This window comes from Taudactylus pleione, unplaced genomic scaffold, assembly GCF_031769625.1.
Source record: "Taudactylus pleione unplaced genomic scaffold, aTauple2 ptg000033l, whole genome shotgun sequence".
NCBI lineage: Eukaryota > Metazoa > Chordata > Amphibia > Anura > Myobatrachidae > Taudactylus > Taudactylus pleione.
Window position 1 is genome coordinate 4,041,799 of NW_028284435.1, and position 72,089 is coordinate 4,113,887.

At 43.5% G+C, this 72,089-nt stretch overlaps 1 protein-coding gene across 2 annotated transcripts; it reads right to left on the reverse strand.

The window, feature by feature from the left end:
* Positions 1 to 7,424: 7,424 nt before the first annotated feature.
* RASGEF1B (RasGEF domain family member 1B) lies at positions 7,425 to 57,009 on the reverse strand. Of its 2 annotated transcripts, XM_088452132.1 has the most exons (14): positions 56,612 to 57,008; positions 35,172 to 35,354; positions 34,187 to 34,309; positions 33,059 to 33,196; positions 25,974 to 26,186; positions 25,812 to 25,886; positions 24,659 to 24,754; positions 24,466 to 24,568; positions 23,075 to 23,154; positions 22,618 to 22,713; positions 17,769 to 17,864; positions 15,381 to 15,504; positions 12,773 to 12,845; positions 7,425 to 12,221 (listed from the first exon to the last, which is right to left on the reverse strand). In XM_088452132.1, the coding sequence occupies exons 2-14, from the start codon at positions 35,346 to 35,348 to the stop codon at positions 12,197 to 12,199; spliced, it is 1,419 nt and encodes a 472-aa protein (XP_088308258.1). In that variant the 5' UTR covers positions 35,349 to 35,354; positions 56,612 to 57,008; the 3' UTR covers positions 7,425 to 12,196. The 2 variants fall into 2 exon arrangements, with proteins under 2 accessions (XP_088308258.1, XP_088308257.1); XM_088452131.1 differs by lacking the exon at positions 7,425 to 12,221 and having other exon boundaries at positions 12,514 to 12,845; positions 56,612 to 57,009.
* Positions 57,010 to 72,089: the final 15,080 nt, after the last annotated feature.

Genomic DNA, 72,089 nt, shown 5'->3' on the forward strand with positions numbered 1-72,089 from the left:
TTTCAAGTACCCCAAATTTGCTGGGATAAGTTATTTTCTGGAAAAAATACTCCTAAATACTATTCTGCATCAGGTATAGAAAAACGCTATTTAGCAGCTATTGAGCCCATTTAAAAACACCAAATACCTTCAGCAAGCCAAATCAGGAGGTACCATAGTGAACCCCCATGTCAGAGCATAATTTGGGGGATGCCAGGATGATTTCCCCAAAAATGACAGTACTTTCCGCTTGTTACAGTATCGCCAGGTGCAGTTTACACGTACTTTGAAATTGAATACGGGGTAAAGCGTGCACGCGCGCAATACTTTAACGCCTACAAAACAGGCGAAGTCGGCGTTAAGTCCGGGCTGTGTTAACTTAACGAGGCTCGGCTCAAATTGAATACGGTATTATGTGGCAACAGTTTGGGGAATGCCCTTTTCTATTCCAACATGACTGTGCCCCAGTGCACAAAGCAAGGACTATAAAGACATGGTTTGATGAGTTTGGTGTGGAAGAACTTGACTGGCCCGCACAGAGCCCTGACCTCAACCCCATCAAGCACCTTTGGGATGAACTGGAATTGTGAGCCAAGCCTTCTTGTCCAACATCAGTGCCTGACCTCATAAATGCTCTACAGAATGAATGGGCACAAATTCCCACAGAAACACCCTAAAATCTTGTGGAAAGCCTTCCAAGACGAGTGGAAGCTGTTATAGCTGCAAAAGGGGGACCAACGCCATATTAAAGTACACAGTAGGTATTTGAATACAATGTTATTACAGTCCCTGCTGTTGCAATGGTCAGGCGTCCGAATACTGTAGTCCATATTGTGTGTGTGTGTGTGTATATATATATATATATATATATATATATATATATATATATATTTGACAGGGTCAACATAATTTCACATGAGGTAAGTGTGGAATATCCATATTTCCCAGGTTTGGCAGAGCGAAGGCATTAGGAATGTGTAATGTCCAGTTCAGGTGTTGCCTCAATCAGGATCTGGAAGGCAGCTGATTACAGAAACCTGTCTGACTAGTGTTAGGGCTCCTGGACCTGCGAGTCCACTGAAGAAATATTGCTGTTTTGAAGACTTGGGGCCTGATTCAGAGACGCTAGCTAGATGCGATCGCTCGCACAATGTGTATGCAATTAGCACACCTGTTTTAAGATGCCCACTTGTGCACATTATGGGGGTCATTCAGACCCACTCGCAAGTGGCAGTACGCTCGCAAGTGGGTCGATGGTCCCCACTGCGCATGCGCACAATGGCGGGAGCTCCGTCGTGCGCATGCGCCAGAGCCGGACTGCGACAGCCAAGCTGTCGCTCTGGATCTCGCACCAAAGGGGGCGTGCTGTCGATGGTGACTGACAGCATGCCCCCTTTGGTGGGCGTGCTGGGGGCGTGGCGGCCAGACGGAGGCGTTCCCATGGGTACATCGGATGCTATCGCAGCACTTGAGGTTGACTATACCCTACCGTAAAAACAAGCCAGGTGACGTGTACTATGATGCTGTCTTATAATTATGCACAACTCTAAAATGCAGTTGAGATGCTCAGGCACGCCTGCGTTTGCACCTCCACTCCCCCGGTTTTAATGGCCAGCCCCTATTACCACCTACAAACAGCTTCCCCTGTCACTCACTCTGCTGGGTTGTCTATGCGCAGGGAACGAATGCATTGTGAACTTTCGCTAAGATATGCACACTGCAATGCATACACACTGCATACCATCGGCAGCAGCGAGAGTATGCACCTTAGCGTGCGGGTCTGAATCATTCCCTTTGTGTAACATCTTGCCTGTGAAACTGCCATATCCTGTGTATCTGCCTATTGTGAGCAATAAAGCTACTGATGGATTTTACCCGGTCTATGTGGTTCTTGTCACAATATATACAAACAAAGAAGTCCGGCACTCACTGATACACAGAAATACCTTCACCCCACTGCCCTCATCTAAAAAGGACATCCTTGAAGGAGTATGTACATGCAGAGAAAGCCGCATCTGGTGGCTGCATTCTGTATTTTGGGGACTGTTCCTTACAAACCTGCCTGTTTGTGGACTTGGGACCTCATTCAGAGCCGGACGCTATTTGCGCTCGCTCGTTCAGAAAAAAGGGGTGGCTATTCAAATGAACCGTTCACTCTTTGCGGTCTGTTCACGCCTCTAGGTCTGAACAAGCGAACCAAACATGCGGTCGTTTTTTGGTAAACTACGCCCCCTGGCCGCTCGCATCCTACGTCATGTCCCCTATTTATTAGATTAAATAGCTCGTATGAACTGCTCGCTATTCTTGTGGTTGGTTTTTCCTACCGCAATCTTGCGAGCAGTTCTGACTATAAAATAACCCAGTGACGTGGTCAATGACGCTGCTGTATTAATTATGCACACCCATAAAACACCCGTTTTGACCTTTAAGCACGCCTGCGTTCGGATCTCCACTCCCCATTTTCAAGCACCTTCCCCTGTTACCACCCACAAATAGCAGGCATTCGCTATTTAGCGAACAAACGATTTTCAGCCGCACTGACTGGTTCGCGCATGTGTATTACGATCCATACGCATGCGCAGTTGTGCAAACATCGCTCAGAACGAATGAGCGGCAGCTTACGAGCGCTCTGAATCAGGCCCTTGGAGTGCTGGTGAAACCAACGTCCAGGAATATCCAGGGTGACCGTGTGAGGCTGAGCTTGGAGGGGCCCCTATGACCACAAAAGTGGCGATGTATCTTTGTTCTTATGTAAGGGCCTGATTCAGAGCCGGACGCAATTAGCGCTCGCTCGTCCTGAAAATAGGGGTGGCTATTCAAATTAACCATTCGCTGTTTGCTGTCTGTTCACGCCTCTAGGTCTGGACGAGCGAACAAAACTTGCAGTCGTTTTTTGGGAAACTACGCCCCCTGGCCACTCGCATCCTACGTCATGTCCGCTATTTATTAGATTAATCGAGTACATCGAACAGGGTATGAGCTGCTCGCTATTCTTGTGGTTGGTTTTTGCTACCACAATTTTGCGAGCAGTTTTGGCTTAAAAAAAACCCAGTGACGTGGTCAATGACGCTGCTGTTTTAAATATGCACACCCATAAAAGGCCAGTTTTGACCTTTAAGCACGCCTGCGATTGGATCTCCACTCCCCGTTTTCAAGCACCTTCCCCTGTTACCATCCACATACGCCTCATCCTGTTACTCAAATTAGCAGGCATTCGCTATTTTGCGAGCACATGAATTTCAGCCGCACTGACTGGTTCGCGCATGCGTATAACGATCCGTACGCATGCGCAGTTGGGCAAACATCGCTCGGAGCAAACGAGCTGCCACTTACGAGTGGCTCTGAATCAGGCCCTAAGTGTGATGTATAAATAAATCTTCTATATGTTCCCGGCCATGCTACACTTATGTTCTTGTGTTTATCTTTGAGATAAATATGCACACCTTGGGAGAGTGAAACTCTAGGATATACCAAAGTTGCACTGAAAAAGAACAAGGAAAAATGCAAAAACAAGGGGACTTATTGAGAAGTGAATCTGCACAAATAAAGAATAAGACTTACCTCATAGAAGTGGTCAAAAATGATCTCAAGGAGGACTGTTATTTGCACCATTGTGGGACATTGTGTAATTATATGCTTTTGTATTTTGTAGAAATTTGAAGCCTCCTACTTGCTCCATAGCTGCATTTAATGTAGAAATTTCTATACCTTGTTTGTAATCTCAATCCATTGGCAGATAGAATTTTCCCAATCACGCAGTTTATACTCCATCATTGACACAATTGGCTTAGTGGTTTGGTTACTTAAGGCACACATCCACTAGACGATTAAATTGAATGATAACTATATTGTTCAATAATCGTCGATAATTGTTTGCAGATTGTTTAAAAATGTCTAAAACGACCAGCGATGCGCGCACCCGCTGGTATTTTAGACATCTATCATCGTGCAAATATGTTGTACAACCTGACGATATTGTCAGGTTCAACAGGTCACTGAACGACTGCTCGTTCAGTGTGGGCACATCAGACAGACAAACGACTGCACGATTACAATGTCATAATCGTGCAGTCTTTTGCCTGTCGTCTAGTGGATGTGTGCCTTTACAAATACCTTGCTGGAGTGGAACTTCCTTCCTATTTCAAAGCCTTCATTCTTTCTTTCTCCTCCATGAACAGAATATCTAAAAATATCAGGAATAATACTCTTCTCTGAAGCACATATTAAGACGCAGGGGTTTATTTATAATTGTAAAACCTGGCGTTTCGGATTGTGTTTGAGGGGCCTATTCATTAGCACACAAAATTCGATGGAGGTAATTAGATTTAGAACTCGCATGGAGTTCTACCTAATTACAGGAGGAATTCATCATTCCTCCTCTACGTTACTATCTATTCCGAAAAGCTGTAATTTTTGCGATGACAGCTTTTCGGGAAATAGTTTTCCCTCACTACACTGCATTACCGCAGCTGGAATCCGTGCTGTGCATGTGCTGTTACATTCGTAAACCCAGCGCATACGCAGCACTACTTAGAGCTGCAGTCATTTTGTGTACCCACCCAACCCCTCCCTCCCCCTCCGCTCACCTCCCCCCCCCCCATCCCGCACTTACCTGTCCGCGCAGCAGCCTCCGGCTCTGTCCTGCTGGGCTGACACGTGGTCTCCCGTCACACCACAGTACAGATTAGAAAAAAAAAAATTTTTGTTTTTTTTCTAATCTTTATTGTGTTCTGCTGTGTCCAACCAGCCTCCGGAGCCAGAGGACGCACCAGACCGCCGGAGGAAGACGCCGGGGGACCTGTCCAGCTGGAAGCAGGTAAGTTTCACCTGCTATTCGCCACCTCACAGTACATAATTTTCGGAATTTGATGAATACTTTTCAAAAACTGCATTTTCGGAGGTTTGACCTCATTTTTAGTGTTGACGCATCCCGACCCCAATCAGATTCTGTCTATCATATCTACAATGCAATAGAGAATTGCTAGCTGTAATTTGATTGGTAGCTATGGGGAACACCATCACTTTTAAATTTTAGAAGCGTTCGGGGTAGATTTACTAACTCTCGCATATATAAATGCTTTTCCACTATGTCATGGTAGGAATTAAGAACCATAGCGTAAGGCCTCCTGTTCATCTCCCTATGCGGCTCTTTCTTTATCCTATATCTTAACCATTACACAGTATACAACACTACATTCATAATAAAACTGTACTCTGATAGTGGCAGTGAAAAGGAGGTGGATCCAGAGAAGCAAACACTGAAAAAGCAATTTGATAAGTAGGATGAGAACCAGGAGAGGGCTAGGGATTGTATTGATTGTATGAGAAGAGCAGTAAACAGTGTCAAATGCAGAAAAGAGGATCCAGGAAAATTAGAAGTCAGTAATGGATTTTGTACTTCACAGTGATCAATTAATTCACCTCCTAAAGCTGGGTACACACTTGTCCAATCTGCGGTCAATCCGACCCCCGACAAGACCAGTTGGTCAGTCATTAGACAAGTGTGTAGCCTCAGCTAACCGATGCGTTCAGCCGGTCCTGGTTGGGTCAAATGATTTTTAAACCTGATAAAAAAAAAAAATCAGAAACCCGACAGACGATCAATATGCATGTGTGTATGCTGCAGAAACCGAAGCTAGCGACTGGTCTTCGGAGCAGCAGCACCCACCATCTAATTAACAGCAGTTCCCAGGCATGGCTGTGGGCCGGGACCCAGATACCTTACGCTGATGCGGCGGGACCCAGTGTAGTCCATGTGCATGTATCCTGATGGATCCAGTCTCAATCAACCTTTACAGCAGTGTTTAGCAGTGGCTAAGGGTTTAGCGGCAAATTCAAGATAGCCACGGCAAGGCATGATTCAACATTATTGAATTTTTTTTTCATCACTCGGACTACAGGTGCCAGCGGGCCCTTAATGTCTGGCCATGCTAGCATTTGTGGTTCCACAAGTGCCTTCATGCTGTGGCAGGGCTGCTGGCACCTGTAGTATGCCTGCAAAGAACAAGATGAACTCTTTCAATACCATTTACCCTGCACCCACTGCCACCAGGGATGGTAGTTCCTCCATTTTATTATTGGGGTCCCCACTTTCCAAGGAATACCAGCCCTAGGTTGACCAGTTTAGGGCTGGTAAATGTGATGGCAGGGGGACTCCACACTGCGTCTCCCTGCTATGGCATTAGACCTCCACCTGGTGCTGGTGGTGGGTAAAAATAGGGGGAACTCCCTATTTTCCAATACTAGCTCAGGCTGAGAGGTCAAGGGCTGGTTATTTTTTTCCCTGTATGTTAATATGCCATGTACAGTAGCTATGCCCCTTATTAAGTAAATTAGTGTGTGAGTGGTAGCATCCTTTCAGCAGATGCAGATCTGAGATCTGCTCAAAAATTGGACAAATGTGTTCACATAGATTGGATAAGGAATCTGCGACCAGGTTTGCTGTAGGATTGTATAAACAGTCTGATCTAGAGTTGGGTCTCCTGAGGATTGGACAAGTGTGTACCCAGCTCTAAGGGTGGGTACACACCTGAACAACTTGTAATTGGACCAATTTTACATCCAATTTCCCTTGAGGCCAGAACATACGATATTGAGCATACACACTGTTCAATAACAATATATTGTATTGTTTGATCGTATACGTACACACTACAACGATCACTGGCAACATATGTGCGTCAAAATTGGCCAAATTAGACCAACATATTGTCTGGTCATCCGGTTGGCCGTATACACTACACTATTGACACCTAATAGCATGCGATATCTACCGGTTTGCCGTGCAACACGGCTGACTGGAAGCCATTGTATATGACCCGCGGGAGTGCCAAATCGTGCTTCTCGGCTAGTGTGTACGCACTATTTGTCGTGCAGATATTGGCCCAAGTGTACAGTTGGCTTAAGTCAGTGCAGACTCTGTGTAGTATTGAGAACAAAAGCCTGACTGAAGTTGGTCTGATAAGTTGTGAGTCGTGAAAGTATATGAGGTGGGCAAGGGTGCAGATAGATGGGGCAGTAATTTGAGAGTTCAGGTCAGAATTTTTTTATTTTGGGGGGTAAGTCAGAATAGGAGTAATCACTGCATGCTTGAATAATGATAAAAAGATCAGTGGAGAGAGAAATGACTGATTTTATTTAATGATGGGATGAGCACAGGTGACAGAGCTCTGCTGATTTGTAAGGGTATAGGATCAGGAGGAGAGGTAGTAGAGTAGGAAGATGAGAATATAGTAGATACTTCATAGACCGTATAAAATCACTGCAGGTGATATCTAAGTTCTATGTCATGTACAATAGTGGATATATTACCCCTTATAATATACAAGTCTAATTTTGAAACGTAACAAGTTGTTCATACGTAACGTAGTGACTGACTCATGCATTCTGTTTTGACAGTGATTATCTATATACAGTACATATAGAGTGTGTTACTATAGCAAAACATTTCACATATATAAAAGTCCCTACTACACAGCACCTTGTGGATTCACTCCACTCAGGAAATTAAAAAAAACAAACTGAGGCCATGCTCATAATATATACAATGCAATTTACTTTTATTTACCATCTCATTCCAACTACATAAATTATAAATGCATTTTATAAGCAAGTCAAAATACATTGCAATTATATACATACACCTTAGTCTTTCCATACTTGTAGATTGCTCATTCACTATAGTACCTGCTAATTACAATACCTGGAAAACCAGTATATGAGGAGAATAAAATGTGTAATGAATATCTAGTGATCCTGTACCACACATTGCCAGGGGATATCCTTTTGTAGTATTGGTGGGTCACAAATGATTATAGCTTTTTCTAAAAACGGACTGAATTTTGAATGAAATGGTATATGTACTGTAGTTTTATATTTTCTATCAAAACTAATATATGATATGGAGTAAGGTTTACCGTATAATAGAAATAAATTGATGTTATGTAAAAGTTACAAAAAACTAGGTTATTCTGTCCTAGATTTATTGAGGTTTTAGAAAATACTTATAAATCACATTTAAAAGGTTTACAAACAAATACAGGCAAGAATACACAAGGTTTGGATGAGATATGTACTTTGAAGTCACTAATAACATTTCAGGTAGTGAAGTGGTTAATTCAGTTTGCTGTGACACATTCTTGAGAATGAGTAATGGGTCTGTTAGTAAGGGGCCTTATCTATCTGCATGAATAGATTACTTTGTTCCACTTCCAATTGTTTAACAAAGGAAGAAGATATGTAAACTAGAGTATATAAGTAAGCTAACAGACACAAACTGCTATCAGACAATGAGTACAATGCAACATTATAAACAGGCTTTGGCACTAACCAAGCTGGACACACACTCGGCTGACATGATGATTGGTAAGTGTATACACACTTACCAATCATCTGTCCGATGTGCCAGGCTTGATAGCTCAACTGGGCAGGCATTTAAATTGGTCATCCCAGTTGAGCCATCAATCACCGCTGGGTCTCTGCAGCATGTGTACGGGCACTCGGTGGGTCGTCTGAATACACCTGCAGATCACAGATATATCGGCCATCTGATGTGCTGCCCAGCAGATATGTCTGAACAATGTCATTCACAAGCCTATGCACACACCCGGATCATGAACTATAGATAAATTGCCTGTTTCACTAAATGGGCGATATATCTATCACTGTTTACCCAGCTTAAGGAGCGGGTTCAATTTGTGGCACTGTGATGCCAAACATCACCCAGTGTTCACATATTCGTCTAATATCGTAGGCTCACCATTATTAATTCACCTGTACACTTCTCTAGAGTAGAAGAAAAAACTAGCGATATTGCTATTCACGAGGTGTCATTCTGCACATAGAGGCAGTGTCCCTAATTGAACAGTGTGCAGTCCAAATGTGTTCATATATAGGCATTTTCCCAACCTGTTTAGTGAACGTTGAATACAGATTTGCTATTGGCACAAAGCTTGAGAAAATTCTGATTCAGTGATCACTAAATGTTAGTTTGAAGCTGACCAGACTCTGGATGCACAGATATAGGTGTATTTGGCCAGTCTTGCTATTCAATTTCATATGGTGGATCCATTCTGACAGATCAAAATGTAAACAACTTAGGTCCAGATTGATCAGTCATGTTGAAAACAGATTGTGGTGGCTGATGACTGTAACTGGTAAGTGTGAGATCCTCAGCAGGTCCAGAAGAGGAAGCGAGGGCAGAAGAGAAGCTGGGCTTTGCGAGACGGAACATTAAGGGAGAGGTCTGTGTAAATGGCTTACAAATTGGGCTGGTCGCATACGAGTCTCAAAACCAAATTGTATTGTGTGTGACCAGGCCAGCTTGAGACTGTAACAGCTAATCAGATTCTTTATTTTGTCAGAGTGTTGTTTTTGCACGTAAACCATTATAAAAGTAATCATTCACACTTATGTTTTGCAACATATTAGAACTTAATTTCTATCTCTTATTTTTTTTTCTGGCTTTCTAGTTGTTAAACCACATACGGGGCCTGATTCAGAAATAGTAGCAATGCTGATATTTTCACAGTGATTGTTTGCTATTGCGCACACACAGCGATTGCAAGGCGATTACTCTCGTATACAGGAACCACTTGCAGAGTGACAGGTAGTCAGCGTTTGGGGTGTAACGCGGGGGTGGCTAGAAAAACTCAGGCGTGTCTGACCGTTGGAACGCCGTTTCATGGGTGTACATAAATTAGCCAATGCGATCACCTTTGGAGTATGAGAGCTGTCTGTGTGTCAGGAGAGCTACAGTGTTTGTAGCTGATCAGACTGGACTTACATGCTCCATGGACTGCCCATGCAATGATACCGATGTTTGCACTCTTGTACATCGTCGGACGGATATGAGAAGGCAGCAGTGTGCGTCCCTATGCTCGGCTATGCTTTGGAAGGCATTAGCATATTTTAGCAAGTGCGATCCATGAGAGTATGCAGTGGTGATTGCATTAGCATATATCTCTGAATCAGGCCCACAGTTGTCATTGTTGCTGGCCATTTTAATGTTTTCTCCCTATATCTGAAGCCTAGAGACTAAAATGCTTATGTGAGAGAATAAATGCATGCCTACACCTCATATCAGGACACAGACTGTCCCTCTCCTCTGGGGAGCCGCTGAATGTGTACATGCAGAGTCATTGGGAGGTGTCTCAGGGCTAGCCAGAACAGCTGCTAGTCAGAAGACTCGTTTCCCAGCAGGTTTCATGCGTGCACAAAACGGATCGAAAATTCATTATGGAAATTCTAACAAATGTGTCTTAGGAATATATCAGCATGTCATTTCCAAACCATTTTAGTCACTGAATTTGACATTAGTATGTAAATCTCTTTTTAAATGCATCAATAAACCTGCTACATTACTTACCACCCATCATATTTTATAAGGGTGTTTTCTGCATAGACGAAATACATAGAAAACTGTCCACGGCTCTATCACTAAATCAGTGGCATCTCCATTTCTATCAGTTCTGTAAACAATGTTGTAGTATATCAATATACATAGCTTAATAGAATTATATACATAGGTTAAATCTACATTTGTGTGTGTGTGTGTGTGTGTACTTGGCTTTATGCCAATTGAGGTTTATTTAGTAGTGAGAGGGCAAGCTTCAATATTATTTCAAAAGCCGTCTGTTCACTTTAACCATAAACATGATCAAACTCCATGTGTAGCTGTCTGTCTACTGAATGCCTTTTATATTGTTATGATCACCTGTAAACTATATTTTTAGTGCGGTCGAGTAATGATAACATCAGTTCTAGCTTATACATTAAAACCCACTATTGCATGTTCTTATCCATGTACCCTTTGGACTTAACATGGTTACAATACACCTCATTGAGTTAGTATAGTAGAGTGTATATTATCACATGATTATATATATATATATATATATATATATATATATATATATGTGTGTTCATGTTCACCTTTCACGCAGAATACATGCACAAAATAACCAGTCCATAAGTGGAAGATTATGCAAGACTTTAAAAATAATAAATTGTACACTGAAGTATACCGAAGCCACATCCATCGCTGTAATGCCTCTGACCATTTTCAAACACATTGGAGGGAAAAATTCATGAGGTAACAAGGTTGGTTTGTCAAATCAGGGTTAAGGAAGACCAGTAGATTGATGTAGCAGAAGAAAGAGAAATGATCATTTTTGGAATATTATTTTTCATACATCGTTTGCAGTTTTTAGTAAAATAGACTTTTTACTTTATGATACAAACATTTCTTCTAAGCAGATAAGTACCCAATACATTATGATTCCCTGCAGGCCAACTATTCAAGAATCTATGAATTCCTTTCTCGGAATATGTCAAAAGAAATCGGTGTAGCGTCCTTGTACATGACAGCTCTATGAGCTGATGGCTGCTGTGGTGGCGTCTGTAGACCAACATTGGAGAAAGTGGTTGAAAGCTACCATTTATAAAAATGTGTCAATATAAAATGGAGAGTGATGAAAAATACATTCTCTATAGTAATACACTCAGTGCACAACTTGCTCTGTACCACATTATTCTGTACAGACCTTTCTATAATAAATAAGTGAAAATCATAACACAGGAAAAGAACATCGTAAAAAAAAGAAAAGTAAACAGCTCCAGTCCATTTACTGCTATGTTGTAGCGTGTATTGAAGAGTCTGTGATAAAAAGAATTATGCATTTCCAAAATGAATAATATTAGGTTACCAATAAGTCACATTGAGGACAGTTTACCTTCCAGCAGTAAACTACAGATTTAGAACACAAAATGCTCAGCATTCCTGGGTTAGGGACCCCGTCTGGGTGAGGTTATGAGTTTGTTTTTTTTATGTATATATTTTGTATCTTCTGCTTGAGGTTATCCTTGTGTCTACAGCCCAGAACATGGTGACTTTATTTGATTGTGATTTTATTGTGCAGGAGCAACAGCTGGGGTGGACCGATAAGCAGGATCCAGTAAAGAATCTATATGCGACTGAGGAAATATAACTTGGCATAGGGACAAATGTGAAATATCCAGTTATTATTTGTCCTAGCAGGCACCACATTCATGCCAGTAGAAATTCATTTAATCTGCCTGTCTGCCCTCAAGCTGTCTTGATTCACGTCTGCTGTGCCGGAAAGCTTCAGCTGCCTGCTCTGCTCCCATCACTCAAATCCCACTCAGTGTAAAGTGGGTCCGTAAATAACTGTCTTTTCATTGGCAGTGACTTCATAGATTACACTCTGCCCAAAAGTGCTGACCTGAGGGAAAATAAAAATAAAATTATATGTATTTATAAAAAGGGACATAACCAATGTGTTTAAATTCTTGAAGAATTTTTTTAAATCCACTTTTTTGTTTTTTTTATCAGTGATCAAATTAAATGGAAAAACAGTTAATAGTATTTATTTTAGTAGTGCATATTCGTTTAAAATAACGATATAAAAGCCAGCTATTCAAAAAACATCTGGAATATACTGGCGGGCGAGTGTTCCCATCCAAAGTTTCACTGATCTATCTTAACGTAAACTCAAAACGGATAACTCCACAAACTGGGACTTGAAAAATATATAATTTAATGCTTCAAACATGCAAAAGGTCACAGACATTATATAAAATCTATTAAAATAAAGTCAAACAGAAAAATGTACACAAGTAATAAATATATAGTAAATGTAAGGCTGGGATTCCTCTTGCTACGATGAATAACCCATTTTGTCACTGAAGTTTGCAAATAGATTTTTGAATCTGACTATCCAGTGTTGCAGACATAGACCCTTGACTAATGCGTGGCATGGCCCCTGACACACACCTCAGAGTTTTCCATCTGTCCTTTTCAATGTGATTCTCAGGACTCTCATTCTCATACGAGGCCAGATAAAGACCTATAGCAAAGAGAATAGGAAACAAATTAGCACCACATACATGCATGATGGCCAATAGCAATCAACTGAAATCTGTTGTCTTCTGACCACACTAAGCAGGACAACAGGTGGTCGTTACGTCATACTCCAGCTCAGCGTCAGGATCGGCTCATGTGGCCAGATTCAGTAAGTAAACCACTACATTTACTGACAATTAATAATGAGTAACTAGAAATGACCACTAGACACTTCCCAAATGTAGAGCAAACAAACTGCATTTTCTCATTATATTGGATATATTTCAAACATTAGAATGGATTACTACATTTATAACATTTCAAAAATTGTCACAATAAAGTTTTATTTTTAATCATTTCAGGCAGCTCTTTAGGACTTTAACACTCATCTGCCTTCTCCTCCAACTGGAATACATTATAGTGTACAGATGTGAGATAACTTATTAGTGAGATAATATAAATACAAATAGCTACTGTGTTGTGAAATAGTATAAATAATGGTTTAAGAATTAGAACACCTGTGCGAGTACTGAAACTACACGTACACTAATCAATATAATAGCAATAAACATATAGTGCATTGTAGTTCCTATGGTTATGCGGAACCACTGCTACCAGCAATATTCCTCTTTCTAAACAGAAAAAGAAAACTAATAATTAGAATAACTGGGAAACAGATGACTATTAAAATGTACTGCTTAATAACCGTAGCATCCCTGCGGGTATCATACTATAACACGGTCACAGCATAAGAAGAAACTTCCACAATTCATATATTTGTGTGGATGTTGTTTAAACCCGGCAGTCGCGATGCTGGTGCTCAGAATGCCGGCACAAGTCAGAATCCCGGCGCCGGCATCTCGACAGTAAGTAGTGGGTTTAGGCTCTAGGGGAAGGGTTAGGTACTAGGAAGGGAGGGTTAGAGTTAGGCACTAGGAAGGGAGGGTTAGGTTTAGGCACTAAGAAGGGAGGGTTAGAGTTAGGCACTAGGAAGGGATGGTTAGGGTTAGGTACTAGGAAGGGAGGGTTAGAGTTAGGCACTAGGAAGGGAGGGTTAGGTTTAGGCACTAAGAAGGGAGGGTTAGAGTTAGGCACTAGGAAGGGATGGTTAGGGTTAGGTACTAGGAAGGGAGGGTTAGAGTTAGGCACTAGGAAGGGAGGGTTAGGTTTAGGCACTAAGAAGGGAGGGTTAGAGTTAGGCACTAAGAAGGGATGGTTAGGGTTAGGCACTAGGAAGGGATGGTTAGGGTTAGGCACTAGGAAGAGAGGGTTAGGGTTAGGCACTAGGAAGAGAGGGTTAGGGTTAGGTACTAGGAAGGGATGGTTAGGGTTAGGCACTAGGAAGGGAGGGTTAGGCACTAAGAAGGGAGGGTTAGGTACTAGGAAGGGAGGGTTAGGGTTAGGTACTAGGAAGGGAGGGTTAGAGTTAGGCACTAGGAAGGGAGGGTTAGGTTTAGGCACTAAGAAGGGAGGGTTAGAGTTAGGCACTAAGAAGGGATGGTTAGGGTTAGGCACTAGGAAGGGATGGTTAGGGTTAGGCACTAGGAAGGGATGGTTAGGGTTAGGCACTAGGAAGAGAGGGTTAGGCACTAGGAAGAGAGGGTTAGGGTTAGGTACTAGGAAGGGATGGTTAGGGTTAGGCACTAGGAAGGGAGGGTTAGGGTTAGGCACTAAGAAGGGAGGGTTAGGTACTAGGAAGGGAGGGTTAGGGTTAGGTACTAGGAAGGGAGGGTTAGGTTTAGGCACTAGGAAGGGATGGTTAGGGTTAGGTACTAGGAAGGGAGGGTTAGGTTTAGGCACTAGGAAGGGAGGGTTAGGGTTAGGCACTAAGAAGGGAGGGTTAGGTACTAGGAAGGGAGGGTTAGAGTTAGGCACTAGGAAGGGAGGGTTAGGTTTAGGCACTAGGAAGGGAGGGTTAGGTACTAGGAAGGGAGGGTTAGGTTTAGGCACTAGGAAGGGAGGGTTAGGTTTAGGCACTAGGAAGGGAGGGTTAGACATAGGCACTAAGAAGGGAGGGTTAGGATTAGGCACTAGGAAGGGATGGTTAGGGTTAGGCACTAAGAAGGGAGGGTTAGGATTAGGCACTAGGAAGGGATGGTTAGGGTTAGGCACTAAGAAGGGATGGTTAGGGTTCAGCAATAGGAAGGGAGGGTTAGGGTTAGGCACTAAGAAGGGAGGGTTAGGCACTAAGAAGGGAGGGTTAGGGTTAGGCACTAGGGAGGGTTAGGTTTAGGCACTAGGGAGGGAGGGTTAGGTTTAGGCACTAGGAAGGGAGGGTTAGGGTAAGGCACTAGGAAAGGAGGGTTAGGTTTAGGATACTTACCGACAGGTGTCGGTATCCTAACCCTGGCGGGATGCCGCCGACAAAATTCTGACCACCCGGATCCCGAGTGCTAGGGCATCCCGTACCCAACCCATATATGTGATGTGGTGAACATTCATGTAATAAAATAGACTTCGTAAAGTGTTTCAGGTCTCTGTAAAGAACACAACATTTTTTTTCTTCAACAGGGAGTTCAAAGACGGAAAACGTTCATACCATCTTCACTGAATATTGGGGCAGTAAGGACATAATGCAGGATCTTCCGATCTTTTTCAAATGGACACTCTACTTGCTTCCATGCCATAAATTCACTGACTTGCTTTGCCAGCTCCCAGAATTTCTGAAGATTAAAACACAGTGAACATACATTAGAATACACAGAATTGTAGAGAAGCAGGGAATTAGGCTTTTTGGACTCTTCCTGCTCCATAGGATACATGCATGCATTATTGTACATGCTACCGGTTTTGGTATTCTCTTTAGTCATTGGCAGGGCTGGATACATACTCGGAGCACAAAGTATTGTTCAGTGTTGTTGGTCCCGTCACAGAACAGAACAATTTTCTTTGTGCAAGCAAAAAGCCACATTTTCTGCCTCCGCTGCCCCAAGGCACAAACTACAGCCATTGCCAAATGTTTTGAGAATGACACAAGTATTGCTTTTCCCAAAGTCTGCTGCTTCAGTTTTTATGATGGCAATTTGCATATACTCCAGAATGTCATGAAGAGTGACCAGATGAATTGCAATTAATTGCAACATTCCTCTTTGTAATGACAATGAGCTTAATCCCAAAAACAAAATTTCCACTGCATTTCAGCCCTGCCACAAAAGGACCAGCTGACATCAGTCAATGATTCTCTCGTTAACACAGGTGAGAGTGTTGATGAGGACAAGGCTGGAGATCACTCTGTCATGCTGACTGAGTTAGAACAACAGACTGGAAGCTTTAAAAGGAGGGTGGAACTTAAAATCATTGTTCTTCCTCTGTTAACCATGGTTACCTGCAAGGAAACACGTGCAGTCATCATTGCTTGGCACAAAAAGGGCTTCACAGGCAAGGATATTGCTGCTAGTAAGATTGCACCTAAATCAACCATTTATCGGATCATCAAGAACTTCAAGGAGAGAGGTTCATTAGTTGTGAGGAAGGCTTCATGGCGCCCAAGAACGTCCAGCATGCGCGTTAATTCAGCTGCGGGATCGGGGCACCAACAGAGCAGAGCTTGCTCAGGAATGGCAGCAGGCAGGTGTGAGCGCATCGTCACGCACATTGAGGTGAAGACTTTTGGAGGTTGGCCTGGTGTCAAGAAGGGCAGCAAAGAAGCCACTTCTCTCCAGGAAAAACATCAGGGACAGACTGATATTCTGCAAAAGGTACAGGGATTGGACTGCTGTGGACTGGGGTAAAGTTATATACTCTGATGAAACCCTTTCAGATTTTTCGGGGCATCTGGAAAAAACGCTTGTCTGGAGAAGGAAAGGTGAGTGCTATCATCAGTCCTGTGTCATCATCAGTCCAGCATCCTGAGACCATTCATGTGTTGGGTTGCTTCTCAACCAAGAGAGTGGGCTAACTCACAATTTTGCCTAAAACCACGAATAACAGTTTGGTGACGAACAATGCCTTTTCCAGCATGATAGAGCACCTTGCCATAAGGCAAAAGTGATAACTAAGTGGCTCAGGGAACAAAACATCGCAATTTTAGGTCCATGGCCTGGAAACTCCCCAGACCTTAATCCCATTGATAACTTGTGGTCAATCCTCAAGAGGCGGGTGGACAAATAAGAACCCACAAATTCTGACAAACTCCAAGCATTGATTAGGCAAGAATGGACGGCCAGTCAGTCAGTCTGTGGCCCAGAAGTTGATTGACAGCATGCCAGGGTGAATTGCAAAGTCTTGAAAAAGAAGGGTCAACCCTGCAAATATTGACTATTGCATAAACCTAATGTAATTGTCAATAAAATCCTTTGACACTGATGAAATGCTTGTAATTTTACTTCAGTATACCATAGTAACATCTGACAAAAAGATCTAAAAACATTGAAGCAGCAAACTTTGTGAAAACCAATACTTTCTCAGAACTTTTGGCCATGGCTGTACAGTGCCAGTCTGACTGGTCACTAATGAGCAATTTGTGACCAACAGTCAGCTCCTGCACCTTTCATGGACATAATGTTAAATGTCTGACATGCAAGTAAACTCAATCAGAATAGGAAGCGGTTATTGATATACAAGCATTCTTAGGAAATACCTCAAATATGTTTTTAAATACTTCTGTCAGCAAATAAGGAATACTAGACAAGATGCGATCTGTACAACACAGCGCATCGCACCACTGAGCACTCCCAATGTCCAACAGGATGACAAGAACCATATAACAAAAAGTATATGATATTATCCCTATCTTGGCTCATCACTACAATCGCTGCCTGAGAGTTATGAAATGCTTTGTTGTAGATGTGGCACATCCTTAACTAGCAGACAATTTGATTTGGTCATTTGATGCTTATTTGGAAATATTTCATGTCCCTTGCTTGCTAACATAAATTGTAAGCAGAGAAAGCTGCTGAAAATATGATATGTAATCCAATGTACGTACCTCGAAATTGACATGTCCATTGGGAAGGCGACTAGTACAGCCCTCGTTCAGAAAGTACAGGTCTTTAATCAGCAGGCTGCAGAACGGGATCACAATCTGCACAAAACAAAGAAACAAACAATGGCATCAGCTTGTACTACCCGGTTGTTATTAGAGAACCAAATTTGTTGTTCACTATATTATATTTAAGTAAAAACCAAAAAGGGAGAATCCTGCCATATTGAATAAAAGGGGTAATTTGTGATGTTTAGTAGGGTTAGAGAGGATCAGGCACACCATGATATTGGTCCTGAAAGTACATTTCAGAATTAGTTTGTAGAACATTTAAAATTACTTCCTATACATGCAAACAAGTCACTGACTTAAGTCTGTAGCCACATTGGAAATTTGATTAAGTTCTATAAAAGTAACTAGAAATACGCAGCACAGTGGCATGACTGAGCAGGGTCTACAACACATTTGCATCCAAAAGGAGAGGAAAAAAGAAATACATTCTAAACCAGAAAGATAACATTGTTGCCTCTTTAGTGTCTTAGAATAAAATGTATGTCATTTCGACATAGAATTCTTATCCGCTGCTACAGCATACATAAATTGTTCCTTGTGGAATAGCAATCTTGTGTAACAAACATTGGGGGCAATTTAATTGAACGCGGGTTTGTTTAGCTCCAGGAATGAGTGCCCAGAGCTATTCAACTGTCTGCTTCGCACCCTGCACTTAAGTCAGGAAAGGCAGTTTATCGCGACTAATGCCTGGTGCTTAGTCGCGGTAAACAAAAATTTCCGAATTAGGTGCCAGGCACGATACTATTTGCGCATGAGGCAAGTCTGCAACAAGTATCGCGGCACTAGTTAAGTCGATTTCTGCTCGCAGCTCCTGGCACTCCAAGCAGAAATCCTTGAGTCGCTAGTTTACAGTGCGGCCAATTGAATAGGTCTGAGCACTCATTTCTGGAGCTAAACAAACTCGTGTTTAATTAAATTGCCCCCAGTGACTCCATTGTGGATATAAATAAGATTATTTACAATATTGGAGTATGCACAAGTGGATATTTTATGTAATTATACAACATATACACAAGTTCTAGGAAAGTTCTTGTAGCCACAAACACCTGGTCCATGAACAGTGACAGCAAGCTACATACATAGCGAAATAATGAATAACTCCTCTCCTAAATGGATGCTGAACAGTGCCAGCGAGATACATACATAGCGAAATACTGAATAACTCCTCTCCTAGATGGATGCGGAACAGTGACAGCGAGATACATACATAGCGAAATACTGAATAAGTCCTCTCCTAGATGGATGCGGAACAGTGACAGCGAGATACATACATAGCGAAACACTGAATAACTCCTCTCCTAGATGGATGCTGAACAGTGACAGCGAGATACATACATAGCGAAATACTGAATAAGTCCTCTCCTAAATGGATGCTGAACAGTGACAGCGAGATACGTACATAGCGAAACACTGAATAACTCCTCTCCTAGATGGATGCGGAACAGTGACAGCGAGATACATACATAGCGAAATACTGAATAAGTCCTCTCCTAGATGGATGCGGAACAGTGACAGCGAGATACATACATAGCGAAACACTGAATAACTCCTCTCCTAGATGGATGCGGAACAGTGACAGCGAGATACATACATAGCGAAATACTGAATAACTCCTCTCCTAGATGGATGCTGAACAGTGACAGCGAGATACATACATAGCGAAATACTGAATAAGTCCTCTCCTAGATGGATGCGGAACAGTGACAGCGAGATACATACATAGCGAAATACTGAATAACTCCTCTCCTAAATGGATGCTGAACAGTGACAGCGAGATACATACATAACTCCTCTCCTAGATGGATGCGGAACAGTGACAGCGAGATACATACATAGCGAAATACTGAATAACTCCTCTCCTAAATAGATGCTGAACAGTGACAGCGAGATACATACATAGCGAAACACTGAATAAGTCCTCTCCTAGATGGATGCTGAACAGTGACAGCGAGATACATACATAGCGAAACACTGAATAAGTCCTCTCCTAGATGGATGCTGAACAGTGACAGCGAGATACATACATAGTGAAATACTGAATAACTCCTCTCCTAGATGGATGCTGAACAGTGACAGCGAGATACATACATAGTGAAATACTGAATAACTCCTCTCCTAGATGGATGCTGAACAGTGACAGCGAGATACATACATAGCGAAATACTGAATAACTCCTCTCCTAGATGGATGCGGAACAGTGACAGCGAGATACATACATAGCGAAATACTGAATAACTCCTCTCCTAAATAGATGCTGAACAGTGACAGCGAGATACATACATAGCGAAATACTGAATAACTCCTCTCCTAGATGGATGCGGAACAGTGCCAGCGAGATACATACATAGCGAAATACTGAATAACTCCTCTCCTAGATGGATGCTGAACAGTGACAGCGAGATACATACATAGCGAAATACTGAATAACTCCTCTCCTAGATGGATGCGGAACAGTGACAGCGAGATACATACATAGCGAAATACTGAATAACTCCTCTCCTAGATGGATGCTGAAAAGTGACAGCGAGATACATACATAGTGAAATACTGAATAAGTCCTCTCCTAGATGGATGCTGAACAGTGCCAGCGAGATACGTACATAGCGAAATACTGAATAACTCCTCTCCTAAATGGATGCGGAACAGTGACAGCGAGATACATACATAGCGAAATACTGAATAACTCCTCTCCTAGATGGATGCTGAACAGTGAGCTACTTGGCTGCTGCCCAAATACAGAAAGAAATTAACACAGCAGCTTTCTTTTGTAATTAGATTCTGCATTTACTAAAAGGTGTATATTTTATTTATAACTATAAATCAGAAGTGCTTTCCCAACAAGCTAGTTATTTTATGAACAGTGAATCTAAAAGTATAGGCTTACAGGTACTCTCCGTCAGCAGAAAGCAGGGAGTTATTGGCCCTAAATTAGCAAAGCTTGCTAAAACCCCAGTGTTAAGTGGTTTTTAAGGATAAACCCTGTTTTCCTTCAGTACACAAAAGCAATATATTGATAGATTATTAAGCAAGAAAAAAAAAAAAAAAACTACTGTAAATGAACATGTTGGTGTCTCCATCGTTTTAACATCAGCACCTGATCTTTTTTATTTTATCAGATTTTATCATCACTGCTCCTTATGTGTCAGGGAGAACTGCTAGGAGGCACATTTTTAGACAATCTGCCCCCTCCCCTTACATAGCAAAAATGGGGATCCCCAGGGAGCCTGACCTGCTTCCCCTTCATGTATATTCAGAACTTGCTGACGGCATTAACAAAAAAACAGAAAAACATTTTACAGGTTTATAGAAATATATTAACAAGGATCAATATTTATATCAATAGGTCAGTAGTTAACACAGAAAACGTTGCAGTTTATGGGAAACAAACAAGGTACAGTAGGTCCTCTCAACTGTGTACGTTTCTGCTTGTCACTGTTCCAGAATGCCACTCACAAGTATAAAAGCTAAATCAAATGGAGCTGAATTTAAAGGGCTGTCAAATTAAATAACTGAATCGGCAACAAAGTAAAGTAGTGAATTAAACTATAAAGTTGTCATCTTGTTTCCCCCCACAAAAGGTAATGAAAGAAAATAGATTAGCAGTTCAGAAACTGAATAAGAATTTGCAGATATTTTAAGAACATCCTTAGTAATTTAACGATTTTAAATTATATTTCCAGGCAAATATTTTACCATCTCATTTCGAGAAAGATGCTATTAAAATCCATGTAGTATAACGGACGTTTCATTACATCTTTTGAATAATATAAGTTTTAAGATTCATATTATTCCAGCATGCACAAGTCCCAAATGTTTATTTGGCACCAATGCGTTTGGGATGGCAATGACATCAATGGGTACAAGATTATTAGTTAATAAAATTGTTCCATTTCAGGACATATATCAAGAAGAAAACACTACATATTCTTATTAATAAAGTTGTTAAGGTAAGTAAGACACTTACACTTCATTATTTTAGATTGATTTTTGCATAACAAGGAAAAGGAAAAATAAAGTCTCAAATTTTAAACCAGCTGCAAATAATAATAACAAAAGGAGGCCAGAACTTAAGGTGCATACACACGTAACATTCTTTTGAACAATTTGTCGTTAACGACGTCGTTATCATCCAAAAAAAATCGTTCAGTTTCTGAGTTATAACAATGAACGATAATCGTTCAAGCGCGCTCCCGTTTGTAGTTATTGTTGATCGTCCATTTCAGACTGTCTAACATAACGATTTTCATTAAGGAACATTTTTCGTTCATAGTTGTAAAAATCGTTCATTACACTTAAAAAAATCCTTCACTTTTTCAAGGGAAATTCTGACAGAAAATCGTTGGTTACAAAATCGTTACTTGTGTATGCACCTTAACTTTGCATTTGTGCAGTTTATAGGAATAAACGTACAGTCAACAAGGATTACAGGCTGCAATAAGTGTAACCTGAATAGAATACTAAAAATGCAACATTCAGAAGAATGTGCAACACTAGCACAAACTGCAATCAAATGTATAGTTGCAAGAGTTTATTTATGTTCTCATGGACTGTAGACAGGAACGAAGCATTGCAACAACACATTTGTATTGACAATTTTTTTTCTCTCTTTTCTTTTCTTTGGTCTTCGTATCCACCCTTATCATACCAACAATACTGATTAGCTACACTTCCAAAAAGTTCCTAGCTGCCATATGTGAGCATTCGCTTAAATTCAATACGCAAACAATAGCACCATCTGCATGTTCTACAAATGCCTGTTTGCTAAGCTGTTTGGGTAACATACCTTCTCTCTGTTGCTATGAGCAGTTAGGGACCTCTGAGCTGCCCCTCGCAGAGCTGTTCTGTAATTGTAAAAGTTGCTGGAAGGATCCATTTGATGCTGTAGGGACAAAGTAAAAACCTGTATGTTAGTGAGTAGTGATTAACCAGAGATCACCTACACAAAGCACATGTGAATCATAAGATGTGATGATCTGGGGGTGGCCAATGCTAGCGGCAACCCACATGTGACTGTAAAGCAGTGCTGGTATAGACCCTACAAAGTATAATATATCAGTATAATCCTTTCATGTGTAGCACATACACAGCCTGATGTCTAGGAGACTAGCAATTACAATAATCAGTTACACAAACTACAGTTTTCCTGTAATAGAGTATCCCCCCACCCCAAGCAATGTCTATTATGTATGTAGCAACAGAGGATTTCAGGTTTATACAGTGTATTAATCAGCATCCTGTACCTCAAGAACATCAAACTTGGCAGTCTTGACTTTTGCCCATGTTTTCTTTAACCGAGAGACAGGGCTCATGTTCATGCCAGCTGAAAACAGAACATTGGTTATACATCATATACTGCAATTGTTCAGAAAACATTTGCCAACAAGAAATCTAAACATTGTGCTATGTTCTACATTTACAAAGCAAGATGATCATTTGAATGAAGAAAGCTTTCAAAACATTTATGTCACTAGTATAAGCAGTTTGCTACTGTTTACCTAATTCTTAGAAGTGATGTTTAATACGAAGTATCGCTAATTTTTACAAAAAATTGAATACACATTCTTCTGACACTTTGCCAATGTTACAGGCAGGCTACAATGTATTGTGTGTCCTTGTTGTATGCCAAATTGTAATTGAAATACATTATATCATAATAAAGTTTAACCCATGAATATTACTAATCTAATATATAGGGGTAAATTCACTAAGTGGTACTGAATTTAAAAAGGGGCAATGATATTAAATATACCTGTTTTTATATTTATTATTATTATTGCCCCTTTAAATCTTGCAGCTGAAACAGCAGAAGATACAGCAGCTTTGAAAAGCGAAGTTTAGTACATGTACCCCATAGTATCTGAGACCCTACAATACATACAACGAATGGGCATCACAGAGTACATTTCTAGAACTGTAAACTATGATCCTTCCACCAACTGATCAGACGACACATATGGTACACAATGGGGAGGTTATACGCTTAGAAAATATAGTAATAGTTAAAAAAAATATAAAAAAGGCAAAAAATTTTAATTTGAAAACAGTCACAAGTGAGGTTTGGGTTAGCAAGGCCCTTAAAACTAGCACTGTACAGCCACCTGTAACATCCTATGTTTCCTTTAGTTGAGTGCTTGACAAAGCGATCTACAACAAGTTGTTTTTCATGCAGTCAAGTTCATGTCAGCTTTACCAGTAGAAACCCACCACATTTTACCTTCATACTCCTGGTCCCTAATTGCCATGCTCTACACTGAGAGACAACACTATGCAGGTATGCAGTTATATGAAATTACATTTATTCCTCCAGCTGTTTTACTAATAGCAGCTGACAGACTATGGGCTACCACAAAAAAAAAAAAAGGATTTAAGAAGAGGAACGTACTAAACCAAAAGAGGAAGCAGTTTGTTCCATTAATATTTTACCAATTTTTATATTCCACACTTCACAAACAAATGTATGAAATTACAACACAACCTGCGGTTTCAGGGACTGCTTGGGAATTTTGCTACTGTTACATGATGAATTTAAAACAGTGACTCACTCTTTAGTAAACCAGGAAGTTGAATAGATATTTGTACTTTTGTGTACATTTATTAACAGGTTTACTTCATAATTAACTTATGTACTTACAAATGATTGCCATTAAAGAGTTAAAGTTTCCAATGTTGAAACATTCCCGTGCCACATCAATGAAGAACTCAATCATCCGGGCTCTATGCTTCTTTTTAACAGGCTGTAAAAAAAAAAATTGTTCACAACATTAGATTGCAATAGACATCACAGAGCGGGAGGTGGAAAGGATGCTATGAAATGTTGAACTCACCATGCAGATTTCTGTGGCAACAAGGTAACTCAAACGATTGAACCACTCCACATAGGCTTCTAGGTTCCGGGTCTTCTTCCGGTCACTGTAACCATTCTAAAGAGACAAAAGTTTTTAGTGGTGTCAAAAGACAAAAATCTATAAACATGGGGCACATTTATAGAACATTTATTTATATGGTAATGTGTAGGCATGAGAAATAAAGAACCAGTAGTAACGTATACTGGGCCTGATTCAGAGCCGCTCGTAAGCGGCCGCTCGTTCGCTCCGAGCGATGTTCGCACATCTGCGAATGCATATGGGTTTTAGTACGCATGCGCGAACCAGTCAGTGCGGTCGAAAATCGTGTGCTCGCAAAATAGCGAATGCCTGCTAATTTGAGTGACAGAATGAGGCGTTTGTGGGTGGTAACAGGGGAAGGTGCTTGAAAACGGGGAGTGGAGATCCGAACGCAGGCGTGCCAAATGGTCAAAACGGGCCTTTTAAGGGTGTGCATAATTAACAAAGCAACGTCATATACCACGTCACTTGGTTGTCTTTTAGCCTGAACTGTTCGCATGATTGCGGTAGAAAAATCCAACCATAAGCACTGCGAGCAGTTCATATGCCTTTCGATGTACTCGATTAATCTAATAAATAGCGGAGATGACGTATGATGCGAGCGGTCAGGGGGTGTTTTTTCCAAAATAGTGGGCGCATGTTTCCTTCGCTCGTTCAGACATAGAGGCGTCAACAGACTGCAAAGAGCGAGCGCTTAATTTAAATAGCCATCCCCTTTTTCTGAACGAGCGTCCGCAAATAGCGTCCGGCTCTGAATCAGGCCCACTGTGCCCAAACAGCTAAGGCTAGCCCAGCACACTGCTTGCCATTTAAAGCACCCATTCAAGGCCAAATGGTTCAACTTCTAATTTTGGTAATCTGAAGGAACTAGTATCATAAACCATTTAATTTACCAATACACAGTCATTTATCAGAACAGACACTTTGGTAGGCACATTAAATGATTTACCCCTGTCATGAAATGTCATTTGACACAGTCTTACTAAATATGCATAATACAGAATATATAACTAAGCTTACAATAATAGCAACATCCATATTTTTTTAATTCTCTTTAAAAAGGTCACGAACAGGAACAGGGCAGACACATTACCTCATTATGGTCTAATGGATCCTTCCGCACAAAAGCTTGTACAAACTCTTCTGGCCCAATATAACTTAGTCTCTCCTGTAATACAATCAGTGATGCTATAAGTAAAAAGTAAAATGTATAGCAAATTTCATCGCTTTCAGAGACATGGTGTCTGCTACTTACCAGCTCTACATGAGTTAGCTGCTGAGCTAAAGTATAGGGGTCACTACAGACGGTGATGATATCCCTCTGTATGGACTGTGGCTTACTCTTCAGAATGGCCATACGATCGGCAGACTGGGCATTGATTTTTGCGATAAGTTCCTCATACTGACTCAATGCAGCTAGCTTCCGGATCAAATTCTGTATGATCTGCTGAACATTTTTTCTGTAAGTCTGGAATTGAAGGAGTCACTTTAATATAAATGTAGATTGGTTTTATACCATAACAGCACAGTAGTAGCCATCTAAAGCAACCCAGTACCATACAACAATAGCATGGAGAGCAGCAATAACAGTAAAGCTGTATACACACCTAAAAGATATCTGCAGATGATGGTTTTTTCATACATACTGAACCACCATCACTGCCATCTGACTGGGGGTTGCATCGTGCCGCCTTCCCTGCACCCCTGCAGCAAGTGTACAGGCAGTCGGCTGACCGCCCGTACACAAAACATGATGCCCCAATATATCTGCCATCAGCTGTGCTGCATGAGATCGTTCACAGACGGGAGAGGTATGAAATACCGGTGGCTCAATAGCCACTGCTTCAAATCCCGGCGCCGAACCCCGAACACTGCAGTTCCCAACAGGGGAGGTAAGTACTCTATCCCTACCCCTCTCTCCCCCAACCCTCCCATAGTGGTGCCTAACCCTTCCGGGGGGTGTGCCTAACCCTAACCATCCCTCCCAGTAGCTTAACCCCTCCCGGCTAAACCTAACACCCTCTTCCCCAAGGACAGTGCAGTATTTACCGGCGTCCGGTATGCAGATGCTGGTATCCTGATATCTTTCGGGATAGCAGCGTCGACATTTTACTAGTGGTCGGGATTCCGACGTCAGTATATTGGCGGCCAGGATCCCGTCCACCGACATTTTAACTACATCCTACACAGACATATCGTCTGTACACACTGGCCGACGCACCCACAATATATTAGATTGAACGGCCGATATATCGGCCAGTGTGTACTCGGCATAAGACTAGAAGCACCATAACCTACAGTTAACATAAGAAAATACTAAGTCCTATGAATGAGGTAGCAAATGAAAAACTGTTTAGCTAAGTTATGAAAAAATAAATGTAGAAAATAGGGTAGATTTTCCCTTGAAAGGTTAAGAATTTGACTTTGTCAAGCAAACTCTTTGTACTAGCAGTAAATGTGACATTTTCCCATCTAGCTAATCTTATTTAAATAAACACAGTAACAGCTAATGCCAATATGAATCACGCAGAAGCTATTTTGTTGTATTCCCAGCACTGTCCGTCCCAGTCTAGTCTTTGGTCCTCTGAACCCTGTACAACATGCTGTCCTGTTGTTGTGCTGCCTTCCTGCTAATCTGCACTGATGCAATGAAAAGACGCTTGGCAAACAGCCTTTTGCGGTAATCATTTAAGTAGAAGAATTTGTCAGCGCAAACACTTTTAAAACGGTTTGATCCCAGAAGGGGCTGCACAGTGCAGTGATCACAGGTTTAGCCCTTTCCTCCATGCTTTCAATAAACAAAGGCTGTTTTGACAAATTGAGTTCTGTGTGACTAGTTGTGTTCTGCATAATACACAAAGAATTATATTATAGAATTACTTTCAAATAGGCCAGTTCATAGTAACTAAATATAGTTCTGGTATTATTTGTGTTAGTGTCATAATTATGCTCAAGTCACAACAGACGATTTGTAATGTGCAATTAATCTCTTATCCAGAAACTTGTTGTCCACAAAGATTTGAAAGCTAGGGAGCAAAACAAGCAAATAATGCATTCTGATTGGCAATGTAATAAGCACAGATATAATCACCAAGCACCTTATCGTAAGGGTCACTGAGAGGAGCACTGCTATAAACTGTAATGATGAGGGTGTATGTCAGGACAAAGTTGGAAGAGACGGGGTATATTTTAAATATAATCTAGATTTTATTTCTGGTCACTGAAGTTCCAAGAATTCTGGATAAAAGATCCCCTATCTGTATTACAAAAAAATACAGTATAGGTGGTAATCTTCTGATATATATATATATATTAGGGGTGTGCACCGGCCACTTTTCGTGTTTTGGTTTTGGATCTGGATCTTTCTTCGTGTTTTGGATCTGGATTGGTTTTGCCAAAACCACCCTTCCGTGTTTTGGGTTCTGGGTTTTGTGTTTTGGATCTGGATTTTTTCTTAAAAAATAAAAAAAAACGCTAAAATCACATAAAATGGGCCTTTTTTTGTTCCTACGCTATTAATAACCCCAATAATTAATTTCCACTCATTTCCACTCTATTCTGAACACCTCACACCTCACAATATTGTTTTTAGGCCAAAAGGTTGCACCGAGGTAGCTGGATGCTATGCTAAGCGACACAAGTGGGCGGCACAAACACGTGGCCCATCTAGGAGTGGCACTGCAGTGGCAGACAGGAAGCCAATCAGCGTTATGGTGCCCATTTGCATGTAGCACGAAACCGGGAGATCCGTGCTACATGCATCTGTGTGATTGGCACAGAGCAATGACAGGTCCGTGAGACCCGTCTGTGCTGCTGTGGTAAAAAAAAAAAAAAAAAACCTGTGTAAAAAAAGAAAAAAATGGCGTGCACCCCCCCCTAAAAAGAGCAACCAGCCCCGGGCATTAGTAACCCAGTGCTGGGTGTGCTTAAATACAGGGGACAAACGACGTAGGGGTCCCCTGTACTTAAGCACAACCAGCACCGGGCTAGTCAGAACCAGCGCTGGTTGCCAAAATACGGGGGACAAACGACGTAGGGGTCCCCCGTATTCTGCGCAACCAGCTCTGGGCTCTGATCCGGTCCTGGTTCTGGAAATACAGGGGAAAAAAATTAGTAGGGTTCCCCTGTATGTTCCAGAACCAGCACTGGACTTTTTCTAGCGGGGGGCTGATGCCACAGCCAGGGGAGCCCTTTCACCGGGCCCCCCAGCCGCAGCATCAGCCCTGACCGCTAGTCAGCCCAGGCCAGGGATCCCTGGAGAGCTGGGGACCCCCCCAATAAAGGGGTCACCCTTTCCAGGGCACCCCAGGCCCAGGCTGATAGCCCGGGGCTATCCCCGCCACCCCTGGTGGCGGTGGGTGGCGGGTTGATTGTGTGGTGTGGTGTAAATAAAGAATATCAAACATTGTCTTTACAAGTAGAACTGCAAGTCCCAGCTAGCCTGCCCCGCATGCTGGTACTTGGAGAACCACAAGTACCAGCATGCAGGGCATTAAGGGCCCACTAGTACCTGTAGTTCACCTGTAAAAAAAATGTTTACAAAAACACAGGACACACACACCGTGACAGTATAAGTTTATTAAACATACATACACACACACACACACACACACACATGTACACATACTCACCTATGTAACCTGTAGCATCGGTCCACTTGTCCGGTAAAGTATCCATAGGGGACCTGTGAAAAAAACACACTCACCATCTCCTATGCGAGGTTCTGTCCTCTTCGTTCCAAAGTAGGCATCCCCGGACTTGGCAAAAAATAAATAAAAAAACGCGATCCACGAACTTAGTACCGTTCTATAGAACGGTACTTCCCGAATGAGAGCTTAGCGGCGGGGTATCACCATGGAAACCCCGCTGCTAAGCGTTCATTGGCTGAGAGAGGTCATCTCCCGTCTCTCAGCCAATGAACGGCTCCCTCCATTGTAGTCAATGGTGGGAGCCGCATTGGCTGAGAGACGGGAGATGACCTCTCTCAGCCAATGAATGCTTAGCAGCGGGGTTTCCATGGTGATACCCCGCCGCTAAGTACTAAGTTCGTGGATCGCGTTTTCGTTTTTTTTTTTTGCCAAGTCCGGGGATGCCTACTTTGGAACGAAGAGGACAGAACCTCGCATAGGAGATGGTGAGTATGTTTTTTTTCACAGGTCCCCTATGGATACTTTACCGGACAAGTGGACCGATGCTACAGGTTACATAGGTGAGTGTGTGTGTGTGTGTGTGTTTAATAAACTTATACTGTCACGGTGTGTGTGTCCTGTGTTTTTTTTAAACATTTTTTTACAGGTGAACTACAGGTACTAGTGGGCCCTTAATGCCCTGCATGCTGGTACTTGTGGTTCTCCAAGTACCAGCATGCGGGGCAGGCTTGCTGGGACTTGCAGTTCTACTTGTAAAGACAATGTTTGATATTCTTTATTTACACCACACAATCAACCCGTCACCCACCGCCACCAGGGGTGGCGGGGATAGCCCCGGCTATCAGCCTGGGCCTGGGGTGCCCTGGAGAGGGTGACCCCTTTATTGGGGGGTCCCCAGCTCTCCAGGGATCCCCGACCTGGGCTGACTAGCGGTCAGGGCTGATGCTGCGGCTGGGGGGCCCGGTGAAAGGGCTCCCCTGGCTGTGGCATCAGCCCGCCGCTAGAAAAAGTCCAGTGCTGGTTCTGGAACATACAGGGGAACCCTACTAATTTTTTTCCCCTGTATTTCCAGAACCAGGACCGGATCAGAGCCCAGAGCTGGTTGCGCAGAATACGGGGGACCCCTACGTCGTTTGTCCCCTGTATTTAAGCACACCCAGCACTGGGTCACTAATGCCCGGGGCTGGTTGCTCTTTTTTGGGGGGGGGGCACGCCATTTTTTTCTTTTTTACACAGGTTTTTTTTTTTTTATTACCACAGCAGCACAGACGGGTCTCACGGACCCGTCAGTGCTCTGTGTCAATGACACGGATGCAAGTAGCACGGATCTCCTGGTCCGTGCGTGCATCTGTGTCATTGAAATACACAGCAGCACAGACGGGTCTCACTGACCCATCTGTGCTCTGTGTCACTGTCAGTCACACAGATGCATGTAGCACGGATCTCACGAGTCCGTGCTACATGCAAATGAGCACCATAATGCTGATTGGCTGAGAGCCATGACAGACGGCTCTATCAGCCAATCAGCACTTTGCCCAATTAAAGGCAAAGGCATTTTTTTTAAAATGGCCGCTCGAGGCAAAACCTCGAGATCCGACAGCAGATCTCAAGGTTTTGCCTCGGGAGAGGGATCCAGGGCAGACAGGGAGATCCGAGCTTGGGCTCGGATCGCTCCGGATCCCCGAAGTTCGGGTGGGTTCGGTTCTCAGGGAACCGAACCCGCTCATCCCTTATATATATTATATATATATATATATATATATATATATATATAGATATATACACACACACACAGAAACCAGAAAACCCGGCACTCTCATGACAGGGATAAAATAGAAATACTTGCTAGGGTGCCTCTCAAGAGGTGCAAGATGTTATCTCCATGTAGATGGTGGAATCAGGATGGCACTCCATAGACTGACGAAATAATAATTTAAAAGCAGTCCTTTAATGACATTTCAGGGTTTCCCCCTTCCTCAGGGACAACAGTTGTTGTGAACATGCAAACTCTGGCCCTCATTCAGAGCCGTACGCTATTTGCGGTCGTTCGTTTAAAAACAAGGGGTGGCTATTCAAATGATCTGTACGCACATTGCAGTCTGTTCACACCTCTAAGTCTGAACGAGCGAGCAAAACATACGCTCGTTTATTTCTTAAAAACGCCCCCTGGCCGCTCGCATCCTACGTCATGTCCGCTATTTATTAGATTAATCGAGTACATCGACCAGCGTATGAACTGCTCGCTATTCTTGTGGTTGGTGTTTGCTACCACAAATTTGCGTGCAGTTCTGGCTATAAAATAACCCAGTGACGTGGTCAATGACGCTGCTGTTTTAAATATACACACCCATAAAACGCCCGTTTTGACCTTTAAGCACGCCTGCGTTCGGATCTCCACTCCCCATTTTCAAACACCTTCCCCTGTTACCACCCACATACACCTCATTCTGTCACTCAAAATAGCAGGCACTCGCTATATAGCGTACAAAGGATTTTCGGCCGCACTGACTGGTTCGCGCATGCGTACTAAAAAGCGTGCGCATGCGCAGATGTGCAAACATCGCTCGGAACGAGCGTACTGCCGCTAACGAGCGGCTCTGAATGAGGGCCTCTGTCAGCTATGTCTTATGTCAGCTAAAGCAATAGTCATGATAAGGCAGCCTGTTCATTCCACAATGCTTCAGTGACGTCACGTGAGTCTAGTGAATAGATATTTTAATTTACAAAAAAGTTTATTTGTGTTTAGGGGGACAGGATCACTGGGCCTGATTCAGCAAGGATCGCAGCTGTTAATGCACATATAATTGGCCGATTGCTGTGTTCTGCGCATGCATCACAGTGCGTGAACTAGCTATTGCGATCGCATAGGCTACGCAGACCCCTCGCAGAGTGATTGACAGGAAGCATCGTGGTGACGGAAGTGGTCGGGAAAAACGCAGACGTGGCAGTGTTGTATTTTCTGACTTGTCACTATACTCAAATGTAAATTCAACGTTTAGTGTTTTGTGAGAAGTTACTTCTTATATATAAAACACAGTGATAAATAAAATATGAACCAATATGAACTGAGAAACAAATAGTACTGAACATCTTTAAAGCAAAAAAAAAAAAAAGTGTTTTTTAAATTTATTTTTTTTACAGCAGACTAAAATCAGATAAAAAAGGGAAATGTACAGGGTAATTTTCCTATTAGACAAGGAGCTTGTGTCTGCAGTCATTCCCATGTGATAAAGCAAGCCAGCAAGGTTATGGAGGTCTCTGTGAACTCAGTGTACCAATCTGTTGAGCACTATGTATTATTTATTTTATTCCGGTCTGCGCTGTGACACGGGGTTTCAGTCAGCCTTTAAAAGGCATTCTGAAAGTCACAGGACATCCTGGCAAGCAATACTCATTTGTCTGGCAGCATAATTCCGCCTAGCAGTAAAAACAATGTTCAGAACTGTGTAGGTTAAACCATTTACGGTGAGCTTAGGGCATATACAGTAGATCTAGCCATTACTCTCCATTTTCAGTTATCAGAGACAAGATGGCTGCTGGTTTGTTACTCTGAGCAAACTCAGATCAGAAAAAGTTAATAAGCCACAGTAGGTAGAACAATGACTTAATTGGCTGCTATATAAAATGTTATTCTTAGAAGCAATAGATGCTGCAAAGGAAATGCTTATATATTCTGTAAGTACTACAATACCTCATCCTTGTGTGTAATGCAGTGAGCCGTGTCTTTCAGGTTTCTCATCAGCCTCTCATCCCTGAAGTCGTAAGGGAAGGTCTCCGTCCACTCTGTCAGCAACTGAAGGATTTTAGGAGCAAATTTCTTCACTTGGCTCTGTGGAAGAACATATGAGGATTACCGCTACAAGAACATAACACCAGGAAAAATACAGACAAATAAATTGGAATACTAGTATAGTAACGTAACGGCGCGTCGGGTTGATGGTTCTCTTATTGCATATTAAATAGTATGGTATGAGAGAAGTCTGCCAGTGACATAGGGCATGCTAGACATCTGTCTCATAGGCACAGGAGTGCTGTAGAATAACCATACGAGTCTTTCTGGATATAAATAATCCAACCCTTTAATAATTCAATCCTCATTTATCTTTCTGATATTAGACAAGACTGTGTTTCATAAAAGCAGTTAGTTTCCAATCTAATAAATAAATGGCGCATTTCGCTGCCAGCTTCATAAGATAGGTCACTTCTAAACGTTGTATCAGGACAGGTAGATGATCTGGAATGGTCTTAGCAAAAATTCACATACAATCTGCATTGTAGTGCTGTGTGGTGCTGCAAGGCCCGTCTGTGACTGCTCTATTCATGTAATAGATGGTAAAACACAGTCTGCTCCTATATATGAGAAATAAATGGAAATGTAACTGTTAGTGTTGGATTAATTATATCCAGAAACAGTTGTGTGGTAAATGTACTGGCACATCTGCACCAAGGAGAGAACTATCTCTCTAATATTCATACTGAAGGGATTCTGGGTTCCCTTTATAATCAAAAGAATGTAGCAATAGTGAACAGTTACCTCAGTTCAGAGTGTCATGGATTTTAAGTTTCTATCAATAGATTTCTAACCTGACCTATTTCACTGGCAGTTTTCTGTAGTTGTTATCCACATTGAGAGAGACGAGCCAAGTGCATTTTTGTTGTTGTGCAATTTAATCCCTTCTCTTAATCAGTTCCGCGATTAAGCATAAATCTGTGCAAAATGACCACGTTTTAGCAATCAGCAAAATAATGCGGCATGGAGTCTGCACTGATCCAAGAGCTACAGCAAACCCCAGTTAGGCACTCTGAGACCACAGCTTACCTTATCAGTTCCCGCTTCGTTTAGTTGCTGCTGTTCTACGCAAATGTGGCCAACTTTATCCATTAATTCAAAAGGATGAATGAAGAGCCGAGAGCTGAGAAGGAAGGTAAAGATGTATGTTCTCTGAGGAGAAAACACAGACAAGGTAGTTAGAGATTTAAGTATTAAAGTAAAATGGCCATAAATGTGTCTTCAACCAAATCAACAAAGATATGGCAAAGTATGTGTTCAGCCAAAAAAATTACTTTTTTTTTTTAATTTATTTAAATTGTTTGGATTTGATGAGACAGACAGAAAAGGTGCTTAACTGGTAACTTCCATATACCAATAATGAGGAAATGGAGGTATGGATTAATTCTAAATAATAGTTTTCCTCCTACAAAAGGTCTATATGAATGGTGTGTACTTCAGTGGTATACTTATTAATGATGAAATTTACAATATTGGTCTTTTAAGTGCTAATTGTAGACAGAATGTAAGGAATGACAAGCATGCTGTGTCAGTGGTCAATTCAAGCTGCAGCCTATGAGGCAAAGCACTGCTCACACACCAATGTTATACATGTGCTATGTTGGATAGCTTGATTTGAATCAAACAATTATAATATGCAATTTTTATTTAAATGGTTTATTGATTAAAATGTTTTAGTTAGGGCAAGGAGATTAGTGATTGATTCGGCTACACCGATTTGCTTTGTGTCACCCACACATGCCAATACTTTAACAATGTCATGTACTCTATACTGATGTATTAATGTGTGTGACCAGATTCATTTGTTTGTTCTATTTGATGAATAAATAAGTCTGACATACCCACAATGCCCTGCTACTTGGCTCCCCTTATCAGTCTGTCAGCCCAACCTAAAAGTGCTAAACAGATATGTTATCATCATGTTTCCTGTGCTGAAAAAGTTTCCTATGTAAGCATCCCCAGTGTGAAATTGCATGCCTGACAACCGATTTATTTTCAGCTGGCTACAACTTACATCCGGATAGTAATCGACATTGGGCACCAAGTGTTGGATGAGTGCTTCAAGGGAGCCAGAAAGCAGGTTGTTATCCTGGTAATACAGATCAGTGCAACTCTCTTCTTTAGACGGATACAAGTCCTGGTTGTAAGTACCACTGTCAAACATGGCTACCAAACTTGGCGTTTGTGGCATTCTCTCCTGTAAATAAAAATACAACAATTGCACTTGTCAAGTCAATGTTGTGCTATCGTCATTTTAGTTATACCTGTACAATGTCAATTTGACACTTTTTTTGTGGCTTAGGATAAACAGTTTCCTTGATTTTAAATATCACATTTTATATATTCTAAATGTAAGAAACAGCTTGAAAAATCAATGGCACCAAAAAAAAAATCAAAAACACCTGGCCCCATAGCACTTCTTGTTTACATTTTAAGAGCAGCAGATGGATCTCCCGCCCCCTTTTATGATGTTTTTATCAGTTTGGGCTGAGGACAATACCAGAAAGCAGACTGTGCAGACATCTGATCACAGGAACCAGAAGTGTAGTGACAGCCTGCAGTAAGTACATTATTTCCATCTGTACAGCATCTCAAAGAGCGCTTGGTGGAGAAAGACTATTAAGTTATTAGCTAGATTCCTGGGGGCATAATGCACCTCTTACGGACTTATAGCTCCTAGCAGCATAACCAAACAATGGAGGTATTCACATCAACTCAAGAATGAGGACAAGCTCAGTGAGTAAACAATTAGAAGGCTCCAAAGTCCAAAATACACTCATATATATATATATATATATATATATATATATATAGGGCTGCAGGGACTTCAGCCTGCACCAACGATTCTTTTCTTCTCCTACAAAAGAACATTTGCGTTAAAATAAGAGGGAAGGCTCATGGTCAAATAAAGGAAACAAATCCATTTTCTACATCTGCTAGGGTAATTGATAAAAATGGTGAATTCAATAACAAGTGTCACAGCTTAGCAGACACAGACTGTGATATAATGAGCAGTTTCTCTATGGCCAGACAGGGATTCAGGGCCAAGTATGTAACTAAGAAATTAAGAATTGGGACATTCTTGTTAAGATTAGAGCTGGTGAAATAGGGACAAAGCGTGCTCTTGTTTTTTCCATGTAATGCTGTACATCAACAGGTTATGGAAACGTGACACTCCCCTGCTACATAACTTAATTGTTACTAAATATTATCTCAAAGAAGAAAAAAGGTCTGGTACACATTTGTGGGTCTTATGTACCCGTATTGTGGTTTCTGAATTATTAAGTATTAGTATTTTTTTTAAATCTGATGTACAGATATATGGTGAAATATTTTAAAATATAGAAACTAGAATATGAAAAACAAATATAGAAAAAGTGATTAAAAGACTTTCTGTTGCTGCCGGTGACTTAATTGTTACACATTAATCTAACTGCATTGTTCTTTACTGTTAACAATTAACATGTCCCTAAAATAAGCCCAATTCTTTTTGCTAGCAATGGATTACAACAATTTTACCACTGTACCCTCTAATAAATGACCTAAGTTAAACATATCAAGTGACAAATCCAGAACTGTAAATATCAATATACAGGTTATAGAGAATGTTGATTCTTTGGGTGTGGTATAACATGTCAACACTGATATAATGTTGACATGGTGAATATCGACAGCCAGAATGTTCGTAGTCCTATTTTAGCCTAACCCCAACCTTAACTTCAGGTATCAACATTATAGACATGTCGACATTCTGACTATAAAGGTTAGGCTTTAGTTTTGATTGCTACAATTTAGGGGAAGTTCAAACCTTCTAATGCAGTGGTATTGCCCTTAGCAACCAATCAGATTCTAGCTCTCATTTATCTTGTACATTTCATAAAATGATATCTACAATCTAATTTGATGCTATGGGCAACACCTCCACTTGTCCTCTTTAAAAGAGGACATGCTTGAATCCAGACGGTTACATCAAATTGACTGAGGTACTAATTAAGTCACCTGTGCTCAATCATGGATAGCCTTAAAACCTCTACTGTTATGATGGAGTTTAGGAAACTCTGGCTCTTCTTGTCCCATTTTTACCAACATATATAATCTAGGCCCTAGCATACTATATATTTCAGTAAAAATGTCATGTCTCATGCAGACACATCAGAGTTCAGGATAAAAATTACATTTCTGATTAGAATATTTCATAAGCAATGCAGAAAACTGGGGGACCAGTTATGTCAGGTATTAATGGCGTATGTACAAATACTGCAGGCTACACATCTCACCCCTGGGTTTGTCAGAAAGGGTAATTTGCATTCAGCTAAGGATCTTAGTAAATATTTATAGAATTAGGAGCTGCCTCTTGGCACTCAACTGCATTACTGATATGATAGATGAAAATAGTATTTGCCCCACTTTGTATTTAAAATAGCTATGAGATGTACTAAAGCTGGGTACACACTAGGTCGATGGGAACGCTGACCTGACGATTGGTAAGTGTATACACACTTACCAATCGTCTGCCAGATGTGCCGGGCTTGACAGCTCAAATGGGCAGGCATTTAAATTGCCCACCCAGTTGAGATGTCAATCACCGCTGGGTCCATGCAGCATGTGCACAGCAATCGGCGTGTGTCGCTGGTACACACCAGCAGATCACCAATATATCTTTCAGATATATATCGGCCATCTGCTGTGCTGCACAGCAGATCAGAAATGTCTGTGAACGACGTCGTTCACAGACATATCTGCTGTACACACCCAGCGATGCACTATAGATATATATTGCCCGTTCAATGGAATGGGCAATATATCCATCAGTGTGTACCCAATTTAAGTAATGGCAATATTTAGTCCCAGCTTAATATACGTTGACAGTTTGTAAAAGTGACCAAAAAGTTAGGGCAAGAGTTGAATTAAAACATCCCTCCCCTCGTCGGACCCAGAATTGGCAAGTGTGTATGCACTTGCCGCATGCCGGGTCCCATCGCCGGTGATGTTGTGCTGGGTACACATTTCTGTACAGCTGTGCATGCCAAAATATGACTGTATGGTTTTTGCATATCTTTAACTTGAATCGTCTATTGTGCCTGGACAGGTGGAGTGTGGTCAAGCATAGGAAGACTAGACAATGGATTTGTTTAACATAATTGCAACACCCTATATGCAGATATGCCATTTAGGAGGCGTATCTCTTGCAAGTAAACAAGCTACTAAAACAAAGGTGATAAGGTGATGGTGACTGTCCATGGCACCATGTAGCTGCACCTGACTGGCTGATATCAGTACTTAAATTGCATTACCTAATTGACATTTACAGTTGGCTTACAGCAGAAAAGAGGATAACCATTTAATTTTTAATAAGGGAATAAAAACAAATGCATGTATTTAATTTAATTGGGGCTACCTGCTAAAGAGCCAGGGGGCGGAGCCTTAAGCTGGGTACACACTGACAGATATATTGGCCGACCAATTGATCGGCCAATATATCTGGTGCCTGTTGGCCAGTGTATACCAGCAACATGTCTGTGAACGATGTCGTTCACAGACATATAACGTCGGCTGTGCTGCACAGCCAATGGACAGATATATCTGCAGGCATATCTGTCCATCAGCAGATCGCCCATACACATGTAGCAGCAGCCGTGGGGAGGGGGGTTGACCCACCTCCCCGGCCAGCGGGACCCGTGGCTGCCTGGAAGATGATGGTCGTTCAGTGTATATGAATGACCATCATCTATAGATATATCTGCAGTTCACTCGATCTGCTGATATATCTTTGCAGTATGTACCCACCTTTAGCCAACAGTGATACCATCAGTATGTCTATGCAGAACAGTCTGTCAAAGTTGCTGGGCGACTCTGTAGCTATGATTAATTGCCGTGACTGCGGAGGGCAGATGTGAAGGTGGGGGGGGCGGCCAATAATACTGTGCCTAGAGGCGGCCTGACCCCTAAATTCGACTCTGCCATATCAGAGAAAAGAGTCTGTTTTTGACATATATTAATACAAAAAGTAAAATTATTTATTTTAAATACATTCTGTATGCATTTTACAATTAAGATATGAGCTATATGACACATTTCCTTACAACAGAAATTATGCCTGCCTATATGAATAGGAAAAATATCATGTATAAACATTATATATTAGCCAATACCGGTTATTTGCAGATAACTTGCTTCTTATTGTGAAATATGCAAATACACAGGAAGAACATCCACAAAAATGTGTTAGAACAAATTCTTTGGGAATTAAAAGTGAAAATAGGTTTCACTGAAGTCAAAATCTTTACCATCAAAATCTTCATATAAAGCGTATCCGGTACGTAATTAATAAGCCAGTCTCTGCTTGTAGATAAAAATATAATCTACCTATGGTAAAACAGTTCATGACCACATCCAATTTGTTTATGATCAATGCAGGTCTACTGTGCATGGACAAAACATGGAAAAAAGATTTAAATGCGGCAGTAATTCACAGCACTGAATTTCTGTGGTTACAAAAGCAATTTACATTTAGATCCACAGGTCTATTACCCACTGGTGTGTAACCCTTTCACTGCTGAGTGTTTTCCCAGGGAAGGGTTTTCCACCATCAATAGCGACGATTTTGGTACCCACGCAATTTATATCGGATGTTTGAGGGGGGGTTTTTTACCAAAAAAATAAAATACCACTAGTATTTTTACTCATTCCATTTCTAACATGTCAAAAAAAAATTAAATAGATGAACCAAAATGTCCAAAAAAGTATTTGTTATTGAAATTTCAAGAAAGGGAACCAAAAGCATTCAGGATTTGTTTTTCTTATAAACAGCATAAATAAATACTTTGTGGTTCATGTTTCGCCAATAATTTGCCTTTCCAAAATTGTAAACAATAAATAAAGCAGGATTCTGTGTGTAGGTTTTGACAAAAAATCTGCACTTGAAGTGAAAATTAATATTTTTTAAAAATGCTGCTGTCTCGTTTTAAACGATCCTATGTGTAGGAAGAATATGGTAGCCCAACAAGGCCTACCAAATTATAAACTAGACAAGCTACCGCATTAAGGGACAGATGTACTATGCTCTGGAAAGTGATAAATTACCAACCAATCAGCTCCTAGTTGTCATTTGTCAAACACAGTCTGTAATAGGACAGTTAGGAACTGAGTGGCTGGTAGTTTATCACTCTCCAGAGCTTAGTACATCTCCTAATAAGGCATCACTTTTTTTATTTGGTACAAGCGGGGGATGATATGGGATTCAGATACCAATATCTGTGGAAAAGTTTATTTTTTTGTGTATAGTTTCAGTTATTGTCTGGTGATCACCGAACAATAACTACTAAGGGGGAACATTGTTTGAAAGGCCAGTATGGGTGAGATTTTTTTCAGTAGCGCTGGCCCCCTTACCAGCTATTGTAACCAGACAAAGCTGCTAAGGAGGCCACATACAGTCATTTGAAAGAGGGCACTCTCCTCTTTAATAGCTGAGTGACTCCACATATGCAGGGTCAATTATGGGAATGATATCTCCCACACATATATGGAAGGCTGGACTTAGTCAGGATGCCGGCGGTCGAAATGCCGACTGCCAGAATCCTGACACCGAAAGCCCGACATGGGACCGACGCCTATCATCAGCCCCACACCGAAATCCCGACGCCCGGCATACTCAACGTAGGTTAGCCAAGCCTCGTGAGCTGTTAGCCCTGGGGGTGGGGGGTTAGGTTTAGGCATCCCCCCGTGAGGGTTAGATTTAGGGATCGGGGTGGGGGGTGTTAGGCACCATGGGGGGGACTTAGGGTTAGGCACCACCCCCAGGGTCTTAGGGTTAGGCACCCCCAAGGGAGGGTTAGAGTTATCTAGAGAGGGAAGGGTTAAATATACTTACCAGCCGACGTCGGGATTGTCATGTCGGGCTTCCAGGGTCAGGATCGGTATTTTATACCCATCCCCGTATTGCAAGGTAATATTGTCTTGTGATCACCAGAAAATAGCTACTAATGATACACATATTTTGGAAGACCGGACTCCCCTCTTTTAAACATGGATGCCTACGAAGTTGCCAGTGTCATTATGGGAGTGGTCTCCCATCATAAGCAGAAAACGTATGTTTTCCGTAGTGTAGGGTAACATTGTCTGGTAATCAGGGCCGCCGAGGTACTAGGAGGCCTGGCCAAATCAGGGAGGTGTGGCAGGTGCCTTTTAAATTAAAAAACACTATGCGCAGCGCCGTGCTCTGCAAAGGGGCCTCCCACAAGCCCGGGCAAAGAGTACCCACATAATTTCAAAGGGGATGTCCAGCCAATCAATTAATTGAACCTTCCCTTATTCTATGGCAGGGCTCCATGCATTCTGTGTCCTTTGTTATGGTTTTTTTTATTTTATTCTCAAGTGAGATCATAGCAGTTAACTTTAAGCACTTTTTTTGTGGTCTATATAGAACTATCCTACAGTATTTCATGTGCAATTAAAACACAGCTGGATCTTAAAGGTGCACACACACTAGACTATTTGCTCCATGAGCGATATCGTCTAGTGTGTCCCCGGTAGTGGTGTGCTCAATGTTGTTAATGACATTGAGCACACACACTGAACGATATCCCCCCCTCCCCCCCCGGATACCCGCCCTTACCAGACCGGACGATATCGTCAGGTTGCCCTGCAAGGACGACCAATGACAGATGTCGTCAACGACCAACGGGAGCGCGCATCGCTGGTCGTTGACGGCATACACACTGGCCTGAACGATAACGATATCATTATCTTTCAAAATATCGGCAAGTGTGTACTTGGCATTAGAATGGTGTAACTAGCTCCGGAAATCAACACTGTAGCATTGATTTGACAGGGCAGGAGGAAAACAAACATTAGTCACACAAATGAATAAGGAAACTGGACATTTTATTAAATATGTAAATTATGTATTTTGCAACAGGCACATTTGTTGGACTAGTATTACAAAAGCAGGAGTCAGACGAACACACCTGCTTAGACACTTGCAATTTCATGGCAAAGACCAAACACACGTAGGGTCACGTGTGACTAGATCAATGAAACATACAGCATAAATGGACAGGGTGTACCAAGAAACCGATTTTTGTTTCTGCTGCAGTAAGCGGTTTAAAACACCTTTACCAACAATCTCCTGTCTAGACAGAACAAGAATCATTGTGACAGCATTCAGCAACCATTTTCATCTGTCAGCTAGACTCTGACCGACAGGAGAGCACAATGGCACTTGGGTGTCAAAGCAATATAAAAAATGTGGTTTGACAAAAAGCAATGAAATAAAAAAGCCTTCAATAAAGAGTGTTAATTTATTCTGAAGGGCTGTGTGTCCAGATACAGTCATATCAGACAAATATAAGGGAAAGGAACGCTAGATCATAGAATAAATACATTTCTATTTTGCAATAGCAAGTTGTGTTTAATGCACAAATTAGAATTCAATGTCTTATGAAGTCAAATACTAACTGCATTAATATCTACATGATGCCACCAAATCAGCATTCAATAGCTGCATTCTAAAAAGAGGGCACAAATCTGTACCTGTTGCCTCAACCAAAGCAAGTTATCTTACTTTGTATTAATCATAAGACTCCGTATTGTTAGTGAATTATAAGAATCCCTTCTTAATAATGTAGTAACTGATTGAGGGCCCATTTATAACGGTGATAGCAGTGCTCATGATTTTGCCCTTAGGACCCTATTTATCAAGCAATTTTTTCATAAAATGATGCAGAAACTGTCGTTTCAGCATAATTTGTTGAATTGTTGTACTAATAGCACAATGCAGGAGATTGCAATTAGCACTGCAGAGACAGGGGTTACCGAAAGTGCTGTCCTTGAGAGTTTCCCCTGGTACATAACAGGGATTTTCATATAAAAAATATATATATATATATATATCGTCCGCGATACGAAACCTTAATAATCGCGTCAGTTCCGCAACTATTAATACATAGACCCCTTAGTGCTCTGAAATGTCCGTATTGGGCGAAAGCACTTGACAAAACATAACTATCTCCTGGCTGGTGGGTGGAGACATGCAGAGATGAAGTAAATCACCTAATTAGAACAATCATTGAGCAGCCATGGGTGTGAGGACCCACCTAGCACCATCTCACACATTGCTACACCAAGTTGCATCCATTTCTCCAGGAAATATAGAGACATATGAAGAACAGGTATGAAATATATACAGATATGATTGATTTTGGTCTGACAATAAAAGCTCTGCATCTGCATACACTTGTTCTGTTCATTTTAGCTGTATCTGTATATCCTGCTTGTTACTAAACACCAGGAAAGCTTATTATTAAAATAGACATCTGGAGCCAAAGCAGGTTAATGATATGTAAATTGGTGAGATTGGACCTCTCAGAATAGTGCAAGGAAAATGCTTGCACACATGAAATGGAGATAGATTTTTAGGGATGTAAACCAGGATTGCATAAAAATCTGATTTTTGTTTTTTAAAAAAATCAAAAACAGATTTGATTTAAAAAGGATTTTTTGAAATAAACGTTTAAAAATGTTAAGTTTACGTAAAAAATTTTTTAAAGAAAAAATCCTATTTAAATCAAATAAATTCGATTTTATGCAACCCTGCCTCAAACATCTCTATTTTACGTGATCTAGATATATTTAAAATAATAAAATACAAACAGTTGAGAACCACCTTATTTCATACTAAGGGCTATGTAGGTTTTCCTGGGAAAGCTTCAGATATTTGCTTCAAACTGAAGGCATTTATCATTTACCCTGGACTTTAACTTATGTAACTGAGATTGTAAACATTTCAACAGGTTGGGTACGGGATGCTGGTTCCCTGGATCCCGGCGGTCAGAATCCAGACGCCAGCATCCCGACAGGGCTAGGATACCGACACTTGTCGGTCAGTATACTGTATTCTGACCGGATCTCATTTCAACAAGTCATATTAAAGACAAATTACATTTGTAATTTCTTAAAAATGGCTGCTATAGTTATCTTTGCATTAAAATAAATAAAGATGCTCAAAAATGTTCAATGGCCACAAACATCACAGCACAATTGTCCCTGATTGGAATTGGCAGTACAAAACTTGCTTCTTGCAGTTTGTGTTTGTTGCTCCTATTAAAAGTAAGGTTTTCAAATGTTTAGATTTGTAAACATTGTTTAAGTAAAATAATAATACCCCAAATTTTTTTTTTTGTAACGTTCATTTTTTATTACTTGAATATGTATTAATTTAACCTTTAATGTGTATAAGCAGGCCCATCCATGTGCAGACCAGCTTGACTTTCTCTAATCAATCAAAAATGTGAGAATTTCAGCCAATTTTCCTATTTTTGTACCAAATTGGATCAAGAAATGCTTATGCTTATGTAGACGATTTCAGCTTCTCTAGTAATCATCAGAATGTTGTAATTCTGCACATCAAAATCTGACAGGCGCAAAGGAAACCATTTAAAAATCAAGACTAATGTATTCATAGCAGGTATGTATTCCTTAAATCATACTCCTGAGGTTTTTCATTGCTAGCACTACTAAGCCCTACTGATGAGTAAGTGCACCACCTATCTGTTCATCACTAAACAGTGACACCTGTTAAAATAGCATGTGAAGACTTGTGGTATTTTACAAATAAACACAGCACAGTCTGTAAAAATAGCATCTTTGACATCTGCCTTTTGCAGTTATTTAAAATGTTACACCTAGATTGTTTTGTTTGTGAAGGAGTATTTATATGTCTGACACTTGTATGACATACACATCATCATCTGTGGTGCGTAAGGGAAAATGTGGTTGTCTCAAGTAAAAAAGAATATTGTTTTGAATAACCGCACTGGCCACTTAGAGCTCAATGATCTGCCAGAGGAGTAATCCCCCCAAAAAAGACATGATTGCATAACACTACAGACAAACTTGCACCAGCTCAGAGCTTCCAGTCTTTAAAAGCAAAGGATGACATCTAATGGGTCAACTTTATTGTAGTGTCAAATGTAAGTGCAAAAAAAGGAAAACAAATTTCTAGGCACACTAATTGCATTCTAATAATAACATAAAAAAACACCACACACACACACACACACAAATATACAGCCACGTGATAAATAGTCTACGTACACTATTTAAGGAGATGGGTACGGGATACTGGAGGTCAAAACTCCGATGCCAGCATTCCGACAGGGTTAGGATACCTACACCTGCCGGTCGGTATCCTAACCCTCCCCCTCTTCCTCCCTCCCAGGTGCCTGAACCTAACCTTTCCCCCTAGTGCCTAAATCTAACCTCCTCCTCCCCACACCCTAAACTTAACCATACCCTGTTAGTGCCTAACCCTCCCCTTAGTGCCAAACCCTAACCCTCCCCCCAACCCCGCTACTTACCTTCAGCATTCCGATGCCGGAATTCTGACAAGTGTCGGCATTCCGGCGCAGGCATTCTGAGCTCCGCGTTCAGGATATTGACTACATCCTCTATTAAAGACCTAACTGAGACTACAGTGAGCAATAGGAGAAAAGCAGAAATTTTTATTCTATTTAAAGGGGTGTTCCTGTTTTCGGAGGTCGGCCATCCATGTGAGGTACAGATGTGTCCACATACATCTTACCTCCGTGTGTTACAAGTAGCGTTAAACATAATGCGTGAGACTCTGTGGCACAGAGCGTCTTTACGTGAGCCTTTTTACCTTTGTATGCATCTTATTCACATCGGTGCAATTAGGACGCACAAAAAGCTTCTGCTGATTAAAATGATATGCGGCATGCCTATATTCTGTGTGCAACTGCTTGTGTATCTGCATACGAATGCTACGTTACAGTGTCAGAGGCTGGGATATATGCAGTATGTAGGATGTAGTCAGCATCCTGTCGGTCAGAGTACCTGCACCCAGGGGTGCCGAGAGGGGGGGGGGAGCGGGTACAGATTACCCGGGCCCGGGCTTCCTGAGGGGCCCAGTGGGGGCCCGGGTCCGGCGCCACTCCCCCCCCTCACAGCAGCCCAGCACACAGCGTGTGCTGAGCCGCAGTTGGAGACTGCTCGTGGCTGCTGAGCAGCAGCCGCAGCAGTCTCCTATGCCTGTGCGGGGGAGTGATCACACTGATCGCGCCCCCCCTGGCTTTGCGCCGGGCTGAGGGGGCTCAGAGAGCTCCCTCTGCCCAGCGCACAGCGCCGCCTTGCGGCGCTGCAAATCTTTTCTTTTTTGCTCGCCAAGGGGGCGTGGCCACGCCTCCCACGATTAGGCCACGCCCCGTTACCGGGGCCCGCCACGGCTCTTGGCGGGCCTGCCTGCACCGGAATCCCAGTGGTAATTATTAGGGTTAGGTCTAGGCACTAGGGGGAGGGGGTTAGGGTTAGGCTGTGGAAAGGTGGGTTAGGGGGGGGGTTAGGATACTTACCTAATGCTGTCGGGATGCCACTGTTAGTAATTTGACTGCCAGGATGCCGTAACCAACCCATAGATATAACATAATATAAGAAAATACGACTACTGTGCTTATTTATAAAGGCATCGGTCTTATTATCATCAGCTGTTTGAAGTGTCATTTTCTGGGGAGGGTTGTCACTGCACAAAATGTCACAAATAAACCTACAGCAAATATACTTAATAGCACCCAGTGCCTATGGGAGACTGCCAGTTGCTCCTTCCACTCACAGACACTCGCCTTATTAATTAGGCACATGCTGGCAGATGGGTCATAAAACATTGAAGTCTCTATTCTATACTACAAAACCGGTTGTCACCTGCTGCTTGCATAGCTGAACAGCTTTTGATAATGTTCGCCATCAGCGCACAGCAGGGGGCTGGAGATGCCCAAAACAGAAGCATTTGCTGGGGTTGGCACTTTAAGACGTCCTTGGATGTGTAAAACCACTTCCAAGCAGAACATTGCTTTCTTGCTTCAATTATAATAACCTGAAAGCAAGCCAAAAACTACATTATTAATAAAGACTGTCAAAAGAACTATATGTATTTGGTTTAAAATAAATGACATTTATTGAGGATAGCTAAAAAAAATAAAAAAAAATTAGAAGCATGATTTTATTTAACTTTTGCAAATTCATAACATAAAGAACATTAAACCAACACAAATTGTAAATGTGCACTCCATATAGTGCCGTATACTAAAGGTGGTTTATTTTGACAACATTCATAATGTCAACATTGTTGTAATGTCGACATTGACCACATAGCCATTCATCAGGTCAACACTGATGAAATGTCGATATGATTAGAATGCTGACAAAAGGTTCCTGGTGGCCCAAGGTTGACTTAGTACAGTACAACAGGTCTGGCGTTGACATCATGATGACTTCCAGCGGATTCTGCAGCACTTCCAGGTTGAGTATCCCTAACCTTTCTCCTAGTGCCCAACTTTAATCTCCTCTCCCGTAGCCTAACCCTAGTGTCCAACCCCAACCTTCCCTCCAATAGCCTAACCCTTCCTCTAGTGCCTAACCGTTACCCTTCCCTCCCCCTAGTGCTAACCGTTACCCTTCCCTCCGTAGCCTAACCCTAACTTCCCTTCCATAGCCTAAAGCTGGGTACACACTGACAGATATTTTGGTCGATTGATCGGCCAATATATCTGGTGCCTGTCGGCCTGTGTGTACCAGCGATATGTCTATGCACAGCCGATGGCAGATATATCTGCCGACCACCCGTACATATGCAGCAGAGGCCGCGGCGAGCGAGATGGGACAAGCCCCCTGGCCAGTGGGACCCCTGGTCAGAAGCGAATGATGGTCATGTATGAATGACCATCATCTGCTGATATATCTGTGCAGTGTGTACCCACCTTAACCCTCAGTTCTGAACCCTCCCCTCACTTAGCCTAATCTTCTCCCTAGGGCCTAACCCTAACTTCCCTCCCATAGCCTAACCCTAACCTCGCCTCCCATAGCCTTGCCCTCCAGTCCCTGTAGAATGTCGACATTGTGAACATGTCAACATGTTCGATGTCAACATCATAAGTGTCTACATTGTAATTTGATGCTATTATGATTGCACTCACACAAAAAAAATTTGACCAAAGGATGGTAACAATAAAATCCATAGCTCAAATGCATTGAGAGAAAAGAATCAGAGGGCATAAGACTGCCATGTTACACACATTTATTAGTTGACTAGTGTATTACAAATACAAAATTATTTTAAAATTGCTTTAAGGCACACATCCACTAAAAGACCTCAAAACGACTGCACGATTACGACATTGTAATTGTGCAGTCGTTTGTCTGTGATGTGCCTTCACGTTATCGTCAGGTTGTACAACATATTTGTACGATGACAGAGGTCAAAATTAAAACGTTATCGTTCAATTTAATCGTCTAGTGGATGTGTGCCTTTACACTTTAAACCTCAGCTAAGTGTACAATTTTTTCTTTATGCATGTCCTGTTTTCCCGCTCTGACCTGCATTACTGGTGCACCTTAGAAATGTACAATACTAATCTCTCTTTGTTATAGCTGGCCTCTACCATATTGATAACTGCCAATGTTAGCAAATTGCTTGTGTCAATTCATGACATACTGTACATGCACCATTATAAATTGTATAACACTCTAAATTTAAGGTACTTGAGACTATAACCACATATACATTTTGATGTTTTGACATTTACCATGCAAACAAGAGCATATAAACTGCAAAGGTGGGTATGCACATTTAGATACAGTCTACAAGACATACTGGTTAGAATGCATTACAGTGAGATATTCAGGTACAAAAAAGCATGGTGTTTATTTCAATGTTTTGGGGAACAGATCCCCTTAGTCAGGACACACCTGAAATAAACACCACATATCTTCACTTGACTTACAGTCTTCGAGTGCCGCCTTTCTCGAATCCTGCATGATTTCTGGGTATGCCTGCCACGTAAGAAGGGCACTGTACCCAGCATCAATGTCATTTACACATAGGAGTGTTTCATTAATATATAGCGTTCCTGCTAGGCTGTTTTAGCGGGGCACGGCATCCTTCCCGATTTCAAAAACTGCACTGTAGCGATCACTACCAGTGAACAGATGCCTGTCGCATGCGCCTGGCATCCACTCATAGAGAAGGGTGAGCTTGGGGGCAGCCCGGCAGGTCTGAAAAGGGGGCGCGTCTTAAGTACACACACCTTTTTCAGGCGCGCCCCTTTATCTCTAGGTCTGGTGCACTGTCTGGCGCTGGACCTAGAGTGAACACTAAATAAATTAAATTATATATATATACACACATATATACAGTCAGGTCCATAAATATTGGGACATTAACAGAATTTTCTGATTTTGGCCTCTATTCACCACCACAATGGTTTTGAAATGAAACAAACGAGTTGTGCTTTAGCTGCAGACTTTCAGATTTAATTTGAGGGTAATTACATCCAAATCGGGTTAACGGTGTAGGTTATTTCATGGACAGCTGTGGGCTATTCCCTCGTTATTTCATTATCAATAAAAGCAGGTAAAAGGTCTGGAGTTGATTCTAGGTGTGACATTTGCATTTGGAATCAGTTGCTGTCAACTCTCAATATGAGATCCAAAGAGCTGTCACTATCAGTGAAGCAAGCCATCATTAGGCTGAAAAACCAAAACAAACCCATCAGAGAGATAGCAAAAACATTAGGTGTGGCCAAATCAACTGTTTGGAACATTCTTAAAAAGAAAGAATGCAACGGAGAGCTCAGCAACACCAAAAGACCCGGAAGACAACGGAAAACAACTGTGGTGGATGACAAAAGCATTATTTCCCTGGTGAAGAAAAACCCCTGCACAACAGTTGGCCAAATCAAGAACACTCTCCAGGAGGTAGATGTATATGTGTCAAAGTCAACAATCAAGAGAAGACTTCACAAGAGTGAATATAGAAGGTTCACCACAAGATGTAAACCATTGGTGAGCCACAAAAACAAGAAGACCAGATTAGAGTTTGCCAAACAACATCTAAAAAAGCCATTACAGTTCTGGAACAACATCCTATGGACAGATGAGACAAAGATCAACTTGTACCAGAGTGATGGGAAGAGAAGAGAAGGAAAGGAGCTGCTCATGATCCAAAACATACCACCTCATCAGTGAAGCATGGTGGTGGTAGTGTCATGGTGTGGGCATGTATGGCTGCCAATGGAACTGGTTCCCATGTATTTATTGATGATGTGACTGCTGACAAAAGCAACAGAATGAATTCTGAAGTGTTTTGGGCAATATTATATGCTCATATTCAGTCAAATGCTTCAGAACTCATTAGACAGCGCTTCACAGTGCAGATGGACAATGACCCGAAGCATACTGCAAAAGCAACCAAAGAGTTTTTTAAGGCTAGAAAGTGGAATGTTATGCAATGGCCAAGTCAATCCCCTGACCTGAATCCGATTGAGCATGCATTTCACTTGATGAAGACAAAACTGAAGGGAAAATGCCCCAAGAACAAGCAGGAACTGAAGACATTTGCAGTAGAGGCCTGGCAGAGCATCACCAGGGATGAAACCCAGGGTCTGGTGATGTCTATGCGTTCCAGACTTCAGGCTGTAAGTGCCTGCAAAGGATTTGCAACAAAGTATTATAAAGTGAAAGTTAGATTTAGGATTGTTTAGTTTGTCCCATTACTTTTGGCCCCTTAAAAAGTGGGAGGCACATATAGAAACCGTTGTAATTCCTACACCGTTCACCTGATTTGGATGTAATTACCCTCAAATTAAATCTGAAAGTCTGCAGTTAAATCACATCTTGTTTGTTTCATTTCAAAATCATTGTGGTGGTGAATAGAGGCCAAAATCTGAAAATCCTGTCAATGTCCCAATATTTATTGACCTGACATATATATATATATATATATATATATATATATATATATATATATATATACACACACACACACATATTATATATATACATATACATACATACACACACTAATGCTGCTCCTCACCTGTATGGGGGGAATCCAATTGTGTTTCGCGTTGCACCCGACTGTCCAGTTCAATTATTCGGCCGCGCACAGCTGCCAGCGCTGATATTTCTACCCACAGACCCCCAAGCTGGAGTGCAGCAATGACCGAAAAAGTGACTTGTTTGAACGCTCAATCGGGACTTTTCGTGGCAGCGACAATGTTCAGGCTAACGCTGCTCCTTACCTCTATGGGGGAATTCAAGTGTGTTACACAGTGGGGGCCACTAAATGACGCTCGGTGGAGCAATTCACGGACAGGTTTATTAGGTGGACAGCACGATACAGTGGACAGCACTGTACAGGGAGGCAATACTATACAAGGGGCAGCACTATACAGAGGACAGGTCTATTAGGTGGATAGCACGATACAGGAGATAATACTGTACAGGGAGGCAATACTATACAAGGGGCAGCACTATACAGAGGACAGGTCTATTAGGTGGATAGCACGATACAGGGGAAAGTACTATACAAGGGGCAGCACTATACATAGGGCTCGTCTATTAGGTGGACAGCACCATACAGTGGGCAGTGCAATTCAATTGTTGTTCCGTTTGGGTGCGCACAGCCACCAGCGTTGACATTTCTACTCGTAGCCCGCCGGGCATATATTACCGAAAAGTGACTCCTTTCAGCGCATAAACTGAACTTTTCAGGGGCAATGTCCCGACATTTTGACGGGCTGCTAATGTTGATCTGCGAAGTATATTTAGGAGACATAATGGGTTTTAACAGTAGGTCAAACTTGTGCTCCATTAAACAATATACAGTAGGGCAATTTATCTTTTCTGTCTTAAGAATGTCTAAGAACAATGGTTGTCTCAGGGCCTCATTCAGAGGCGGTCGTACGATGCAAGCGGTTGCTCAGAAACAGGGCGGCCGCTTGCATCCTGAACGGCCGCCTCCATGTCGGTCGTTAGGCTGTGGGTTAACACCCACAGCTCTAACGACCGCTAAGGGAGATGGTCGCGATGGTCAAGACCATCGCGACCATCGGGGCTTACGACGAGACCCTAGGGTAGGGTCTCGTCAACCTTAAGCCCCAGGGAGCTTCCTGCTCTGTTTGAGCAGGAAGCTCCCCACTGACATCACTGATGATGTCAGTGGGGACGCCCACAAAACGGCAAGCGTTCCGAAAGGAACGCCTCCGTTTGGCCAGGCACGCCCCCTGCCCGCCCAGCAAACGGAGCGAGCTGTCAATCAACAACGACAGCTCGCTCCGTCTGCTTCGAGCCCGCTAACGACGGGTGATCAGTCGTTAGCGGGGGCTCGCGCATGCGCACGACGGAGCCGTCTCCATCGTGCGCATGCCCTGTGGACCAACATCGAGTCGGGCGACCGACTCTGAATAAGGTCCTCTGAAAGTGCTATGTAAGATGACAAATACAGGATCAGAGAGCACAGATCCCATCACCACTAGACTATTTGCATCTTGCAAGATGTGCAATAGTAAAGGATTTACTCCTGATTATGTTTGCATTGGATTAGTTTCATGCCTCATGATGTAGCCAAGAATAGCCACAACTACAACACGACTGTTTATCCTGTGATGAATTAATACTCTGCTAGAGAAGCATGAGCAATGATTATATATGAGAGCAGAATTTGCAGAGCAGCAGCTATAACCATTTGCTATTATAAACACACAGAATTGAATTAAATGTAGTTTTGGTTACAGAATGTTTATTTGTAGGCACAATGATTCCCCTAAATACAGTACATAGACACACACACAGACACACACACACACACACCTTCCTGCAGGATGCACTTGTTGTCTACTCTGTAATAGTGCTGAAAAGTGCCTACTTTAGTGACTGATAATACACACTAAGGCTGATTACACACCCATGCGGTGGTGTAAGTGCTTGCACTTGCTGTCAAAGTATGGTTATGAGAGAATTAGTGGACGACATTCAACTGTCAAAAAAGCATTCACTTTGGCTGAAAGCAAGTAAATGCAGTGTCCAACAAACCGGACCTCAATGCAAACACTCCACAAGTGCAAACACTAGAGGGTAAAGAGTCATTGGAACCAATTGGTTCCATTCCCAAACACAGATATATATTTATACAAAATTGTCACATAACCCATTAAAAGCCAAGTGCCGTGTCACATGGGTGCATTTTATGCCAACACTTTTCCTGTTTCAAAAGGGTTATTGCCTATTGATTGCAGTGCTGCTAAATCGCACAGATCCCAATGTGCGCTTAAAATGCTCTGTGTGCTCAAATATAATGGAATTTCAAGTAGAAATCTTTTATATTGAGCACTTTGGACACAAAAACGTTGCTGAAAGCATTTTGAAAACTATTCAATCTGTTAAAGCTCTCATGTGACATCTTCTATATTTTACTCATTGTACTTAGGGGTCTATGTAGTAATAATCGCGGACCAGCCACGATTATGTACCTAACTCACCAGGGATATTTTAATCACTAATAAAAATATCCCAGCTATGTACTACGGGGAACTCGCAGTGGTTGTGGTAACCGCTGTCCCCGCGAGGTGTATCCCCGGCATTTAGGAGAAGTATTTCACAGAAGTGAAAGACTTCACCGAGGGAAGCTGACACTGCGCATGCGCACAGCGTCAGCTTCCTGAACTGGCTGGGGGCGAGATCGAAAGCCCCGATATGCTTACAGTAGTTTACCTTACACCAGCTTCGCTTTTTGGAGTTTAGTACATAGGGGTCAGATCCTAATCCCCATTGATAATAATGGGGACTGCAATCTGCAGCGGAGATTTCTGTGAAATCTCCTGCATTGTGCTTTTAGTAGATAGGAGCAATACATAAAATTATGCAGAAACTGTAGTTTCTGCATAATTTTATGTATCAAACAGCTGGATACATAGGCCCCTAAATCATTTAAATTTTGTGCAATTAGACACTGTGCTTTAAACCTGGAATGAAAAGTGCCCGTCAAGTTGGGTACACACTAGACGATGTGCTCACGATGCAATATCGTGAACGATTTCCCATGAACTCTCCCTGGCAGCTCCCTGGCACTTCAGGACACACTATGGTGCTTAAAAGTGTCCAATCTGACCAACGATCTATCATGCGTCCTTAACGATTTCCAAGTGTGTCGTGTACGAGATTGGCAGATCTTGCCTGTTGTAGGCAAGATTTGAGGATATGGCAGATGACCTGTGGGTACGAGCATCATCATCGGACATATTTTAAACGATTTGTCGTTCCGATGCGTTGAAATCGGGCGAATTGTGCAATATATTGTCTAGTGTGTAGGCACCTTAAGACAAAACCCAGAGGCACACAAACAATACACCTTGAAAACAATTACTTACAATCAGGAGAAAAACAAATGATCTGGTCAAGAAAGCCTTTGTTCCACAGTAATTTCTTGGGAATGCCAAGCAAGCATTCTGCTATTTACTTTCATAAATTGATCAATTTATATCACTGTTTAAAGAACATTATACATAAACATGTATTCAATATCAGTCATGGCCATAAACTATAGAGATATTTTATTTAGTATTTACAAAGTAACATAATAATACATTTTAATTTGCAAGGGGGGGGGGGTTGCAGTTACTGATCCTCTGCCTCAATCAGAAACAAAGTACACACACACCTCTAAGTGGCATTACCAAAAATTTTGTCAAAGGGGTTTCCCAAATGTTCTGATTCTAATTTCTGCTCGTCCTTAGGGGATACAATATCTTATGGAGATTTACTGAGGGAAAAAACTCCTTCTGTTTCTTGTAAGGTGCCAGCTGGAACAGAGTGCTTGGAGGAGATGCAATTACAAAGACCATTCTCCTATCTAGAAGTATCCAAAGCTTACTTCAAAAGATCTAACCCTCTTCTGTAAAGTCCAATCTTTTAGGAGTAATTCATTAACACACTTTACAGTCTCACAAAACCAAGATCAAACAACATTTTACATTTCTTCATTCATGAGGTGAAACAAAACATACTATAATAACAATTGTGAAAGGCTAAGGGGCCTATGTATCAAAGCTGGGAGAGAGATAAAATTGTGAGCGATAAAGTACTAACCAATCAGCTTCCAATTTACATTTTTCAGGCTGTGTTTATAAAATGATAGTTAGGAGCTGATTGGTTGGTAATTTATTTTGTATACTTTTATAACTCTCCCTGCTTTGATACTTAGGCCCCTTAGTACTTTAAGCCTAGAAATACTGTACTGGAGGCTCATCAAAGTTATGGTAACAAAATTCCTTGAAACCCTAGGGGTAAATTTACTAAGATGGGAGTTCTATTTAAGAAGTGATGTTGCCCATAGCAACCAGATTCTACTTCTCATTTATCTAGCACCTTCTAGAAGATAATACCTGGAATCTGATTGGTTGCTATGGGCAACATCACTTCTTAAATAGAACTCCCATCTTCGTAAATTTAAGCCAGCCCAATGCAATCGGCTCACATTATTACTGGTACAAATCATGCACTATAAAATTAACTGAAGACAGATTTTCCCATTTTCCCTTAGAATGTAAGCTCTTGTGAGCAGCGCCCTCTTCCCTTACGTGCTTCTACTTGCCTTACTTTTACTTTCATTTACAATGGCACCTAAATCTGCTTACTGACACCCTGCTGCTTATTTAGGTGTTATGCAGCAATGTTTATAAATCATGTACTTGTCCTGTATGTCTGTACTGTTAATAACTGTTGTCTTGTTTGCTCATTTGTTTCTGTACTTTGTAAGGCGCTGCGGAACCCTTGTGGCGCCATATAAATAAAGGATAATAATAATAATAATCCCGTTACTCCATTTTTGAATGCAGCATATCCAAATTTTTTGGACATTTTTGCAGGGCAACATTGCAGTTAGTGAAAAAAAACAATACAATGTTACATATACATATATATTATATACACACAAAAAATACAATCAGTATTAGGAATTCCAGTGGACATGCACTCTGGTTCCCCAGTGACCAGTTCCCATAAATGTGACGCCATATACTGCCTAAATATAGAATAGAACAAATAAACTCTGACAGTGTTCTATTAGGGGCTGGAGGCAAGTTGGACAACATTCTGTACATACAGTACAAGCTTCTGATCTGGGTGAAGCTGTCACTGACATTTCCACAACAAGTCATTATCATCATCTGCATTATTAGTAACTGCTAATGGAAGACACTAGGCAGATTATTTTCTCAGCCACGCGTGTCACCCACTGAGTCACCTACTGCAGGAGACTGAGCTCACAGCCCTGCATTCCCTGTACAGCTCAGCTCATCACAACGATCGTAAATCTATTTATATATAGTTACCTACAAGCGGTCATTTCATAGCAGGATTAGCACCGTATTAATCAGCACAGAGAATCTTCATTAAAGGGAATCTAATAATAATAATGTATCATGCTTCTATAAAGATAAATTCATTCGTCACCATCTAAATGCACTGCATAAGTAAATAGAAATTAGACTCCGCACTAATGCTGCAGACAGACCTCACACCAAGAACACTTGAGCTGCAGTTCCACCACTACAGACATCATCCATATAGAAACATGCTATAATACTATAGATTTGACACATGAAGTACCTGTGACTGCAGCCCGATTCGCAATCAGTCGCTAATGACGCCTCTGCGTATATTTCCCAGTGTTACCAGCAATCTAACCGGACAGCGATCAGGAAAACACACATCAGATCAGCTTTGCAGCACAGATGGATAGTTTGTATAGAAATAGGAAAAACCCGGGAAATCCCTCAGCACTGCAGTCCATTCAGTTGTTTTCGTGGCATCAAGATCACCACCCACACTGCATGTCCACGCTTCTACTGGTACTCTGCCGCTAGTGTGCCAGCCAATCTGTGCGGAACACAATACACGCAGACAACTTGTATACACACAGCCTGGCTCTCTCTCTCACTGCTCGTCATGTGCACTTGTTTCTTGGTTTCAAATCACATTCAAAGTTCTCTCCTCCCATTTCTCCACCCACATAGATCTTTCCTGTTCTCCACATTCTCTCCTATGCCTCCCACTGTGCATCTCCTCCCACTGTATTCCACTGTATTCTATTTTCTATTTTCCCCTCCACCTCCACCATTCACACCTCCCACTCATATCACACACATTGTAGTCCCCAGACCGACCACTCAGCGCCCTCCCACCCCTTCTCCGGCCAGTCATTTCAATGATTCTGAATCATTCCTTCTTCCCTGGAGCTCCCACTCTCTGTCTGTCAGACACACACACACATACAGCTGCAGGGCAGCCTGCTACACCCATCTCCCAAATTGTAGCCTCAGGGCCACTGGGGAGACTGGTAAATGTAGAAATACGGAGCGGGATAGAGAGAGAGAAAAAAATAGAGGTCAAAGAGAAACAGACAAATAACTCAGATGGTGTTTGTATAGGGAATTTCATTCATTTCTTTTAAATTCCCTCAATATGCCTCTAAACTGAACTGCTAAATAGGGTCTACCAATTTCTTTCCACTGTGACACTGCATGTAACAGACACGCTTTAGAAAAACCTCTGCTATAATGATACCTTTATTGCAGATCGCCTATAAAGAAATATGTTCGCAGAATAATATTGCGCTAACTGAACTGTGCGTAAATGCATTTTGAAATGTGACCTTATTCTCATTCTAGGATTATAATATACAGATTGAATAAATACTGCAAATTTTGGGGCTGACGGGGGGACGCGCTAATGCAACCACGACTGTCTTTTTCATAGCATGACTGCTTCTTTATGCTAATGAGGCAGCCAATGGGATTCATACAGAGACGACCACCGGCTGCGGCGCTAATCCTCCGTAAACAGGAAAATGAATATTTGTTTTCTAGTTCATATTGCTGCTATGCAAGTGTTTGCTAATGTTTCAGAGTCTGAGGTATTTCTTCTGCACCTGCTTGGGAAAAAATGCAGAACCCAGCCTGTATTCAGATGGAAAATATTATATCACAACAATTCACTAAAAACATTTCTCTGAAATTGGGCCTTTGGTTCCGTCAAAGTAAAATAAAATATATAAAATGATTTCAAAAATAAATAAAAAAAATGGATAAACAATCTGTAATTTAAAATGATTTATTTAATTAACTTGTGGTGTACGTCCTTACTATACTGCAATGGAAGAGCATAAAACCCCTTCCATAGCCGTACCTGGAAGTTATGTAAGAGGGGCAAGGGGTGGACTGCTGTGCGCGCCTGCTGCCGTGCAGGTGTGGCGTGGCACTTACCTCTCACACCCCGTGGCTCTCACCTTCAGGCCGCCTTGGTTTCTCCTACCGACGGTCCTGGGTCTTTCCGGTTCGTCACAGCTGGGGATGGTCTAACTTGTAAGATAGGTCGGACACGCTGAGTCTATGGACCGGACCTTGGTGCCACAGGACGGACTGACGGACAGGTGTGCAGGGACTAGAGGATGGTCATCATTAGCACTTGTGGCCTCAGGCTGGTTTACACCCGCGTGCCAGGCACATGGGTGCAACCTGAACGGAAACGCCCGAAAAGGGGAGAGGGGATGACACACGACAATGATACGACACACAAACACAGAATGCGCTCACCGGGTATACCCCTTGTCTCTTTGCTGGGCGAGTAGTCCTGGTCTCCGCTCCTATAAGAGAGCACGGCTGCCTGGCACCGCGCAAGAACAACACCTGCAGCCTAACACCATACGGTGATGGTGCACTGGATATGTAGTAACCTAGCACAGATACAGTAGTCTCGGCCTAGCGCCACATGGTGGTGGTGCAGTGGGTACACAATAACCTAACACAAGGGTACAGTGGTCTTGGCCTAGCGCCGCACGGTGGTGGTGCAGTGGGTACACAATAACCTAACACAAGGGTACAGTGGTCTCGGCCTAGCGCCGCACGGTGGTGGTGCAGTGAGTACACAATAACCTAACACAAGGGTACAGTGGTCTCGGCCTAGCGCCGCACGGTGGTGGTACAGTGGGTACACAATAACCTAACAAGTGCACAGTGGTCTCGGCCTAGCGCCGCACGGTGGTGGTACAGTGGGTACACAATAACCTAACACAAGGGTACAGTGGTCTCGGTCTAGCGCCGCACGGTGGTGGTACAGTGGGTACACAATAACCTAACACAAGGGTACAGTGGTCTCGGCCTAGCGCCGCACGGTGGTGGTACAGTGGGTACACAATAACCTAACACAAGGGTACAGTGGTCTCGGCCTAGCGCCGCACGGTGGTGGTACAGTGGGTACACAATAACCTAACACAAGGGTACAGTGGTCTCGGCCAGGCTTCATGCTGCAGCACGGCTCCTGTGCCTCCGACGGGTCTCCCGACTCCCAGGGTCGCAACATGTCTCGGTGCAGGGTGTGGGTGTGACCGCTGTCGTCCTCGGCACGCACCTCGTATACTTGGTTGTTGGGAGAAACATGTCGCTGTACGATGTAGGGCAGCACCTCCCATCGCGGGCTTAGCTTGTTCTTCGGGCGCCTCTCACGGACAAATACTCTTTGTCCAACTGGGATGGGCTCCCCCACGGCCCCTCCGGGCTGGGAGTGCCTGGTGGTCCCGATGTTGCGCTCCGCCACCTCCCCTGCAGCCCTCAGCCGTCGCCTTTGCTCCTCTACCCACCCACCATGGGTCCACTCGTCTCCCCCTGGGGTAGAGAGAGGTCAAGGTCCTGCAGTTCCCTCCCTGCTCTACTGAACAGTAGGAAGTAGGGCGACGCGCCCATGGTCCGGTGCACATGGTTGTTGCACACCCACACCAGTTCTTGGACGAATTCTGGCCAAAGGCGTTTCTTTTCGGCTTCCAAGGTTCTCAACATTTGCAACAGGGTCCGATTGAATCGCTCGCAGGCCCCATTCCCCTGGGGATGGTAGGGCGTGGTCCTGGATTTTTGCATGCCGTAGGTCTGACAAAGTCGTTCCCTCATGCGGCCCTGGAAACATGCTCCTTGGTCTGAGTGGACGCGCTCGGGGCAGCCATACCTTCGGATGAAGTGTTCCACGATGGCCTTGGCGGCTGTTTCCGCTGTCTGGTCACGGGTAGGCACCACTGCAGTGAACTTAGTAAAGTGATCTGTCATCACTAGGGCGTACTGGTGCCCGCTCGTCGACTCCCCTATTAGCACATAGTCCACCATCAACAGCTCCAAGGCTCGCCTGGTCTGGATGGTCTGCATCGGGGCTCTCTGTTCGGTGGGCTTGGTGACGCCGCACGTCGGGCATGCCCGACAAACGGCCTCCACCAACTCTTGTAGTCGTGGAAAGAAGTATTGACGGCATATCCACTGAAGCGTCTTGGCCACCCCGAGGTGGGTCCCTTCCTCGTGGGCCTCCACTACCAAGCCTCGGGCCAAGCCTTCCGGGAGCACGACCTGCCTGACTTCGCGGAGTTCTTGTTCCAGGTAGGTGCGTCGGCACAACACCCCGTCATGGACAGTCAGCCGATCCCTATGTTGAAGCATCCTCTGGCCCATCCCGCCGAGTCGGCCCCTCTCGCGGGCAGAGGGCCAATGTCCCTGTTCCTTCCAGCTGTGGATGGCCCTCAGGTCCGGGTCTTGTTTCTGCTGCACGGCCCACTCGAGGGCAGTTCTCTGCAGTTGGAGGCCGCAACTGGTGGCTTCCAGGGGTCTGGGAGGTGGCCTAACCTTGGCAAGATCAGGGATTTCTAGGCCTTCCTGGTCCTCGTCGGAGGGGCCCTTGGGTGCCTCCACGGGAAAACGGGTCAGGGCATCGGCGTTGGTGTTGTACTTCCCCGGACGATACTTGATCTTGGGGGAAAATTTCACCAACCGGGCAACCCAACGCTGCTGCAGGGCCCCCAACTTGGCCGTGTCCAGGTGCGCCAGAGGGTTGTTGTCTGTGATGACCTCGAACTCCGTTGCAGTCAAGTACTCGGCAAACTTCTCTGTCACGGCCCACACCATTGCTAACAGCTCGAGTTTGAAGGAGCTGTAGTTTTCGGTGTTCCTCTCAGAGTCCCGCAGACTCCGGCTCCCATAGGCAATCACCCGTTGCTGCCCCCCCCTGGATCTGGGAAAGGACTGCCCCCAGCCCTTTGTGACTGCTGTCGGTGTAGACCAGGAAGGGTTTGTCGAAGTCGGCGTAGGCGAGTACCGGGGCTTGGGTGAGGGCGTCTTTCAGCTGGTTGAAGGAGTCGTCTTGGGCGCGGCCCCACACCACAGTCCTCTTTCGTGCATCTGTTGCCACACCTCTCAGCAGCTCATGCAGAGGTCCGGCTATCTTAGCAAAACCCCGAATGAACCGGCGGTAATAGCCGACTAGTCCAAGAAAGGCTCGTACCTCCGTCACGGTGGTGGGTGTTTTCCATCCCTGAATTGCGGAGATTTTGTCGGGTGTAGGTTTCACCCCGTCTTGGGATACTACGTGCCCCAAGTACTCAAGGCTGGGTTGGAGGAGGTGGCACTTCCTTGGCTTCAGTTTGAGCCCGTATTGCTCCAAACGCTGTAGTACTTGATCCAGCCTACGGAAATGCTTGTCCAGCGTTGGGGCGAACACGATGATATCATCCAGATAGATCAAAATCGAGTCGAAGTTTAGATCCCCTAGGCAATGTTCCATGAGTCGTTGGAAGGTAGCTGGCGCATTGGAGAGTCCAAAGGGCATCCGGCAGAAATCGAATAGGCCTATGGGGGTGATGAAGGCAGTCTTGGCTTGGTCCCTTTCGGCCATCGGCACTTGCCAATAGCCGCTGGCCAGGTCCAAGGTGGAGAAGAATCGTGACTTCCCCAGGGCTGCCAATGATTCTTTGATGCGGGGGAGAGGGTATGCGTCTTGCACAGTACAGTTGTTCAGCTTCCGATAGTCCACACAGAAGCGTAGGGCCCCATCCTTCTTCTTAACTAGGACAATCGGTGCCGCCCACAGGCTTTTGCTCTCTTTGATGACGTGGTTATCCAGCATCTGGCGGATCATGGCCTTCACTTCCTGGTACAATTTTGGTGGAATGGGTCGGTATCGCTCCCGGATGGGGGGCTGGTCCCCGGTGTTGATCTCGTGTTCTAATGCCCGGGTGTAACCGAAGTCTTCCTTGCTGCGGGAGAACGCCTGTTGTCTCCTCCACAGAAGCCGTTCGAGCTTCTAGACCTCGGCGGGGCCGAGTTCTCCTAGGGGCACGTCCATTTGTTCGAGTATTATTCGCCCGTTCCAGTCTTCCGTGGGCTCTACCCGCTCCTCCACCCTCACGGCCAGCGTCCATGGTTTCCGCACGTCGGGCTCTAGGAGGACGTTTTGTCCTGACTCGACGCCGCCCTCGGGCACAGCCTCTACCTGTGCCAAGATGGTCCTGGGGGAACCTGGGCCTGGGTGTCCCCCAGATTACAGATCCGGATGGGCACCACCCCATGCTTGACTACTGCCAAGGCCCGGGCCACGATCAATCCGGCGTCAGTTTGGCCAAACCAGCAGGGTTCTATCATGACTTCCCTGCCCTCCAGGGGCCGTTGCACCCGCACGGGCAGGTCCACGACCACCTCTTGCCTGGCGGGAATCCTCACCCGTTGGTTATGGCCTGTTTTGACCCATCCCAGGGGGCCTGTGTCAGCGGCTGGAGATGGTCCCTCGCACAGCCGCATCACCATTTGCAGGGACTGCTGTACGGGCTTCTGCACCCCTAGGTGTCTCCAATACCGGGGGCCCTTCTCCAGGACTAGGGCTTGGTCCAAGCAGCGGAGAATATTCATCCCCAAGATGACAGGCCCATGCTGCAAGTCCTACCCTGCGACAACCATGATGCCTTTCCTCCCCAGGGACTGGGTGTACAGCTCCACCTCGACCCAAACCAGGATGGGAATCGGCAGGTTGTTTGCAGCCATGAGGGTGGGCGTAGTTCTCCTGGAAGCATCGCTGGGACATGGTTGACACTTGGAAGCCGGTATCCAGAAGACAGCGCTGGCTCTTTCCCGCCAGCTGGGCTATTACTGTGGGGCACTCTCCAATGAGATCCGACGAGTGGGTAATGTCCACCTGGTCGTCTCCCCTCCTCGCGGTTTGGCCCGCAACCGCGAGGGACACTAGTTTAAAGGTCTACGGCGGGTGTCTCGGCTGAGTCGTGCCTCAGGACATTCGCGGGCGAAATGGCCAGGTCGATCGCACTCCCAGCAGACTGGACCCCTGGTGTCCCGTCGGCGCGTTCCTGTTGAGTTCCAGCACCGGGGCGGGTCTTGCTCGTGAGGCTTCCGACGTGGGGCCTCGGCCCGCTCTCCTTCGACACGGGTCTCTGCCCCGGCCCGCCGGTCTTCTGCCTGCTCCACTCGCTGCTTTAGCTGGGATACTTCCTGCTGGACCAGCAGGAGTGCATTGGTCAACTCCTTGACACAATTCTCCAGTGGGTTTAGGGGTGGGTTGGGGGTGCGGGAGTCTGGGTGTGTCGGTTGGAGAGACACAGAGCAGGAGCCAAACTCCTCGTCCTGATCCTTGGCCAATGCCTTCTCCAGCACCTCATGGAACAGAAGGCGGGGTTCCCCTTCGATCTTGTCTTGGAAATGGTGGCGTAGGGGCCTACTCTTCAGACCCGCCACGAATAGGTCTCGTAAGACCAAGTCTGGGTTTCCGGCCAGCCAGTCAGCGTCCTGCCGAGCCCGTATCCAATCGGCGCAACTTTGGAGGGCATTGGCAAATTGGGAGATCGACTCATCCTCGCGCTAGATCCGAGCGAACAGCCATTTCCCGAGGTTGGTCGGTGTGGACTGGTCTCCGTAAGTGGCCTTCAAGATTTTGAACACCCCCTGGAGGTTCTTCCTCTGCCCGAGAGGGCGGTTGATGACAGATTTTTTTGCTTCCCCCAGGATGACCTGCAGCACCAAGTCTACCTGTACCGGCGCGTCGAGGTGATACAGATGGATGGTGGTCCCGCGGCGGTGGAGGCGGTGGTAGGGTCCGTCATCTTCGTGGGGGTCCTCCGGCTGGCGTCAAGGGATCCTGCTGGCTACGCCAAATGTAAGAGGGGCAAGGGGTGGACTGCTGTGTGCACCTGCTGCCGTGCAGGTGTGGCGGGGCACTTACCTCTCACACCCCGTGGCTCTCACCTTCAGGCCGCCTTGGTTTCTCCTACCGGTCCTGGGTCTTTCCGGTTCATCACAGCCGGGGACGGTCTAACCTGTAAGATAGGTCGGACACGCTGAGCCTATGGACCGGACCTTGGTGCCACAGAATGGACTGATGGACAGGTGTGCGGGGACTAAAGGATGGTCATTTGCTGGGCGAGTAGTCCTGGTCTCCGCTCCTAAACGAGAGCACGGCTGCCTGGCCTCGGCCTAGCGCCGCACGGTGGTGGTACAGTGGGTACACAATAACCTAACACAAGGGTACAGTGGTCTCGGCCTAGCGCCGCTTGGTGGTGGTACAGTGGGTACACAATAACCTAACACAAGGGTACAGTGGTCTCGGCCTAGCGCCGCACGGTGGTGATACAGTGGGTACACAATAACGTAACACAAGGGTACAGTGGTCTCGGCCTAGCGCCGCACGGTGGTGGTACAGTGGGTACACAATAACCTAACACAAGAGTACAGTGGTCTCGGCCTAGCACCGCACGGTGGTGGTACAGTGGGTACACAATAACCTAACACAAGGGTACAGTGGTCTAATACCAAGATACAAGGGCCTCACTGAGGGCTTACCTGAACTGCCAGCTCGTGTTCGGGACTACCTCCAGCGACGATCCGCCTGCTCCGAAGGCTCCTCTGCGCTCTCCCTCCTGGCCGCATGCGGGGGTTTTAAATATCCCGCAGCGCGGGCTTCTGGGCCTGATGAAGGCCCGATGCGCTGCCGGGTGATGACGCGCCCCAACACGTGGGCGCGTCCGGCAATGCGGGGTCCGGTCCTTACCAGCGTCATGGCCCCGCCGCGTCGCAGGGTGATGACGCGCCACAACACGTGGGCGCGTCCGGCGATGCGGGGTCCGGTCCTTACCGGCGTCTTCGTGGGAGGGAGGGGTGCGCCGCCCCGGACCTCCTTCTGAGGGCTGAAGTGGAGATTTCTGCCCACACTTTCCACAAAAATAAGAAAGTTGGCCCCTTGCGGGCTCGCTTTGCTCGCCCACTCGCCACAAAATATATATATATATATATATATGTAACATAACAAACCCTATGCTGAAGGCATGACAGTCATAATATGTCTATTAATCCTGTTCAACAATGCGTCATTTATCATGAGGGACATAGGGAAGATATATATCTCTTTAAAGCCCCATTGTACCTATATTTGTGTATCCTGAAATGGTGTGATTTAGAATATGAAGCAAGTGCATGTGTGCTTCATAAAGGTTAATGTTGCATAAAATGTGTTACACTGCACATCTGCAGGGGCACTGAGAGTGGTTGGGAAGCAGCTATGAAGTACCTGGTCTGCGAAGAGATGAGCCATGCACCACACATCTGCCAGCAGGTAGTGCAGCATGAAAAGAGGACACAATGATATTACCAATGGATTATGGCCATGCTTCTATTACTGGGACCTGACACATCTCCAGGCAGCCATGCACATGTGCCCAACTTGTGCCAGTATTGTGAGCTGTATCTGTCTAACACTTGTGGCCTCTACTGCATGGAAAGATGGATCGGTGCGTTCATGTGCTATTGTAAAAGTATGGGAAGAGATAGATCCCTTCCGTAGATGTACGATGAAGTCATCTGCCAGTGTCCAACGTCATTCCCTACCATCCAAGTGGGATAGAGGGCAAGACAACAGTCCCTGCACAGTCCCATGACCCTGACTACTCAGAGACCTGCTACAGTGTCAGCTCAGTTATCTGCACATTACAATAAATCAGCAGCCTCTACACAGTCAAGCATTTCCATTCCATCATCATGTGACAGAAAATGACATCTTCATACAAATCAAGGTCCCAAGTCTCTAGTTCCTCCAAATCTTTATCTGTCAGCAATGCAGCCATAATGGCACGCGCAAAAACGGAAGCTGCAAAAGTGCGGGCCACCTTTGCTGAACAAGAGATGCAATTAAAAATAGAAAAATCACGTTTAGAAGCAGAGAAAGGAATAGAGAGATCACGTCTGGAAGCAGAAAGATCACGTCTGGATGCAGAAAGAACACGTCTGGATGCAGAAAGAGATGCAGAAAGAACATGTCTGGATACAGAAAGAGATGCAGAAAGAACACGTCTGGATGCAGAAAGACATATGGAGAGGTCACGTCTGGATGCAGAAAGAGTTATGGAGAAACAACGGCTAGAAGCAATTAGTGAGAAGCTCACTGCAGAGAAGGAGGCAGCAGCTTCTATGGCCAAAGCACACTTCTTAGAGTCTGTAGAACTTCTTAATATAAGGAGGATCAATGTGCTTGACGCAGAGCTTGGATCGCAGAATTCATTGCAACGCACATCAGAATATGTAAATCAAGCATCCAAAATGGACAGCAAACCTCAATCAGTACAAAGCATGCATTCAGATTTTGTCAGTGAAACAAGCCAAACACACTATGCAGCGCCCCCACTAGTCTTGCAAACAAGAGAATTCTAGACACAGGGAACCCATGAGAGAAAACTCTCCCCCACACCAGGTGTCTGAATCTGCAAACTACAACAAAGGCACAACTACCCGCACACAAAAGTGGTATGATACAAGCCAATAGGAACCATACAATCCTAACAGGTATGACCACGCATCATTTATCCACCATGTTAATGCACAAACAACATCTCCTAGAGCCAATCAAGACACATTAGACTTTGCCAAGTTTCTTGCTCGCCGTGAGCTGGTCACTAACGGACTCTCAAAGTTCAATGATAGCCCTGAGAACTTCAGAGCCTGGCAATCCTCTTTCCAAAATGTAATCAGAGGGTTAGGCCTTTCACATAGCGAAGAGATAGACCTTTTAATTAAATGGCTTGGGAATAAATCCGCTGAACATGCAAGAAGGATAAGAGTGATCAATATTAACCACCCTGATAATGGCCTTAATAAGATCTGGGATAGATTAAATGAGTGCTACGGCTCACCGGAGATAATAGGAAGTGTACTATTCAAAAGAATTGATGATTTCCCTAGGTTACCTAACAAAAGCTATCAGAGACTGAGAGAATTAAGTGAGTTACTAATGGAGCTTCAAGTAGCCAAGTGTGAGGGAGACTTACCAGGACTAGCCTTCCTCGACACAGCCAGAGGCATTAACCCTATAGTGCAAAAGCTACCTTACAAATCTGCAGGAGCAATGGCTCATCCATGGTTCCAAATATAAGCAGCGGCACAACGTGCCATTTCCACCATTCTGTGTTTTTGTGGACATTGTGCACCAACAAGTTAAGACCAGGAATGATCCTAGTTTTGTCTTTACACTGACCAGCTCAACCCCTATTCTACCTAACCCCCGCAAAATGTCAGTCGCAGTTCACAAGACTAATGTGCATTATAAAGATGATGCCTACAGCTGGGTTGCACCTCTACCCTTTAAAACACACAGACGGTGCCTACCTAACAACAGAGAACAAGTAATTAAACGCTTCTCTTCACTGAAACGCAACTTCCACAGGAAGCAGAAATGAAAAATCACTTCTTCTCTTTCATGGACAAAATATTTGAGAACAGTCATGCTGAGATAGCTCCCATTCTTAAAGAGACAGATGAATGCTGGTACTTACCAATTTCAGAGTCGTGTTTGATTCCAGTGCCAAGTTCGAAGGCATCTCCTTAAATGATGTTCTCCTGACAGGACCAGACCTTAACAACAAACTCCTTGGAGTACTCATACGTTTCCGTAAAGACTCTATTGCCTTCACAGCTGACATTCAACAAATGTTTCATTGCTTCCTCATGAGGGAAAGTGACAGGAATTTCCTAAGATTCCTTTGCTTCAGAGACAACGACCCCTCTAAAGATATTGTAGAGTACCGCATGAGGGTACATATCTTTGGTAACAGCCCTTCCCCTGCAGTTGCCATCTACGGACTCAGACGTTCAGCTAAAGAGGGTGAGCTAGAGTATGGTTCTGATGTTAGACAACTTGTGGAAAAAGATTTCTATGTAGATGACTGTTTATTATCTATGCCAACGGATGAGACAGCAATCAGCCTCCTCAAGAGAGCTCAGGAAATGCTTGCCTGCTCTAATCTCAGGCTTCTAAAAATAGATTCCAACAGCAAAAGAGTGATGGAAGCCTTCCCTTCTCAAGATCATACTAGTGACTTAAGGGATTTAGATTTAGGAACTGATTGTCCACCAGCTCAACGTAGCCTTGGACTCTTATGGGACTTAAAATCTGACTCCTTTACCTTCCAAGTGAACAATAAGGAAAGACCAGACACCCACAGAGGTGTCTTGTCTGTTATAAAACAGCTTGTATGACCCCTTAGGATTTGCTGCTCCTGTCACTATCCAAGGTAATGCCTTGCTCAGAGACCTAACCTGCGAGTCATCCGACTGGGACACGCCACTGTCTCCTCAGAAAAGAGATTTGTTTGAGGAGTGGAAAAGTTCTCTGTCCACCTTAACCAACCTTTATATTACACGTTCATATGCTCCTGTGCCTTCTACAGAAGTACAAAACCAGAGACTATGTGTATTTTCTGATGCTTCAATCCAAGCAATTGCCGCTGTTCCATATCTTAAAACTGTGGATATTAGAGGCCAGTGTCATATTGGGTCTGTCATGGGCAAAGTGAAGTTAGCACCACTTCCAGAGCATACCATACCCAGGCTAGAACTTTGTGCTGCAGTGCTAGCTGTGACAACGATCCATACCATGATCTCAAATTGTCAACATGAGCCACACAGATTCCAAAGTTTCTCAATTTGGAAATCACTTCTTAGAGCAATTACCTGCCTAACTCACATAGCCCGTTCATTTAAATGTGCCACATCTGGCATTGAATAACGGTCTTCCCACACCTGGAGTAGATCTGTCCTCCTCCCGTGGTCCAGTTAGGTTGGGCATGGTCTCGTGGAACTTTGGGGGTCTAAACTCACCCATAAAATGCAGAAGGGTGATCACTCATCTTAAGAAGTTACATCCTGATATAATGTTTTTGCAGGAGACTCATTGGCGCATGGGGGACGAGGCTACCCTTCATGCCCCTTGGTAAGATTCATGTATTGCAGCTCCATACCGAACCAAGTCCAGGGGTGTCGCCATTCTGTTCAGACGGGGTCTACCAGTTACTATCTTAAACCAGATAGTGGACAAGCACAGCAGATTTCTTGTGCTTGATGTTGACATTCTGCATTCTCGGTTTACATTGGTTAATATCTATGCCCTGAACACGGATTCCCCATTTTTTTTAATCAATTAATTAAATTATTACATCAAAGGGAAAATGACTCTTTAATCATAGGTGGAGATTTCAATACAGTGTTAGATCCCCAAATTCACAAAGCCCCTCCACCATCTAGACCAGTCTTCACCACTTGGCGGGCACTCCCATCTTTACTGACCGCATTTCATCTCTCAGATCCTTGGGGTCTATTAAATCCCAACGATCGATCCTACATGCATCTTTCAGCAGCACATGGCTCACTGTCCTGCATAGACTATCTTTTATTGTCTGATGTCCTAATGTCCCATCTTTATAACGCTCATCTGCATGATATCACAATCTCTGACCATGCTCCTATCACTGTAACACTTACATTTCCCACAGATCCTTACCGGGATAATGTATGGCGATTTCCTACATATTTGGCCTCCTCAGACGATTTCCGCTCTTTTCTCAAGTCAAAATGGTCGGATTTTGTCAACGATAATATAGATCATTGAGACAACCCTGGTCTTATGTGGGAAACATCAAAGGCAGTATTACGAAGCCACATCATTAATTACATGGCAAGGCGTAAACATGAGACATTAGCAACCTGTGCCTCATTACGCACTGCGGTTAATCAAGCCTTCAATGCTTACATGATGGATTTATCATCTGACAAATTATGTCAATATAAACAAGCCCGTCAATTATTAGAAGACTTTCTTCTCTCACAAGCGAAACACAGTTTAGAGGTCTCTAAACGTAAATATTACCTCTGGGGTAACAAAGCTGGCCGCCTCTTAGCAAATATAGCCAAATCACGTAAATCTAGGAATCATATTACAGCTGTACTTCATCCCACAACTAGGTCTCCAATTACTGATTCAAAGGCTATTTTGTCACTTTTTACTAATTATTATTCCACTCTGTATTCCCCTCAGTCAGTCGATGCGGAACAACAGAAGATTTTGTTAGACGATGCTCGTCTCCCTGCACTAACACAAGATCAATGTGACATTTTAGACTCAGACATTACTGATCAAGAACTTCAAGATAATATAAAAGCCCTGCCTACTAATAAAGCTCCTGGCCCAGACGGTTACTCCGGTGAATATTATAAAATCCTCCAAGAGGATCTCTCTCCGCTTCTCTTGGATCTATTTCGAAATATTCATCACCATTCCCCATCACTCCCTTTTTTAACACCTCCCATACGATCCTCCTGCCAAAACCTGAGAGAGATCCTCAATTACTTGGATCATATCACCCTATAACGCTACTGAATTTGGAATTTAAACTTCTGGCCAAAATCATGGCCACACGTCTACAGCACATTCTACTCTCCCTTTTAACTGACCATCAATTAGGCTTTGTGTCCGGTAGGCACCCTGTTAAAGGTATTCGCACCGCCTTGGCCGCTATAAATGCCTCAAGTAGGGATTCTCATACACAGAAGATGCTTCTTAGTTTAGATATGCATAACGCGTTTGATACAATCCTTTGGCCTCATCTATTTGAAATCTTGAATCGTAGGAAATTTGCCCCAAACTTCATTAAATTGCTACGTTTTTTCTATCTTTCCACTTCTACATCATTGTTAGTTAATGGACTGCGTGGCACGCCCATGGAATTGGGACGAAGCACACGCCACGGATGCCCACTTTCCCCCCTCCTTTTCAATCTCGCTATAGATCCTCTCCTTCGTATTTTGCAACAGTGGTCTGACTTCCGGGGAATCCGGGTTGGAACGCATAGTGTTAAATTAACAGTATATGCGGATGACATCCTTTTATATATATCTGAACCCCAGCATACATTACCATTGATTATGCGGAAGTTTGAGCAGTTTGGCGACATCTCTGGTCTAAGAATCAACGAAGATAAATCGCGAGTGATGTTTCTTCATCCCACTATTTCTACTTCTCATTGGGGCTCGTCTTTTTCCTTCTCTTGGACCTCCTCACATTTAAAATACTTGGGTATTCTCTTGCCTAGAAACCCTGCTCAATTGTATGATATAAATGTATCACAAATTATTAGAATTATCACTGAGGAGCTCAGGGGTTGGAAACATTTGACCCTCTCGTATTTGGGCAGAGCGGCTCTGATTAAAATGATGACTTTTCCCCGTCTTCTATATATGTTGCAAACATTGCCCATCCTGCTTACAACAAAAGATATTCAATTAATCAACAAACTCTTCCGGTCATTCTTATGGCAGGATGGTAGGACCCGTATTAGTCTCCGAAAACAATGTCAACCTAAATCTAATGGTGGAATAAACTTTCCTAACATTCTTGTTTACAATCATTCCTCCCTGATGAGGTTTCTGGTTGACTGGCTAAATAATCAGGAGGTTTACGCCAACACATCCCTCGAATCACAATTCCTCCCTACAATGGCTTTAAAATATTTTCTACATATTCATGACCAGGAATTTCCTCCAGAAGTTCGTGATAACCCATTATTAATGACTACTAGACGCCTCTGGCACATACTGCGCCATAAGCTTTGCCTCAATGCCTATAAATCAGTTCACCAACCTGGACTTTCAAGATGGAGAGTCAGCTTATCCTTTCACGATCTGGAGGGTGGGGGGTGTCCACAATATAGGTCATCTGCTGAATTTGGGGTTGGGGCGGCCCCTGACGTTCAATGAGGCAACAGAACAAAATGAGACTCTGCGTGCTTATCCTTTAGCTTACTTCCAGTCACAGAATTATATAGCCTCTGTTGTGCGGACATTTTCAACAGCTGATTGGCAAAACCCGCTGGACAACTGGTTTTCTAGATCAACACCTACCCGTAAGGCCATATCTATCTATTATAAATTTCTTAGTGAAGAGTTAGACCACAAATTGG

What these genes read in the sequence shown, in the direction of transcription:
- RASGEF1B (XM_088452131.1), bottom strand. Translation starts at nt 35,348, where the DNA reads ATGCCACAAACGCCAAGTTTGGTAGCCATGTTTGACAGTGGTACTTAC. An exon ending in ACGAAGCGGGAACTGATAAG is followed by an intron (nt 33,197 to 34,186) that starts GTAAGCTGTGGT and finishes GTTCTTCCACAG; the next exon opens with AGCCAAGTGAAGAAATTTGC. An exon ending in CTCTTTAATGGCAATCATTT is followed by an intron (nt 23,155 to 24,465) that starts GTAAGTACATAA and finishes TTCTGTTTTCAG; the next exon opens with CTGGCATGAACATGAGCCCT.